Source organism: Camellia sinensis, chromosome 1, assembly GCF_055761805.1.
Source record: "Camellia sinensis isolate YWXY chromosome 1, ASM5576180v1, whole genome shotgun sequence".
Classification (NCBI taxonomy): domain Eukaryota; kingdom Viridiplantae; phylum Streptophyta; class Magnoliopsida; order Ericales; family Theaceae; genus Camellia; species Camellia sinensis.
This window is the reverse complement of record NC_138961.1, coordinates 226100157-226172245: the sequence shown is the minus strand read 5'-3', so window position 1 is coordinate 226172245 and position 72089 is coordinate 226100157. Positions and strand designations below refer to the sequence as shown.

Below are 72089 nucleotides of genomic sequence, written 5' to 3'. Positions count from 1 at the left end.
GGCCATCATGCATGGAAATGCGTGATTGGTGGTCCGAGAATCGGGGCACATCCTCCTTTGAGTCATTAACATGATAAGGAATGTGATAGATGCATAAATTGCTTGAATTGCATTGCCATGCAAGATTTTGCCCTCTGCTGCTGTGAGTTGCAGGTTCTGCAGGAATTTATTGCCGGCCGGCAGTATTCAGTGCCGACCGGCAGTCAATCGATGGCCGGTGGATCTATTTTGTGCCGGTGACTACATGCTACTGCCGGTGGAAATTCTGCTCAGCCGATGATATCCCCCAGTGTCCTGAGAGGCATCCCTGAGACTTTGGCAGTTTTCAGAGGAGCAGAGCAGGGAAAACAGAGGCAAACTATGCATGGCAGTGCGATTCCGAGCCAGTCCCGAGCATGTGTTGCATCTGGCCCTCGCCCCGAGGCGGTTTACTGTTTTTCTTTAGTTTAGTTAATTTGTTAATTAATTAAGCAATTTGTAATATTTAATTAGCTTGCGTAGTTAATTAATTTGTATTATTATTTTGGTCCCTCCGAGTGAGGGCATATTTGTAATAAGTGTGCGTGCGTGTGATGTATGTCTTCCAACCCCACTTCTTCCTTCCCTTTTATTTACCTGCTTATGATGGTAGATTAGGGCACATTTATTTTAGCATACCTTATGCTATGCATGCGTGCATTCATGCATTTGTTGACATGCATCAGGCTCGGCACATCATGCTAACTGCACTTGTATTTCAATTCCAAGTTGAGTACTTGTTAGTTGCAGCATTTCACATGCCATCTTTAGGATAGCCGAGCCTGTTTAGATTGCACCTTTGCATGTGTTGCATTAGCCATTTTTAACATGAACTAGGATCATGCATATGATTACTGACTAGTTTCTGTTTTGGCTCGGAGTACTAGGTAAGCTTTTATGCTTTAGCATATCGCATGCGTGTGAGTGTTGCCATGACAGTATGATTACCATGAGGCTAGCTGCTTATGTGATATAACTACTTGAATGCCTGTGGATGGAGGTTGAATTACCTAAATTGGAATAATGCATTAAAACTGTGAGTTTTAAGCCCACTAGATAGTGGCAAAATCATCTTCTCTAAAAGCCCACTTGAGGGTGGCAAAATCTGTATTTTAGCCTGCTTGCGAGTAGCAAACCATTTTCAAAACGAACATGAAATGTTTTGTTCCAATTTGGGCGATTTGGTCTATACTTGTTTGCTGCGCGCATAACATAGTAATTCTAGGCTAACAATTGGTTTAAGAACACATAAAGTTTTCAAAAACGGATATCACGGTTAGTAGAGGCCGGTCTTCGGACCGGGCGAAAGGGGGTGCTCATAGCTGACCTTCCCCGATCGTACCCAAGCTCCCAAGCCGAGACAACTCCGGTGATGACGGACATGTGGCCTTCGGCACCGAGTCAGGGTTTCCTAAATTCTCCCATAAAAAATATTTAGGTGGCGACTCTGTATCTGGCAAAGCAGTCCATGTTTGGCACTACTTTTTCAAAAATCTGTTTCTCAAAACGATTTGCCAGATTTGGACTCTTTGGTTCAGATTAAGAACCGTGACACAAGTCGAGTCCGAACTGTAGCATGAGGTCCCCCTCCGCAGGCGCGTCTACAGACACCCCATTTTTGACCGTCCTCAAGACTTGGACGTCACCGTTTGAACACTCGGTGATTATCCATGTTTGTGTTCGTTTGGAGTTCCCGGAGGTCTCGGCTCGCGCGCCTTGCCTCAGGATCCCCGAACTCAACCGTTTAGTGTCTGGTTTTACACCAAACACTTGCATCTTGCCTTTGAGAGGCAATGTGGGGTTTGTAGACCATCCCCACCCACCACCGGCAGTGGCTAGATGCCACCGGCTGGTTTTTGCTGCCACCGGCAATATAGTTTGCCGGCCGGCACTATTTGTTGCCGGTCAGCATTATTTGTTGCCGACCGGCACTCTTTTTGGCCAAGATGGCATTTTTGGCCGGCCGATTGCTATTCATCTGCTTTTGCAGATATTTTTAGACAGCTGTCCTGCTATTGCATCCCTCCATACACGTGTATGGAGGGATCCCCCTCTTGCAAAGCTTGTCTTGTAAGCTTTACAAGACAAGATAGAGAGAAGCTCTCTCTAAGGCAAAAAGGAGAGGCTTGGTTAGAGACTTAGGATTTTTTTGAGAGCAAGAGCAGCCATTGTTAGGGTTTGAGTTCTAGGGTTAGAGTTAGATACACACTCTATCTCTCTTTCCCTCTCTTTTGTTCACTAGGTGCTTTGTGTCTTACTATTGCACACAAACACCTAGTGTTTCACCTTCCTCTTGGATTTGAGGTTCTAAAGAGTTTGTTTTGAAGTTTTGGTGTTGGATTCAAGCTCAAGGAGGCCATTGGAGCACCATTTGTAAAGGGGTCTTCAAGGGTGAGATTCTAGTCCTTTTTTTTCCCCATTTTTGCATTGATTTTATACCTATCTTAGAGCTGTTTTTGTGATTATTGTATAACATAAAAAAGTTCTGTTTTTAGGCCCTCTTTATTGTTTATTAAGAGTGTTTTGTTGTTTGAGGGTTGTTGACCACCCTTAGGCCTCAAAAGGCCTCATTTTGAGCCATTTTGTGTTAGCTCCGGGATTTTGGTGTTGAGGTCTCTTCACCACTGAAATCTTGAGGGATTTCAGTGGTGAAGATGATGCTTTGAAGTCCCAAGAAGGAGAGGGCCACCCCCTCTCCTTGTTGTCCTTGAAAAGGACACATTTTGGCCTCTTAAGGAAGCCTATGCTTGAGTGTGTGTTGAGCATGTTTGGTTTGTTTTTCATGCTTATATATCCATAATATAACATGATTTCAAGTTGGTTTTGGAACTCCATGCATGCTTAGCATAGTTGCCATGTAATGCCTTGTTTATGCCTTAATGTGCCTTAAGTTGTTAGCCTTTGTTGGAGCATGTTTTAGGCCTAGTCTTGTGAAGATTATGTGCTTATTTTGCCATGTTCTAGGTCTGTCCATAAGCATTTGGGTTGATTTTAACATGCATTATATAGCTCCTTTGTATTTTGGCTTGTTGGCCTTGAGTATGTGCATGTGTAACATGGCATCTTTGCATTGTTTTGGTGATTTGGGATCATCCTATATGCCGTTTCAGTCCCATTTCCATGCTTGTTTGATTACCTTGCATGCCTCTTTAATGCCTCATAAGCTTGTGTAGCAATGCTTCATGTTTTGGTGCCTTCGCATGCCTTTGTTTTTGAGCCATCTAGATGCCATCTAAGTGGTCTTTTGGGCCTTATGTTATGTGCTAATACTCTGTTTTGGGTCAATAAGCTCATATCATGTTTAGTCTTGTAAGTGTATTTCAATGCTCCTTGGATTTGCTTTGAACACTTAGACTATTTGTTGCGTGTTTAGCTTGATTTGTTGCTTGGTTTGGCACCATGTATTGGCATGATTTCAAAGCTTATAATGCATGCTAATTGTTCATGTTTGTCCCTTTCAAGTGTGCTTGAATGTTGCTTGATTTGTGCTTAAGTGTTGGTCCTTATGTGCATGTGTGCTTAGCATCCATTTTAGGCATTTATGGCCACTGTTTTAGGCTTTATTAGAGCTGCCTAATTCATGTATAAGTCCATCTTTCCATCTATTTGCATTGCCATATGTATGCTTGTATGCTTGCATAAGTGCCTTGCCATGCCATGTTGCATTCTTAGCTTGTATGCCTAGGTTGCATTGCATCTTACATGCATGCCTTGTTCCTTGAATCGGTGATAGGAATTGGGCCTAGTTTGTTTGATTGGTTTGCATACATTTGAAATCAAAGTTGCATACTTGGTTCTTTGGGCCATCATGCATGGAAATGCGTGATTGGTGGTCCGAGAACCGAGGCACATGTCCCTTTGAGTCATTACAATGATAAGAGACATGGTTGATGCATACATGCTTTGAATTGTGCTGCCATGCTTTGCCTTGCCCTCTGTTGCTGTGAGTTGCAGGTTCTGCAGGAATACTCTGCCGACCGGCAGTGTAATGTGCCGACCGGCAACAATTTCTCTGCCGACAGATTCAATTTTGTGCCGATGGCCATACCACACTGCCGGTGGCAATCTCAATCAGCCGGTGATGATCCTCTCTGTCTAAGGGATCAGTCCTGAGGTTTTGACAACCTCCAGAGGAGGAAAGGAAGGAAAACAGAGGCAGCCCATGCATGGTGGCGCGCTTCCCGGGGCGTTTTCCTGTTTTAATTAATTTATTTAATTTGTTAATTAAATTAGTTAATTTGTAATATTAATTAGCTTACGTAGTTAATTAATTTGTAATATTTATTCGGTCCCTCCGAGCGAGGGCAAATCTGTAATAAGTGTGTGTGGGTGGTGTGTATGTCTTCCAACCTCACTTCTTTCTTCCCTTTTTACTTACCCGCTTTAATGGTTAGTATTAGGGCACGTTTAATTTAGCATACCTCATGCTATGCATGTGTGCATCCATGCATTTGTATTGCATGCATTAGGCTCGGTACATCACGCTAATTGCATCAATACTTCAATTCCCAAACTGAATACGTGATAATTGTGCATTTTCACATGACATGTTTAGGATAGCCGAGCCTATTCTAGCAACACTTTGTATGCGATGCATTAAGCACTTAACATGGACTTGGATCATGCATGTTTGCTAACAAGTTCTTTGTTTTGGCACGGAGTACGATGTAAGTATTTCCGCTTTAGCATCTCGCATGTGTGTGAATGTTAACATGACAGTATGCTTGCCATGCGGCTAGATGCTTATGTGTTAAACTGTTTTGAATGCCTGTGGGTGAAGGTTGGATTGTTTGAGTTGGAAAAAACTCGTTGAAATCCGTATTTTAGCCTACGTGCGAGTAGCAAATTCCAAAGCATTTTCAAACCGAACGGATATGCAATGTTTATTTCCAAATTAGGCAATCTAGTCTACACTTGTTTGCTGTGCGCATAATATAGTAATTCTAGGCTGATAATTGGTTTAAGAACACGTAAAGTTTTCAAAAACGAATATCACGGTTAGTAGAGGCCGGTCTTCGGACCGGGCGAAAGGGGGTGCTCATAGCTGACCTTCCCCGATCGTACCCAAGCTCCCGAGCCGAGACAACTTCGGTGATGACGGACATGTGGCCTTCGGCACCGAGTCAAGGTTTCCTAAACTCCCCCATTTTAAAATATTTAGGTGGCGACTCTGTATCTGGTAAAGCAGTCCATGTTTGGCACTACTTTTTCAAAAATCTGTTTCTCAAAACGATTTGCCAGATTTGGACTCTTTGGTTCAGATTAAGAACCGTGACACAAGTCGAGTCCGAACTGTGGTACCCCCAAATGAACAGAACGGGACTCATCCTCCCGGGGCGTTCGGGGGACGTCCACAGTTTCTGGCGACTCTGCTGGGGATTTAGAGAGCTTGACTCGAACTCGTGATATCCTGTTTTGATTTCACTTATGTGTTTCTTTGCATTGCATGTGCATTGGTACGCCTAGGAACACCGTGTTTGCCATCTGCCATTCCTGAACGGTTTGCCGGAGGCTTGTCTTGTCAAGGCATGTCCGTAAGGCTGACCGGTTATGGGCTCTGACAGCATGGGAACACAAACCCCGGTTTACCGGGGCACCCTTTTTGACCATTCGACCTAGTGCATATTCGGAATCCATAGTGACCATTCCAAGTTAGGGCAGGTTGCTTACCCGATGTTAGGTTGTTTGAGAACCGCTGTGTGCGTAGTGAAACCCTAGTTCCTGACGGAATAGGACAGGGAAACCCTACCCCAACATAGGGGTGTTTTGGCTCTCTCTTATTTGCTATGTGCTTTTAGAGTGTACCTCTACAGGAACGCATATACCAGTTTGCGAGTTTGAGTATCAGGCCCGAGGGCACTAGAATCAGTGTTGTTGAGAATCAGTTATCAGGAATCAGTTATCCGCGGGTATCAGATTCAGTATTTTGGGAACAGAAATCTGGGAACAGTGATCAGCAGTAGGGTACAGTTGTTTGGCTACGCCCGTGTTTGATCAGTTTGGGCTGAAATGCTGTCTGTTTTTCCTTTGAAGGTTCAGAGAGTCGGAGAGGTGATACAGAATAGCCAGTGTTCCCCCTTTGCTGAGGCAGGACTTATGATGGCGCAGAATTCGGAAGAGACTGTGGTTATGACAGCCACATTAGGTCAAGGAATCAGTTTGCAGGGCGAGATCGATGGTGGTGCACCACATTCGCCCAGGTTGCCTGTTGCGCACCCGGTCTGGGCCTCCCAGCTATACCAGGCTCGCGAGCCTACTACATTTGAACTGATGAGGATGATCGAAGATCTTCAGAGAACTGTGGCAGATCTGGCCTTTGGGGTTTTGGCCCCATCATCGACCACATCACGTACCAGGGAGTTCATGTCTAAAGGCTCCCCAACTTTGGGACGGGTTGCATTGGAAGAAGGCCAATCTTTTGACAAAGTGGAAGCGACTGGTAAGAACAAGGTAGGAGCAGGCATTGGTCCCCATGAACACCTTCAGTGGGACATTGAGGCTTTGAAAGCTGAGGGACTGAACAAAGAGCAAGTCCTCGCGGTTGTCACAAAAACTGTGGATGACACTTTCGCCACTCAGAATGAGAGCACTCTGAATCAAGGGGCAAGCCGGGAGAAGGGCCTTTGTACCAGGAATGTTCCCTTCAGCCCTAATCCCGTGCTCGGAAACGATCAGCAAACCCAGTCAACGTCTGCCAATCCCTTTGCTGGTGCATCCAGCAAAACTCCACAAACCTCAAAACACCCACCTCGAGGCCAGAGGGTGTTTGCACCACTATACATGTCTCTATCAGCGGCCTTGAGGGTCCTGATTAAAGAGGGAGATCTGAAACCCCTGGAGCCGCGATCACTGCCAGATAGACTTCCTTCCTCCCATGATCCGGCCAAGTACTGTGCCTTTCATCAGCAAGTTGGCCATGTCACTGATAGGTGTTTCCGTCTTCGCCACGAAATACAAGATCTGATTGACAATGAGGTCATCGTCGCACCAACTCAGTAAAGTCTATCACCACTGGATCAGTGAACTCGGGGGATGGTACGGATATGTGATCAGGGGATGAACCACCTGTGGGCGGCACTCAGTTTACTCCAGATGTGGCGTATGGCACGCACTGTTTTGAGCATTTGCGAATGCTGGTTTTTGTAGCTTCCGACTTGGGTGTTGAGTCAGTTTTGTGATTTTGTTTTGAGTCTGTCTCTTTGTTTTGAGTCAGTCTTTTTGATTAAAGGTCTGTCTTGTTGTATCGAGTCAGTCCTATTGTACAGAAGTCGGGTGATTCCGGGGGTGTTACTTCGGATATCACTATTTTGCTTTGTGTTTGTCATTTTGAGTCTGTTTCTGCCAGGGAGCCAGTTGTGCCAACAGATTTGAATGAACAGCAGTGATTTTCACACTTTTGTGTTTGCTTCTGCCGTGTGCCAGTTGTGCCAGAAGTATTGAATGGAATGACAGTGCTCTTCGCCTGCCTTTTCTGTGCCTTGAAATCATTGTATCGACCTAAGTTTTTTCAAAACTTTTTTTGAACACTGCGGTGAAAACGAAGAGGAAGGAATTCCTCGGGATTTGCAAAATTTTGATCATTTGAGAGAAAGAGAGGCGTGCTAAGCCCTTAATGAATGAGATCATGTTTGTTAATGTGAGTACTGAGAAGGATCCTGGCTTGATCCAGATTGGTCCCACACTGTCTTCAGCGCGAGCGATTTGTCGCTTTCTTAAAAACTTTCGAAAAATGTTTTGCACAGTCCTTTGAAGACTTGTGTGGGATCACTCTTGAGATTGTGCAGCTTAGGATCGCTCTCAGCCTCGAGATTCGACCCCTCACTTTCAAACCTTGAACCTGAGTTCAGAACGTTCAACGGTCAACCACAACGTGAGGCCTATGTGGCCATTTTGAAGCAGCCCTCGAACAAGAGGCACCAAATTCAGATCAAGAAGATCAGATCAAAGAAAGCTTGTAAAGCTAGATCAGAAGCCCCCCCTCAAACTAGGGGCAAAAATGTCAGATATGCTCGAAGAGCCGAAGATGGATCCTTCAGTAAATCAATACAACAGCCACTCTCCTGGATACGGATGGCTTCAAAACCCTAAAACCATTTGGCATGGATTTGTGACACTTTTACCCTTTGAGAGGCTCGCTGGGCCGAAAACCCGGAAGGGCGACCCAGGCAAAAGTTAGAGCAAGAGAAAATACAAAAAAGAAAAAAAAATGCAAAGAAAAGAACAAAAAAGAAAATAAAAAAAAAAAAGGGAAATGAAATGAAATGAAATGAAAAGAAAAGAAATGAAAAGAATTGAAAAGAAAAGAAAAACAAAGCTCGCAAGGTCGAAAACCCGCGACGGGCGCCTTGGCAAAAGTTAGAGCCTAAAAAGGAGAGGTTAAATACCCGAGTGTACCTTAACCCCGAACTACGTAAGGCTTGATTCCCATGTTTGGGATACGTAGGCAACTTCATTCTGAAGTCCAGCCGTAAAATACTTCAAATTCAACTTGTGTCCATGTGATGGTTCTAGTCATCTTTGTCTTCTCTGTATCCGGGAGTTCGGTTGCAATCGTCGCTCTGAGGACTGATTACAATACACTACGGTGCCATTCAGACAAGGGGCAACTTTCCGTTGCCATTCAATGCGCTGCGGTGCCGTGCAAACAAGGGGCAACTTTCCGTTGCCATGTAGCTCTCTTCGAGCAAGGGGGCAATTTTCCTCCAAATCCGAGGTTGTGCGTCTCAAGAGTGGGTTCCGTGCTTGTTAAGCATTGGCCGTTTGCAAAAATAGTTTTCGAGAATTTTTACTGAAGCTGACTACTTTTCTCGAAAATTGTTCCATCTTTTCCAAAAACTGGACCACTTCTTGGACCCAAAAAAGGAAAATTTTCAGTGCTCATAGCCTGACTTGCATGATTTTCAAATCAAAAATCGAACAAGTATGTTAATCTAACTCTCATATTGGTCAAAATTGTTTTAGTAGAAAAACAAAATAAAAAATGGTCAAAATGATGAACTAGGGGCACATTTGAGTCAGGCTTCCTGTCTTTTCCCCATTTTCAACATACTTGCCAAGAAGGGCACTCTACCTGCCAGAAAAGGGCACAACTGAAGTCAACAACAAAGGGCTAAAAGCTCTCTCATCCTCCAAGCAACGAGGAATCAAGTCAAGTACGAAGCACGAACTGGAATGGGGCGAGATGTTCCACTCCCTCGTCTGGACAGATCTAACCACGTCCAAACTCCCTAGCAGGGCATCATCAACCCATGTTAGCTGCAGATTTGCTACACACCCAGTTGTAGCACAACCCCTCTGTGGGAGAAACTTACTGTTGTGAACAAGAGTCTAGCGAAATACCAGGGGCAAGAGCCCACAATTTCCAGCTTATCCATCAACCACCCAGGGGAGGGATGAAAAATGAGAGATTAAAGAATAGAGAGATGTGCGCTGAGAGAAAAAGCGAGAAAAGGGTTTTGAGAGAAAAACCGAGCTTGAGAGCCGAGTGATGTGAGAATCACAAATAAGAAAGGGTGGGAATAATACCCGGTGAAACAGGCTCCCTGTGCACGTCTGTGTGTCGTGTCTTTTGTTTTGTTTGTCTCGATTCTTGCTTTGAGTCATTCCGAACGTGTCTCGACGTGTTTAGGTTGTTTACCTTTTGTTTTCCGTTGTTGAGTCTTTCTCGCTGTGTTCAGTCGTAGGCTCAATACCTGGTCGAAAACTCATCCCTCAATTTCAAAAATAAATCGTTTTGTGCTCAGAGTGCTGTGCCATCCTTCACGTTTGTGCAAAACAAGATTCTTTTTTCCATAAAACTGCAGGGTCCACCCCCGATAAGTGTGAACGGTGAAACCTGGACCTATCTGAAGCTATGATGGTTCCAAACTGCAAAGCAAAGACAAAAGAGCGAAAATCGAAGTATCTGAGTTTGTGTCAACTTCAGAAAATTCTGTGATTGTACTCCGGACGTACCTCTTCAGGGCCTTGTCAATGCTCCGAAATATGAGTGTACTCTACCTCAAGCGCAAGATCAATCCTGCTTCAAGGTTATACACTCTTCCACTTACATTGTTGTGCACCCACTTCACTTGCATTGTAATGCATTATACCTATCAAGTTTCTTCCTCAATCATGCACGATATTGTATGCACGGTTCATTCAAAGAAGTTCCGTTTTAAGGTCATTCACTTTCGTGTATCAATCACACACACTCACTTTAGTGTATCAATCACACTTCATTCACTTAGTGTATCAATCACACTCTAATTTCAATTACACTCTAATCTACTTAGTGTATCAATCACACTTCATTTGCCTTAGTGTATCAATCACACTTCATTTGCCTTAGTGTATCAATCACACTTCACTTGCTTTGTGTATCTATCACACACATTCTCATTTTGTGTATCTATCACGCACATATTCGCTTTTGTGTCTATTGCACTCTCACTTAGTGTATCAATCACACTTCTTTCATTTTGTGTATGTATCACACACATTCTCGTTTTCTGAATCACACTTCATTGATTTAGTATATCAATCATACTTGTTCACTAAGTGCATCTATCACACTTTGTGTTCACCTTTAGTATATCTATCATACTTGCTCACTGAGTGCATCTATCACACTTCGTGTTCACCTTTAGTGTATCAATCACACTTTGTTCACTAAGTGCATCTATCACACTTTGTGTTCACCTTTAGTGTATCAATCACACTCTGTTCACTAAGTGCATCTATCACACTTTGTGTTCATTTTCAGTATATCAATCATACTTTGTTCACACTGTGCATCTATCACACTTTGTGTTCACTTTTAGTGTATCAATCACACTCTGTTCACATAGTGCATCTATCACACTTTGTGTTCATTCTGAGTATATCAATCATACTTTGTTCACACTGTGCATCTATCACACTTTGTGTTCGCTTTTAGTGTATCAATCACACTCTGTTCACACAGTGCATCTATCACACTTTGTGTTCCCTTTTAGTGTATCAATCACACTTCATTGATTTAATATATCAATCATACTTTGTTCACACTGTGCATCTATCACACTTTGTGTTCGCTTTTAGTGTATCAATCACACTCTGTTCACATAGTGCATCTATCACACTTTGTGTTCCCTTTTAGTATATCTATCATACTTGCTCACTGAGTGCATCTATCACACTTCGTGTTCACCTTCAGTATATCAATCATACTTTGTTCACACTGTGCATCTATCACACTTTGTGTTCGCTCTTAGTGTATCTATCACACTTCGTTCACTTTTGTGTATCTAACGCGCATGTTTGTCCACTTAGTGTATCTATCACACTTCGTTCACTTTTGTGTATCTAACGCGCATGTTTGTCCACTTAGTGTATCTATCACACTTTGTTCACTTTTTGTGTATCTATCGCACATGTTCGTGAGAATTGCATAATTCTCTTACATCCTTTCTGCATGAGATGTAGTTTGGTTCATGTCTACTTGCTGGCATAGCATTCGCTTAAAATGTTGCATTTATTTTGCATAATTGCTTCATCACAGCTACATTCGCGCTATTTTGCGCATTGCACTGTTTTGTGCAGTTTACATTCGCACTATTTTGCGCACCTCACTTGTACTTGTTAGTACATTGCATTGTTTTGAGTACAAACCGGCTTCGCGTAGCGTATAAGTCCAATTGTCAAAGTATTTTTTCATATCGTTTGCATCCTGCCCCTGAACTACGCTGGTTTGATTCCTTGCAAAAGGATACGTAGGCAGCCTGTGGGCACAACCATTTATTTATCGGTATTTTGTTTGTTTGTTCAAGTCTTCGGCCTTGTCAAAAATGGGTCGTCTCTGGGCTTTGACATTCACTCCCGTCATTGTTATGACTTTCGAGTTCTGTCAAAGAGGGGCAACTGTAGACACCCCATTTTTGACCGCCCTTAAGACTTGGGCACTACTGATGGTTTGCTCGGTGTTGAGAGATGTACAGGGCAAATGTTCATTTTCTTCGGCAAGGAGAGAGGCAAATCCTTCAAAACACTTTGTTCAGGGGTTTGGAGTTGAAGAAAAGAGGAAAGGAGAGGAGAAAACTAGTTTGGGAGAAGTTCGGCATGAATCCGGGTAGAAGCGAGTCGAGCAGCCCTCGCTGAATCAGGCTTATCTGTCTGTACACTTGGAGTTTAGCTATGGGGCCACCACCATCGGAACGCTTACTTCCGGGGCTTCATTTTGCACTCAAGAATCTCTTAAAGCCAAGTCCGGGTGGGGGAGATATGATTGGTTGAAGTTGGGTATCATCCCGGTTGGATCGAATCTGCGCGGCTTCACCAAAATGGGCATAACTTTTTCCACAGGAGGAATTTTAATGCAAGGTTTGCGCCATTGGAAAGCTAACTTCCGGGGCTTCAATTTGGACACCAACCGGCAGTTTTTTGACCTTACCGGCCATCCACCGGCACTATATTTATCCGGCCGGCAATTTATTGTGCCGACCGGCACTTTATTTTGCTGACCGGCAGTTTTTGCTAGCCGACGACCTTCCGGAGCATTCTGCAGATTGAGTGGATTCCAGCTGTGCCAGTTGGAATGCACAGAATCGATCCCCCACGCACATGTGTGTTTGTTTTGCACCTTGTGAGCCTTTGAACCCCTTAACCTTCTAGAAGCTTGAACCCTTTGACCAAGCTTCTCCAAGAAGCTTGGCCAGCTGTTTTAGCTTCCTCTAGAAGCCTTGCACCCCCTTGAACCCCCTTGACCCTTTCCCTTTACTTAGCTTGTAAGCTAAATGCTTCCCTTGCCTTATATAAGCACCATTCCTCTCCCTTTGTCTAGATTGGGGAGAGATTTGAAGCAAAAAAATCAGAGATATACCACATATATCTGATATACATACATACAACCCTCCATCTCTCTCCATATCTCTCTCTTTCAACCATCAAACACCCTTGTTCTTGGGCCATTTCTTCATCAATTCATAGCACAAGGCATCCAACGCCCATTCCAGCAGCTTGAGGCTGTCCTCCAGAGGTTAAAAGCTCCCAAACCCGGTCCAAAGGTTGCTAAAGATTGGTTCTACAAGGGTGAGTCCCACTTTCCCTCTTTTGTGCATTTTCTTGGCCTATATCTTAGCCCCTTGTGGTTACATCTTTGGGCTCCGACCCAAACTTCAAATCATCATATTTTGAGGTCCTCTTCATGTTTGATTGAGGACCTCTTGATGTTTGAGGACAGTAGCTAGCACTTCCTTCATTAGCCCTCTTTAGGCCATAATTTTGCATAATATTTTTGGCTTTCGTGTGATCTGTTTTGAGGCATGTTATAAACTGTGAAGTTGCTTATTTTGAGCCCTTCTTCAACATTGAAGAAGGGCTCAACACTGTTTGGATACTCTATGTGCTACTTGCTTTGAAATCCATGTGGTAGCCCCGTTTTTGTATGCCATTTTAGCCCCATCTTTGCTTGCTGTTTGGCCATGCCATAAACTGTAAAAATGCTTATCTCAAGGCTGCCTTGCTTCTGTCTTCATGCTCCATGTCCATATTATGCATGCTTTGTATAGCTGTAAGCCATTTCATGTGCCTAATTTTGCATTTCGGGATTCATTCCATGCGTTGAGTGTTGTTTTGTTATGTTTCGGGGCTGTTTTGCATCACCTATCACCTCTGAAATTCGCATGAAAATTGTCCATGTTTGTGCCTTTCAAATGCGTCGAAAAGTCGCTTCATTATGCTTAAGTCTTGGACCATGTATCTATGCATGTTTGCATGTCATTTGCCTCCATGCACTTAGCATTTTGGCCACTGTTTTGGGCCTAACTAGAGCTGCCTAATTCATGTTTAAGACCATCCCTTGCTTATTTGCATGCTCACCTTGCATGTTTGCTTGTATCGGCATGTTGCATCCTTAGCTCGTATGCCTAAGTTGCATTGCATCTTGCATGCATCACCTTGCCTCTTGAGATGAGTATGATAGAGGTTAGGCCTCCTTGTGTGTTTATTTGGCTTGCATGCATTTTGAAATTGAAGTTGCACACTTGATTCTTTGGGCCATCATGCATGGAAATGCGTGATTGGTGGTCCGAGAATCAGGGCACATCCTCCTTTGAGTCATTAACATGATAAGGAATGTGATAGATGCATAAATTGTTTGAATTGCATTGCCATGCAAGATTTTGCCCTCTGCTGCTGTGAGTTGCAGGTTCTGCAGGAATTTATTGCCGGCCGGCAGTATTCAGTGCCGACCGGCAATCAATCGATGGCCGGTGGATCTATTTTGTGCCGGTGACTACATGCTACTGCCGGTGGAAATTCTGCTCAGCCGATGATATCCCCCAGTGTCCTGAGAGGCATCCCTGAGACTTTGGCAGTTTTCAGAGGAGCAGAGCAGGGAAAACAGAGGCAAACTATGCATGGCAGTGCGATTCCGAGCCAGTCCCGAGCATGTGTTGCATCTGGCCCTCGCCCCGAGGCGGTTTACTGTTTTTCTTTAGTTTAGTTAATTTGTTAATTAATTAAGCAATTTGTAATATTTAATTAGCTTGCGTAGTTAATTAATTTGTATTATTATTTTGGTCCCTCCGAGTGAGGGCATATTTGTAATAAGTGTGCGTGCGTGTGATGTATGTCTTCCAACCCCACTTCTTCCTTCCCTTTTATTTACCTGCTTATGATGGTAGATTAGGGCACATTTATTTTAGCATACCTTATGCTATGCATGCGTGCATTCATGCATTTGTTGACATGCATCAGGCTCGGCACATCATGCTAACTGCACTTGTATTTCAATTCCAAGTTGAGTACTTGTTAGTTGCAGCATTTCACATGCCATCTTTAGGATAGCCGAGCCTGTTTAGATTGCACCTTTGCATGTGTTGCATTAGCCATTTTTAACATGAACTAGGATCATGCATATGATTACTGACTAGTTTCTGTTTTGGCTCGGAGTACTAGGTAAGCTTTTATGCTTTAGCATATCGCATGCGTGTGAGTGTTGCCATGACAGTATGATTACCATGAGGCTAGCTGCTTATGTGATATAACTACTTGAATGCCTGTGGATGGAGGTTGAATTACCTAAATTGGAATAATGCATTAAAACTGTGAGTTTTAAGCCCACTAGATAGTGGCAAAATCATCTTCTCTAAAAGCCCACTTGAGGGTGGCAAAATCTGTATTTTAGCCTGCTTGCGAGTAGCAAACCATTTTCAAAACGAACATGAAATGTTTTGTTCCAATTTGGGCGATTTGGTCTATACTTGTTTGCTGCGCGCATAACATAGTAATTCTAGGCTAACAATTGGTTTAAGAACACATAAAGTTTTCAAAAACGGATATCACGGTTAGTAGAGGCCGGTCTTCGGACCGGGCGAAAGGGGGTGCTCATAGCTGACCTTCCCCGATCGTACCCAAGCTCCCGAGCCGAGACAACTCCGGTGATGACGGACATGTGGCCTTCGGCACCGAGTCAGGGTTTCCTAAATTCTCCCATAAAAAATATTTAGGCGGCGACTCTGTATCTGGCAAAACAGTCCATGTTTGGCACTACTTTTTCAAAAATCTGTTTCTCAAAACGATTTGCCAGATTTGGACTCTTTGGTTCAGATTAAGAACCGTGACACAAGTCGAGTCCGAATTGTAGCATGAGGTCCCCCTCCACGGGCGCGTCTACAGCTCATAATTACGAAAGTAACCTTCGAAAGCTAAAAAAGCCAACAACTAGATAATTTTTGCTGTTTGTTTCTAGAGTTGAACGATGAGATTGCCTAGTAATGAGGTAAGATCTACAAAAATCATGTTTGTTTTGGAAATAATAATGTGATTAAGAGTTCCACGAGACTATGAAGATTCGATGGAAAGCGTCGTATTGAAATCTAATCCCATGAAATTAGAGATAGAAATACTATTTTGACTCCCATTTTATAAAAATAATAAATCCACTTTTTATATAACAAGGGGTTTACGTAATTTTCATAAATTTCATTGTAATTAACTAATATCATTATACTGGTACATAAATAAATACAATTTATCTTACATTTCTATCATAATAATACCAACACATTATTAATTCTTTCATTCAATCCCACCGTACTAATAATTACATCCATTCTAATCCGACAAACAAATGGAGTCTCAAATTGAAATTTTTTAATTTTTTTTGTTAGTAATCGGTCTATAAATCTAAATTTAAATTTTGTTTAAATAAAAGTCCAAACTCTAAAATAACTTGTCCATAAAGACAAACTTAGATCAAATGACAAAAATACCCACATATATATATATATATATAGAAATGCTATGTACCCCAAGTATTTTACCAAATATTTTATCAAACCTCTCGTATGGGTTGGGACTCACACAAATCTATATGTGTGTAGGTCTCACACCCATATGAGAGGTTTGGTAGAATATTTGGGGTCTCTAGCATAACTCTTATCTTTTATGTAATGAATCTATGCGCAAATCTAGTTATTATGTCAAAAGTCTTCAAATGTTTATTATTAAATTCTCATAATTTTGGAATAAATAAATAAATATGTAGCACTTTCCTTCACCTCTATTCTCACTATATTCAGATATTTTCATTCTCTTCCCCAATTGTTATATAAAAGATAATAATAAAAAAATCAAATAATATCTTTCCTTAGAGTTTTAGGTATAGATATGTATATAGAAATCCACATGTCTATCACTATATCAGGTAAATTTAAATTTTAAAAAAAAAAAGAACCCACAAATCCCACAACTCTTATTCCTAACTTTTGTATATATAATAAATAAATAAATCAGGTAATATCTTTATGGGTGTCTATCTAAAATCTCAATTCAAAATTTTTGAATCTTTACATTTAAAAAAATTACAAAATGCCATACTCAATTTCTATTGGATTGTACTTCATTTTACCAAAAAAAAATGAAAAAAATGAAAATGGTCAAAAATAATAAATAAAGAACCAGATAAGTGTTAGCATTTATCAGGTAAATGTTTGCTTTTAAAATAAAATAAAATAATTGATTTGTATTTTAAGAAAATGTGATGTTAAAATTTTAAATTTAAATTTTCTATGATACTTTTAGCTCCTTATCTTTATCCAAAAATTAAATTTGAATTTAAACACTAAATCTCCAAAATACATTATCTTTAAATTAGGTTTCCATATAAATTTGAACATCCACAAGCAAAACCCAACATTGGAAACAAACTCCCAACAACATCCCTTTTTTTTTTTCCCCTCTTAACCCAGTGGTGATCATAAAAATTTCTTTAAGGTATTAATATTTTATGTCTCCTAACTCCAATAATTTGTTTATTTTTCCTCTCTATGGAAGATTATAATATACATAGAGCAAGCAATCCCTAGAGGTTAATCATTTTTTAATTGAAATCTATTTGAAGCCATAAAATTCCATGTAATTTTTTTTCATCTTTATTCTACTGTATATTTTAATGATAGATCTTTTCAAGCAACATGTTCAAATTCATATAAATTTACATAATTTTACATAAAATCTACTTAGGTTTATAAACTTTTTCATGCAATTACTCTAGATTTATAGATCTTTACATGTAATTTGTGATAGTACTTGAAAAGAATTTTTATTGAATAATTTATGCATATTACAATTATCAATCACTTCATTTTAACTCACTATAATATATATATATATATATATATATATATGTGTGTGTGTGTGTGTGTGTATTATGCATGTTTCTCAAATATATCATTTGTTCTACAATATTTGGTATAACTACTACTGTACATTTTGTCTCTATTGATCTAATTATTAGTTATATATGATATCTTAAAAATTCATTTCAATGATTGATTGCAATTATTAAATTGATATATGTTTTTTTCTATTCTTTTATTTATTTTATTTTTGTATTGTTTTTATTCTCACTTTTGTCTATTCTATTGTTTATGTGAGAACTTTATTAATAAATTGTGTTGTATAAAAATTATCAATATTTAGTTTGAATAATTATTCATATACATATATATATATATATATATATATATATTGTTGGAACAATCTTCTGTGAAAAATAAATAAATTGAAACAAATCAAACAAATAAAATAATTACGTACCGAATTTATTTTTTTACCGAACCAAATGAATATTTAAAAGATCAAGTTGAGTGTGTGACACTCTGTCCTTAAGACAAATTCACCCCGCTTCGGTGCTTACGGACTAATGGCTTCTATCTCTGAGGATACAATGATCTTCACAAATTTGTAGTAGCACTCCAAACAAATTTGTCCAACGAACTAGAACCTGTGTTCTATCTCTCTATTTTTTTTTTCCCCTAAAATTAATGTGAAGATTATATCATGCAAGAGAGCAAGGCAGAAGGAAAATAAAGATTTTCGGATTCAAAAAAATACTGGAGCAGATCTGGTTTATAGACCCGAACAGGTGTTAAATTCAACTGGAACAGATATGGAACATGTATATTGTTTCAAACAGATACAGTTTGTATTTCAAACAGATAACTACTGGAACTACTGCGATTAAATAAACTATCCAGACTTTGAATCTGTCTGGACAGTTATGAATCTGTTAAGGTTCCAACAAGTTAGAAAACTGTTTGAATCTGTTCGGCAGATTCTGTAGGGAATTGGGACTGAAGGAGGTAAATTTTGGACAGAAAATTAATTTCAATTTTGGCACAAAATTGGAATTTAATTTTATTAAGAATTTCTGGAAAAATTTTAAATAAATTTTGTCTAAAAAATTAATATTAGAACCGACCCGACCCATAACCCACACACGTGCTCGGCATGGCCGGACAGCGGCTGTGTGTGTGGTGGTTTGAGCCAATGTTCCATTTGTCCATAACTCCTCTCTTCTACAAACTTGGGGTGCCCCCTTGGGACCCAATCCAAGTTAGTACACCAAGAGCTTATATACCCACAAAAGCTTTCTTAAAGTTTCAATGTGGGACAACCCATTTCAAGGAAACCCACATTTACTTCTTTAATTGTTCATTCCACACGAACCCAAAAACGACGTCAACTTCTCATTCACTCATAAATGGTTTTGACAAACCGTCTTCACCGTGTGACTTGCCATGCGGCAAGAAACACGTCACCTCTTCGGACCCACTCCAAAAGACGTTTGCCCACTCAATTTTGAACTCAAAGTTGGCCCAAAATAAGCCTTATAAAACCAAACTTTCCAACATATATATATATATATATATATTTGGATCGGCGAAAATCAGTCGATAGATATTAAAAAATTAAAATTTAAAACATCTATTACCTGGGACATAATCCAATTGGGTTAAACATTTTAACTGTAACTTAATCATAACTATTTATTAAACTTTTTATAAAAAAAAAAAAAATTGAACATTACAAATACTTATCTTATACTACTATAAATAAAATAAAATAAAAATGAAAACACCTAATTTTTTTTAGATGGTAAAAACACTTAAGTATTAGATGAATTAATTGGCATATGTGGTCATGATCAATTGGGTCAAGTATTTGACTATATCTCAATAACTATTTGATTATAAAAAATGCATTAAATATAAAAAAAAAAATTAAAAATTCATAATCATTAGACTATTTACCCTGTCGCCCAACGTTCACTTAAAAAAATATATATTTTCTTATTGTATAAAGGTTCAAAATTTAGAACACCCAACAAAATAAGGCCCAATTTTGATGTATATTTTTTTACTAAAAATGACCACATTAAATCTCTATAAGAATCAAAATCTACTAACTATACCTTATTAGATTCACACCACAACTAAAATTACATCTCTTTTTCAAATTTAAATATTTTTAATAAATTATTAAAAAAAAGAGAAATATAAATCAAGATTGCCCAATATATATATATATATACACTTTAAAATTCTTTATTATTTTTAATTTATAAATAAAATTTTGACTTTCTTATGCATAGTACAGAATTTATGCTAGTAAAAATGTAAACAAACGTAACAGTACTTAAAATTCGAGGTGCAACTTGATTGATGGGCTTAACCCAATCAACCAAATTTTAGCTCTGAATAAATTTTATGGGCTTAATTGAAGCCTGAGTTAAAACTTCTTAGCCTAAATCAAATTTAGAGAGGATTTGGATAGAGATTTTTTACAACTCAATATTAATATATATATATATATATATATATAAACTCTATATAAAACATGAAATATTATAAATTACATATATTGTAATTTAATATATTATACTATTTGATACACATAACTCAAACTGATATTTATATTATGGTTTCTGTTTATATTTTTAAAGATATTTTCTCTTTTCTTGTTGTCAAAAAGTGCAATACATTAGTTCCAGAAACTAGAAAATAATGTTTGAAATTAGGTAAACCAATCCTACCCCAAAATCTTTGAATTAAATTCAGGTTAAGGATAGAACAAGAAGTTCAAGAAAATTAATAATCATTCAACACTGTGGATTGAGCTTAAACAGACCAGACCTGCCTAATCTGAGGCCCAACTTAAAACTTTCCAAGCAACGAAACGAACACCATAGTTTACCATAATTTACTAGTAGCATACAAATAAACAAAAAGAAAAAAGAAAAAGAAAAGTACAACTTGTGCACTTTGGGCTAACCCCTAAAGTCATCTTTCTTATGTTACACATGCTATTACTAATTGCCAGGGTGATTGGTGGGCTGGTTTGTGATTTTCAAGCCCATTAACCGATGTGAAATTCTATCATTAAACTAACCAATGAAGTATTAATCTTTGAATAATATTAGGATCATAAAAAAAAATCATAAATGAAAATTTTTTATCTTTTAATTAGTGTTTAAAGACGAAAAATATTTCATGATCTTTTTTATGATATTTTTTTCATGATCCGTAACATTACTCTTTAAGCTTTTTGACTGACGTGAATATTGGGTCCTTTCCCCGCCTGAATTTCTATGCCATTGCCAGCTCCATCACTAGGCGACGTAGTACTCCTCTTGCTAAAGATGGCTTCCATCTCTTCCAAAGTTCTTCCTTTTGTCTCCGGCAAGAAGAAATAGAAGAAGAACCACGCCAACACAGACATACCAGCAAACATAAAGAAGGCACCTCCAGTTGTCATGCCTTTGGAGACCGATAAAAAGCTCATACTAATGGTGGCGTTCATCAACCTATTCACCGCCACCCCAATAGCATGCCCCTGAGCCCTCAATTTCGATGGAAATATCTCCGAGCTATACACCCATGTCACCGGAGCAAGCCCGATATTGAAGAAAGCCACGTAGGTATAAGTGGCGGCCATGCTAAAGGCTAGTGCCCAAACGAGCTTCCCATTGGTGTGGTGGTGGACCATTGTCAAACCAAATCCTAGTCCACTCAAGGCCACAATCATGCCCGCAACGCTTGTAAGCAAGAGGGGTCTCCTTCCGACTTTGTCCATAAACAAGATGGCGATCAGGATACATAGAGTTTTCGTGAGTCCAATTCCGACTGTGGCCAGCAATAGCTTGTCCTTGTTGGTGATACCGGCTTTCTTGAATATTCTCGGGCCGTACAGCATGACCGCATCGATGCCGGTGGCGTGCTCGAAGAAGTGAATTCCAATCGCCGCCAGGAGCATCCACCGGACAGGCGGCGTTGGGCGGAGCAACAACTCTTTCCAGACTCCTTCCCCTCGGTTCATTGCGGGTCGTTTGACGACGTCGTCGGTACAGTTCTCGTCGATCCCGGCAGCGGCTTTTATGTCTCGGAACCGAGCTTCGGCATCTTCTTTGGAGTTGCAGACTTGATCCAAGATCTGCTTTCCGTCTCGGAGACGGCCTTGCATTATCAGCCACCTCGGAGACTCCGGCATCTTCAGAATACCCAAAGCCAAGGCCAGAGATGGAATTGCTGCAATACCAAGCATGACTCTCCAGCCTACTTTCAGTGTCAATCTAGCAAAGACGTAATTAGAGATGTAACCGAGTAAGATGCCGATACTGATGCCCATCTCCGTTAGAGAACCTAGGATGCCTCGAGTCGAATTGGATGAAATCTCAGCCGAGTAAACGGGTGAAATCATGAGTGCGAAACCTACTCCGATTCCGGCGGTGCACCGTCCCAGCATTAGAATTGCGTAATTTGGGCCGTAGCCCATTAGAATTGAGCCCACCATAAAGATGATGGAGGCTAAGACGATTGTGTAACGGCGGCCGATGTAATCCGAGGTTCTTCCGGCGCAGAGGGCACCCACCAGAGCACACATGTTTAGAATTCCGACCAGAATTTCAACTTGGGAATCGCTGATTTTTAGATCTTCTTTTATGAAAATATTGGCTCCGCTCATGACACCAGTGTCTGCCAAAATACACAATTCACAAAAAATTAGGTACGGTTTTTAACATCATGTATACGGATTGAGTATTAATGATTATTAGTCAGAGAAAAAAACACAAGTATGTACACACACAAAAAAAAAAAATCATCAAAGCAGGGGAGAGAGAGAGAGAGAGAGAGGACATACCGTAACCAAATATGATGGCAATCATAGAACCAACTACGGCACAAGCAGAAGCATACGTATTGATACCCGTGCTTTCTCCACTAGGCTTCTCCATTGAAACCGTATGCTAAGCACTGTCTCTGTCTATATGTCTCTCTCTTAATGCCACTCTTCTGTAAGTCCTTTCAATTGTAACCCAATATATAGATTACAGAGCTTGGGTTTTATGCTTATCAAAAGAGGATGTGTGTACCATATTAGTTCTTGTGTGGTCCACACGACACCAAATCCAATGAGTGTTGCCGTTTGCTCTGAAATAAAAGCTGGCATAGGACCGAGAGTTGAGATTCAATTCACGTGGGACTCTAATCTCAATCATGACCATTCCTATTAAATAGTGATTCGAGTCTTCAAATTTGATGCTTATCAAATCTTTACTGTGGCTTGTTTTAGTAATTACACCTAGTTTGGAAACAAGTCTTTTTTAATAATTTTTTTATTTTTTGATTAAAATATAATGTAAAAATATTCATATGTTTAGAATAATTTTTTAATTTTTTTTATAAAAAGATATACAAAAAAGTAAAGAGAAAATAAAATCTTTTTAGTCACTTTTTAATATAAATTGTTTGTTTTTAAGTTTTTTAGTGACTTTTTGACTGAAATCATCACTTGCCAATCGTGACATTAGATTAAAAGTTAATTTTTTAATTTTTTTTATTTTCTTAAATCATATTTATCTCTTTATTTTTTTACATATTTAAAAAAAATCAAAAAATTAATTTTTAACTCACTTCTCAAAAAAATCAAAAATGTTGTCTGATCTTTGAGAGTCAAAATTCCAACTCAACCTTTATAATTTTTTGTATTTAAAAATTATAAAATTACACGCAGCTTATTATCATTGATTTTTTCACTTATCCCTTGATTAATATGAAAATATTTTTAAATTTATTAATGTATGAACCATTGAGGAAACTATTATTGTTAATCTTATCTATATTTATATCTATATCTATAATTTTAAATTCAAAAGAAATTATATAAAAAGTCAAAAAAGGAATTCCAGCCATATCTATCTTTTATCAATATTTAAGTCACATTTAATTTGAAATTTAAAAAAAAATTAACTGTAATTTTCATTATGTAATTTGAAAATTTGAATATATTTATTTGATAATCTTAATCAAATTTATATTTTTTTGAAAGATAAAATATACAAGTGTAAAACTATTGGCCTATCTAGCCGTAGTTAAATTTAAATTAAAAAAAAAAAAAATTTGTTGATAGAATGTCAAAACAAGAATTTTAATCATATTTATTCTTTGTTTGGCATATCAGGTTTTTTGACTTTTTTGTTATTTTAATCGACAAAATAGATTTTTTAGTTTAATAAGACAAAATATCACATCTAAATCATAATGATTTCATTTTTTCTTTCACAAAAGTCAAAAAAATGAAAAAGCTTATCCCAAACGAGGTTTTTTAGCCCCAGGCTAAAAAAGTCAAAAAGTCAACCCACATTCCAAACGAACCCTCGGGTCTCGTTTGGCAACATCACTTTTTAGCCTAAAAGTCACTAAAAACGCTAAAAAGCCAACAACTTATACTAAAAAGTTAAAGATTTACTTTTCTATCTATTTTTGCACATCTTTTCATAAAAAATCAAAAAGTCATCCCAAACATACTGATTTTTTTACATCATATTTTAGCCAAAAAATTAAAAAAATTACTAAAAAAGTTTGTTCCCAAATGAGCCCTTAAGTTACATTTAATTTAAAATTTAAAAGAAAAGTTGAAATGAAATTTTAATCTATCTATACTATGGGACTATTTGTTACAGCTTTTGGGGGTGATTATAACTTATTTTGATTTTGGAGTATGTGCCAAACTGTTTGGTGCAGCTTCTGTTTATAATTTGTTAGGTACAAATAGCTTAAATAAGCTGAAGAAAAAAAAACCGATTATTTGGAAGTTGCGGTTGGGGTGTTTTGAGTTTCTGCTTTCTCATTATCAACTTTTAACTTAAAAAAAACTCCATCAAATAGGACCTATATTATATATCTATCTATGTATACTATAACTCCGTTTGGAAAGTTGGAGGGTTAGGCTTTTTTTGGTTAAAATAGTCACAAAAAAAATAAAATAGACTTTTTAACCTAATAAGACAAAACATTACATTCAACTCATAATCATTATATTATTTCTCTCACAAAAAATCAAAAAATCCAAAAAAATTCTTCCCAAACGAGACTTTTTAGTCTCAGATTAAAATAATCAAAAAATTAAAAAAAAACTAAAAAACCAATCCACTTTTCAAACGAACCCTATATATATATAATTGCAAAATATTGTTGGATCTTTATGCTCTAAAACCCCACTCTGTTTTTTTTAGATTTTTTTAATTTATAAAATATAGAACACATGTCATTTAACTATTGATTCTTTTACTATAAATATAATTATTAATTGTTTAATTAATATGTTAAAATCTTTCAACTTTTGACACAAAAGGAAATTACGCACACATATAAAAGGAAGTTACATCACATTTGTAAATTTATTTATAATATGTTTAATTGCAAAATATCAGATTTTTTTAATTTAAAAAATATAAAAACACATGTCATGATGTAACTATTGATTCTTTTACTACAAATATAATTATTAATACAAATATAATTATTAATTGTTTAATTAATACGTTAAAATCTTTCTACTTTTGACACCTATAGGGAAACTACCCACACACATATAAGGAAATTATATCACATTTGTAAAAAAAATTTATACTATGTATAATTGCAAAATAAAGTAAGGCCTTTATGGCTTAAACTTCCCATTCATTTCTTTAGATTTTTAAATTTTTTATATTATTAATAATGATGTGTCATAATATTATTGGTCTAAATATAAATTGTCATGTAAAAAAAAAATACTGATTTCCATAACTAAATCTTTCCTAATCTTTCTCTTTTAAGATCTCTCCTTTAAATTTTAACCAAAATTATGAAATCTATATCTATCTATATATCTATCTATCTATCTATCTATATACTATTATAATTGCAAAACTATGTGAACTTATTACCATTGAAGTGGAGGTCGACAAGGAAGCGACATCGGAACGGTGGTGTTGGAGGAAAGGACGGTGGTGGTAGTGGTGGGATGGTGTGGTGGTGTCGGAGAAGAGAGAGAGAGAGAGAGAAATGAGGAGAGCAATGGTTTGGGCAATGGGGTTTTCAGATCACGGACAATTACCCATATACATATAGATGGAAAATTTGATCATTTTGGACAAGCATGTTCTTATGGACATAATGTTTTAGCGTCTAAACCTTTGGATAAAGAAAATTCGAAAGTAAATTTTTTGCCTGAGCACCCTATTAATTATTCTACATTGTTTCAATTTAATTTTTCTTTACAACTACCTGATAAATTTGCAATGGTTTAACTTGGACTCGAAATCGATCTCTTATATCATGGGAATGATCCTGTTAAAAATAGATTACTTTTTTTAGAACTTGCTAGACATGATAAACTCCGTTAAAAAGTTTTCTTTTAATTGTCAATTAAAAAAATAAAAAATGAAAACGAAAACGTTTTTTACTTAAATAGTTAAAAGGTGAATTGCTAAAACTAAAACCAAATAGAAAGAAATATTTTTTTTTAATAAAAGTTATAATTGGTGAAACTTACTTTTTTTTATTAAAAAAAAGGTGATGGTTGCACATGATAATTTATATTTGATAGTTTTAAATTTTCACATATACAATTTGGGTTTCAGATTGTTTGGTATCTTTATCGAAGCCCACTTAAATTTAATTTAGGTTTTGAAATTTAAGCCCAAACGCTCACCAAATTAAAAAAATATATGTTGCTCTATCTTTAAAAATATTCGGGTTGGAATTGAATTGCTCGAGTTGAACTCAATCAAGTTTGCAACTCTAGTAAGGGGATTGAATATTACATTATTGAGTTTGTTACAAATCAAAAATTGGCATATATATTGCACGTCATTATGATAAAATTGTGAGACTTAAATTATGAATATTAAGATTTTTAACTTTTAGTAATTTGCATACAAGATCCTAACCATCTATATTATTTTATTTAATAATACTTATTAATCGTTGCACACCTCGTGCATAGCATGGATTCACTGCTAGTATATGTAATTTGAAAACATTTAAACAAAAAAAATCAAAATGAATTTTTTCTACATATCGTAATTTATAAAAACTTATAAAATTCAAGCACACATGTCTATGAAATGGAAACTTGAAATTTTAAATATAAAATTTAAATTAATAATTAATAAATATTTTTAGAAATTGACACATTACTTCTCTTAATGAAATTGTAGGCTAAAAGCATAGCACATAGCTACCCCATCTAAATGAAAACAACTTATTCACATAATTTTAATTATTTTTTTCTTTTAAAATTTAAAATTATTACTTTAATTTTTAAGATAAAATTTTAATAATTTGATTCAGGCCATGTATAGCACAAGTTTTATGCTAATAATATATTTATTTATTTATTTATTATTTTATATTAGTTATATAAAAAAATTATTTAGTAGAGAATAGGTTTGAATTTCATAAAATTGTATTTCCTATTTTTTGTTTTTCTTATTCTATAAGTTTATTAGTTTTTTTTTATAAAATTTTCTTACTTAGCAATTTTTTTTTTTTTCTATTTTGTGATTATTTTTGTTGTAAGCTTTAGGAGAAGTTTGGGAAATGATTTTTTAGCTTAAATGTGAGATTAAAAAAAAATAAGTATTTAGTAATAGCTTTTAACAAAAAAACAAATGTAAAAAGTACAAAAAATAAAAAATAATAAAAAAAAATTTGAATAACTTTTTTTTGTTGACCGCATCCCAAATGCACCCTTAATTCCATGCACATCTCCTTTTATCAAATTTATATTACTTATCTTCATCTAATATAAATTTATAATATACACTCTATTTTTTAAATTTTAAAATACATTTTTTCAAGATAGATATTTATTTCCATATGCTCTATTCATGCCGACGAGTAATTAAATAAATAAAGTAAACACATCGGTGCGTTCCATGGCTCGTGGTACCCAGTATTGCTAAGTGGACGACACACCTTCTTTGACTTCTCTTCGTATGTGTGCAATGCTGGATTTCAAAAAAAAAAAAAAAATATTTTTTTTTAAGTCCAAGCAACCTGATTCGTATCATCCATTAAAAATTGATTAGTAGTACTCAATTTCATTTAATTTACTATATGGCACCTTGGTGTTGATGCATACTATCAGAACTTACAATATAATAGATCATACATATACCACCAACTATACATATGTTAAAAAAATAAATTAATTAGATGCTTTTTGACCGTTGATGTTTCAAAAAGTTTTTGAAGCCACCGACTGAATGAATATCCTCCTAACATGGGTAACAATTTTCTCATCAATTTGATTAAATAAATTAAATTATGCGTACTTGAATGTGATCATCTCATTGATAGAATTTTTTTATTCTTTTTTTTAACAAGGGTATTAGTCTTCAAGGAATATACAGCATGCTTGTCTCATATATACCAATTAAAACTGGATACAGTCATATGCATTTTTTAAATAGTTTGTCATAATTGTCAGATAAATTTTCAGAAGATAAAATCTTAGAGTTTGGATCATGTATCATGTGTATTAGCAAGAAAACAAAACAAAAGCGTACCTGATTCCATCATAATGGTTAAACGGAAGCGTGATTGTCAATACCACCTTTTGTATTGCCTTTGTTAATGCCTTCCAATCCTTTCCTTATTAGTGCCTTTAGTTTCTCCTTGAGAGGATATCGAAGAAGTTGGCAGTTCTTTTCTTATCAGGCAGGATTAGGGACCATAACATCTTAAAATTAAAATAGGTTTTCAAAAACAAAACCGTGTGGCAGTTTCTATGAAAACCAACTTAACCAATTTTGTTTTAATTTCTATTTCTGCCCCTCATTGAAATAGAAATTACTCAACTAGTATCTACACATTAGGTCCATGACACATATACCCTTAAGCCTATTAACTAAATTGAATCACTTAAATTGTAGGCTTCTTATAAATGATAACACCACATTTAAATATGTGGTCCCATTGAGACATTATCTAACAATCTCCCACTGGACCACATATGTAACCTGACAAATGTGCTTAACTTTAGTGAGCTCAGAAATTTGTTATCATGACCTGAGGGTATCCAAACAATCTTGTCCATTAACTATATTGATATAGGATCAAAGTGGTCTTCGTTACATTAATCGTAACTCGACCCACCAATGGTCACGTATACCAATACAGCTAAACGACATAGATCAATCATGGATGCGTAGCATGGAAATTACATGTAATGTGATCCATACATGCCTATTTCCAACTGGTCCTACTTAACTTTATTGAGATCAATACTTCACAATACGAAACAGAGTGTAATAAACTGAATACTTCATTTCTGCAAAAATTAATCTAATTACATAGATAAACTCAAGGCTGACATAAAACAGTAATGTAAATACAAACTCCCACTAAACCAAAATGTTCTCAAATAGAACAACACCCATATGAGTAGTGTGCTCATGAAAGACCTTGGGTGGTAGTCCCTTCGTAAGTGGATCCGCTATCATGGAGTTTGTCCCAATGTGCTCTATGGAAATCTGTCCACTCTGCACTCTTTCTTTTACAACTAGGAACTTGATATCAATATGCTTTGATTTTGTCGAGCTCCTGTTGTTATTGGAATATAAAACTGCAGACTTATTGTCACAGTATAACTTAAGTGGTCTTTCAATGCCTTCCAAAATACGCAACCCAGTGACAAAATTTCGCAGCCATATCCCTTGGTTTGATGCCTCATAACATGCTACAAACTCTGCGGCCATGGTGGATGAAGCTATGAGCGTCTGCTTTGCAAACCTCCAAGAAATTACTCCGCCAGCCAACAGATAAATATAGCCTGATGTGGATTTCCTACTGTCTTGGCATCCAGCAAAATCAGAGTCGGAATACCCAATGATCTCTAACTTATCCGACCTCCTATATGTGAGCATATATTCCTTTGTTCTCTGTAAATACCGCATAACTCGCTTGGCTGCTTTCCAATGATCCATGCCAGGATTATTTAAATATCTGCCTAACATGCCAACTATGAACGCAATATCCGGGCGTGTACATACTTGGGCATACATTAGACTCCCTACAGCCGAGGCATAAGGAATCTTCTGCATTTCTTGAATTTCAAGACTGTTTTTCGGGCATTGGCTGAGACTAAACTTGTTTCCCTTAGCAACCGGGGTTTCACCTCATTTACAATTTTGCATGCCAAATCTATTGAGTACTTTTTCGATATAGCTCTGTCACGACCCAAACCCGGCCCTATGGGTTTAGCACCGTAACCGGCCAGTAATCCGAGATTACCACAAGCCTGCAGAACAGTAGTACAGTAAAACAGAGTACAGGGCCTGGCGGAAACCAAAACAATAAATAAACAATGCCCAATGAGCTGCGATAGTCTATATGAAAAGATTTTTCATACATTTATACGCAAACAGTACAGAACGGTATGCACAATATTTACAATCATTCAGACTAGGGACTTAACCCTAGATAACAGTACGGTAAGCATTCAGTTTATACAGAACAGTGAAACAGTACAAAAAGGGGGAATTGCAAAACACCCCTAAGCCCTCACACGTTAGGCTCGGAACCTCGTAGTGAGGCACAAAGGCTGGCTTGACAAAACTGGAGTCTAACCCACGCTCCTAACTCCGGTCTGGTGGCTGAGCACCTACATATATATATAAACAGTGAGCTAAGCCCAGTGAATAGCATAATGCGTAAAGGGGTTATGAATGAAATGTCCTTACAGTAATGAAATCAGTTCATTAAACAATATTTCAGTCTTTCAGTCAGAACAGTTATTCAGTCATATGTGGTACATCCATTAGCATAGCAGTAAACAGTAGGTCTTAAAGACCGAACAGTAATGATGGCCATCAATCAGTAAACAGTAGTGGTTCCACGAGGGAACCGACAGAGATCTCTGTAACAGTAACAGTAAACAGTAGGTGCTAAGGATGCCACAATACAGTTCAGAAAATAGGACACACATTCATTCAGTAAACAATATCAGTTCAGTAAACAGTTCAGTTCGGTATTCAGAAGATAATCATTTGAACATATCTTTACACAATTGTTACTCACAGAGTTCGGGCTACAGTAAGCTAGAGCGTGTCTCCCCAGTCGCCAACCCTACACAGTTAACAGATTGAACACACTAAGCTACGCAGTTGGGAAATATAACAACTTAATCCCTAATGCCTCGGTGTGTTCTACATCTATATCCTCAACAAGATGTCTACAACTAGGCCTAAGAATGCCTAGAATGAGATGAGGATGCAAAGATGCACATTTAAAAGCATTTTCAGAAAAACAGAGTTCCGCTCGAGCGCAGGTTTCCCCGCTCGAGCGGTAATGCAACAAAGGTACACGCTCGAGCGTAAACTTTCCCGCTCGAGCGTACTGTAAAAGTACTGGATGGGTGAAATCTCCGCTCGACGCCCGCTCGAGCTTGAGACATGACTCCGCTCGAGCGCCCTATCCTCCGCTCGAGCGGACTGTAAAACAGTGCAGAGAGATGCTGGTTGCTCGGATTCCACGCTCGAGCGTAACTTTCCCCGCTCGAGCGGAAGTGCGAAATCTGGGAAACCCAGATTGCACCTCCAAGCTCAAAACCAAGTTCAAAAGCATCAAAACTCGACCTCTTGGGCTAAATTTCCAGAAAACACATGTAAACTCATAGTTAAACATGATTCAAAACTCAATTTGAGAAATCAAGGCCCAAGGGTGGTTAATTCAAACTCAATTTCAAACCATTTTCCAAGAACAATCCTCAAATATAACATGCATGATCTTAAATCATTTTCAAAGCTTTAATGCTGTTTCAAAAGAGCTCAAACCTTCAAAAACAAGATGAACTCATGGAGTATGACCAAAAGATGGACATGCATGTGAGGAAACATGGATTACAACCTCAAAACTTCAATATATGTACATGCATGCAACATCCCAGCTGCAATTCAACATCTAAACCATGTTTTGGCTCTAAACTCCATCAATATGACATGAACCATGCAAGAATCAACTCAAAACATGAACAAGAAGACAATGGAGCTACCTTAAGTCTTGTAGTTCAAGAAGGGAGCTCAAATATGCAATCTACCCTTCAACAATTCTTCAATTTCCAAGCAATATTGAGATGAACTCAACTCCTCAAGTCTCTCTCTCTCTCTCTATGGTCGGCTAAGGGTCTCACAAATAGGCCAAAGAAATGTTTGATTCAATGTATAAGGCTCAAGTGTGTGTGTGAAATAGTGGTCCACTAGGGGTAGTTCGGTAAATAAGGCCAACTCTGCAATTGATCAATATTTAATCTAATTTAATCGTACCTAATCAGTTTTCAGATAATTATACCATAATATCATATTAAATATGACGATCATAATACACTAACCCATTTCCGGTTCGGCCGCCGATAAGGCCTTCAATTAATAGTTTAAACATAAAACACGAACAGATCAAACAAACAGTCAACAGATAAAATGCAATTCAAACAGATGTATTCACTCAATTCAGTTTCAATTTCGGTCAGTCAGTTCAGTATTTTAATCAGTTCAATTCTCAGTCAGTTATCAGTAAACAGTATGAGGGTTGTTACAGTCTCCCCTCCTTATAAAGAGTTTAGTCCTCTAAACTCGAGTTACCTTCATTCTGGAAGAAAACAGGGTTAAGTGGAAACAGTTCAGGATATCTTTTAGCCATGTCATCTTCCCTTTCCCAAGTGGCATACATGCCACCATGATTCTGCCAGTCGACTTTCACTAGCGGGATCTCTTTGTTCCTTAGTTTCTTGATCCGTCTGTTTACAATCTGTATAGGCCGTTCCTCGTAAGTGTAGTCATCACTCAACACTACGTGGATAATCTCTTAACATCGAAATGTGGAAAACATTATGCATGTGCTCTATTTCAGGAGGGAGTGCGACTTGATACGCCACCGGATTGATTTTCTCAATAATCTCATACGATCCAACGTATCTTGGCGCTAACTTGCCTTTGACTCCAAAACGAGTCTGGCCCTTCATTGGTGTCACTTTTACAAATACGTGATCACCCACTTCATACTCTCTGTCTCGTCTTCTGACGTCAGCATAACTCTTCTGTCTGCTCTGTGCAGTTTTCAATCTCTGTTGTATCAGTTTCACTTTTTCAGTGGTTTCATAAACAATCTCGGGCCCAAGCAAAGGCCCATCTCCAACTTCTGCCCAGCAAATCGGAGATCTACATTTTCTACCATACAATGCCTCGAAAGGCGCCATACCAATACTCGAATGGTAACTGTTGTTGTAGGCGAATTCAACTAATGGCAGATGGCTTTCCCAATCTCCCTGAAAATCAAGGACGCACATTCTCAGTAAATCCTCCAGAGTTTGGATGGTCCTTTGTGACTGTCCGTCTGTCTGAGGATGATAGGCACTACTCAGTCTCAGTTCAGTACCCAGTGCAGTCTGTAGGCTTTGCCAAAACCTCGATGTAAACTTCGAATCCCTGTCAGAAACAATAGACACAGGCACTCCATGCAGTCTCACAATTTCATCAATATAGATAACGGCCAATTTGTCCGCATTATAGATTGTCTTGACAGGTAAGAAGTGAGCAGATTTGGTTAGTCTATCAACAATAACCCAAATTGAATCCATACCTTTTCTGGAGCGAGGTAACCCCACAATGAAATCCATCGTGATATGCTCCCATTTCCACTCTGGTATGGGTAGGGGTTGCAATAATCCGGCAGGTCGTTGATGTTCAACTTTGACCTGTTGGCAATGAAAACATTTGGACACATAGTCGGCAATTTCTTTCTTCATTCCCGGCCACCAGAAATTCTGTTTCAGATCTTGGTACATTTTTGTATTCCCCAGGTGGATAGATAATTTCGAATTGTGGCCTTCTTGCAGAACTCTTCTTTTCAGTTCAATATCATTCGGTACACACAGTCTTTCGTGAAATTTCAGTACATTGTTCTCAAATTTGAATCCCGGTCTCGGTTTAGATTCTCTTTCTTCGATGATCTTCTTCAAGAATTCATCCAGTTGTTGTTTCTCTTTAATTTCTTCTATCAAGGCTGGTTGAGCAGAAATAGCAGCTAAGGTTCCACCTTGTTCTCGTAAAACAATTTCAATTTCAGATCTTTCAAGGTCACAAAGTAACTCTTTCTGTCCTGTAAGCAAACATGCTAAGTTTCCAATCGATTTCCAGCTCAATGCATCGGCAACGGTATTGGCTTTTCCTGGATGATACAAAATCTGTAGGTCATAGTCTTTAATCAGTTCTAGCCATCTCCGCTGTCTCATGTTCAGTTCTTTTTGTGTGAAAAAATATTTCAAACTCTTGTGGTCGGTATATACTTCACATGTCACCCCATACAGATAGTGACGCCAAATTTTCAGTGCAAACACCACTGCAGCAAGTTCCAAGTCATGGGTCGGGTAGTTCATTTCATGTGGTCTCAGTTGTCGGGAAGCATAAGCAATAACTCTCCCATTCTGCATTAAAACACATCCCAGACCCTTATGAGAAGCATCACTAAACACAGTATAACCATCCGTACCTGAGGGTAAAGTCAAAACTGGTGCAGTCACAAGTCGAGTTTTCAACTCCTGGAAAGCAGATTCTCTTTGGTCGGTCCAGTCAAATGATATCCCTTTCTGAGTTAACTGAGTCAATGGTAAGGCAATTTTGGAGAAGTCTTTGACAAATCTTCTGTAATACCCAGCCAAACCCAAAAAGCTTCGGACTTCAGTCACATTTGTCGGTCTAGGCCAGTTCACTACAGCTTCAATTTTCTGCGGATCAATAGAAATTCCATTTTTGCTAACAACATGCCCCAAAAACATAATATGGTCAAGCCAAAATTCACACTTAGACAGTTTAGCATACAGTTTCTGTTCTCTTAGAGTCTGTAGGGCAAGTCTCAGATGATGTTCATGTTGTTCTATACTTTTAGAGTAAATCAATATGTCATCAATAAACACTACAATAAAGTCATCAAGGTATGGTTTGAAAATTCTGTTCATGAGGTCCATAAATGCAGCTGGTGCATTCGTGACTCCAAAAGGCATAACTAAAAATTCGTAATGTCCATACCTCGTTCTAAAAGCAGTTTTATCAATGTCATCTGATTTAACTTTCAACTGATGGTATCCGGATCTGAGATCTATCTTCGAAAATACTTGTGCACCCTGTAACTGGTCAAATAGGTCATCAATACGCGGTAATGGGTATTTATTCTTTACAGTTACCTTATTCAGTTCACGGTAGTCAATGCACAGTCTTAGTGAGCCGTCTTTCTTCTTGACAAACAAAACAGGCGCGCCCCATGGCGAAGTGCTAGGCCTGATAAACTTTTTATCCAGCAGTTCCTGTAGTTGCACTTTCAACTCCTTCAGTTCAGTTGGGGCCATTCTGTAAGGAGCTTTTGATATCGACTGTGTACCCGGAATCACATCAACGGTAAATTCAATCTCCCTGTCAATCAAATCCCCTGGCAGATCATCTGGAAATACATCTGGGAATTCCCTGACTATAGGAATACAATTCACATCAGTTTTAACACTATCATCAGTAGACACAGTCAGCACAGAACACAGATATCCTTTACATCCCTTTCTAATTAATTTAACGGCTTTCACTGACGAAATCAAATACGGAGGAGGTACTACTCCACTCCCATTAAACACAAATTCAGGCAAACCAGGTGGACGGAAAACAACTTGCTTGGTCACACAGTCAATAGTGGCATGATATTTTTGTAACCAATCCATCCCCAATATTATATCAAAATGATCAATGTTCAATGGCAGTAAATCAATAAACAGATGCATATCCCCAACAATAATTTCACATGCGGGGTACATATAAGCACATGTCATGGATCCTCCTACGGGGGATGATACGGCTAGCAGATAGTTCATGGGTTCTAAGGGTCTATTCAATTTCCGTGAGAAAGCATGTGACACATACGAATGTGTAGACCCCGAATCAATCAATACATATGCATTTTGCGTACAGATAGAGAGGATACCTAACACAACGGTCTCTGTATTTTGCACGTCTCCCGGTACTAGGGCGAACACTCGGCCCTGCCTCATGGGCTCTTTCCCGGTAGCTCTGGGGTTAGGCTTTGGTGCTACAGTTGATGCTGCTGCGCTTGGTGCAGCTTTACTACTGGCTTGTGGAGCAGAGGGCCAGTCTTTAACCATGTGGCCCACTTTGCCACACCTGTAGCAGGCTCCAGATATTTTGTAGCAGACCCCTTTGTGCTTCTTGCCACACTCGGAACAGGGTGGTATGAACCCACTCCCTTGACTGGGGCTGGTTGTCGTCCCCATATTCTGTTTCTTGTTGGCCGGGTTATGCTTGCATTTCTTGAATTTGAAACCCTGCCTTTTACCATGCCATTCAGTTGTTGGTGTTTCAGATTGTTTCAATGCTGCAATGTTCGATTCGGCCATCAATGCCCGGTCGAGAACACCCACAAAAGTCGGTAGTTTCAAAACATTTATTCGGTCAAGTATTGCAACATTAAGGTCACCCTCAAATTTTCTAGCCTTCTTATACTCAGTATCCACCATATGCGGTGCATATCTAGCAAGCTCGGTGAATTTCGTCTCATATTCGGCAACCGACGTGGTGCCCTGTTTCAGTTGTTCGAACTCAGTTACTTTCCTATCCCTGACACACTGTGGGAAGTACTTTTCAAAGAAGGACTCCTTGAACTGAGCCCAAGTCATAACAGTATTTGTATCGCGGATCAACATCCACCAACTTCTAGCTTCTTCTTGTAGGGTGAAGGTAGCTAACAATACTTTATTCGCTTCCGAGCACAGAAACACTTCAAATAGTTTCTCTGTTTCCAAAACCCAAGCTTCAGCTTTTAGCGGTTCGAGGCCTCCCTGAAAGGATGGCGGTTTCATTTTGCTGAACTTCTGGGTTAGAGCAATAATATCCCCATCATTTACATTTGCATTAGGTTCCGGCTATACCGGAGGAGGAGGAGGTGGGGGCTGTTGGTTCTATTGTTGTTCAAGTCTAACAGTTATCAGTTCCATCATTCTTTCCATTCTTTCCATTCTTGCCTCAGTAGATAAGGATTCAGGTTCATTTGCATTGTCCATTTCACTATAAGCAATTATAACAGTTTTAAACATAAGCAGTCATTTGTTTAACAGTTTAACACGTTAGCATATATTCAGTCAGTCATAACCACACACTTATCATGCTCATGTGATGCCCTAATTACTTTCTAGGACACCCTATAGCTCATTTGGACACGTGTGTGCGGTATAACTCGTGGTTAAGTATCGCTCTGATACCACTCTGTCACGACCCAAACCCGGCCCTATGGGTTTAGCACCGTAACCGGCCAGTAATCCGAGATTACCACAGGCCTGCAGAACAGTAGTACAGTAAAACAGAGTACAGGGCCTGGCGGAAGCCAAAACAGTAAATAAACAATGCCCAATGAGCTGCGACAGTCTATATGAAAAGATTTTTCATACATTTATACGCAAACAGTACAGAACGGTATGCACAATATTTACAATCATTCAGACTAGGGACTTAACCCTAGATAACAGTACGGTAAGCATTTAGTCTATACAGAACAGTGAAACAGTACAAAAAAGGGGAATTGCAAAACACCCCTAAGCCCTCACACGTTAGGCTCGGAACCTCGCAGTGAGGCACAAAGGCTGGCTTGACAAAACTGGAGTCTAACCCACGCTCCTAACTCCGGTCTGGTGGCTGAGCACCTACATATATATATAAACAGTGAGCTAAAGCCCAGTGAATAGCATAATGCGTAAAGGGGTTATGAATGAAATGTCCTTACAGTAATGAAATCAGTTCATTAAACAATACTTCAGTCTTTCAGTCAGAACAGTTATTCAGTCATATGTGGTACATCCATTAGCATAGCAGTAAATAGTAGGTCTTAAAGACCGAACAGTAATGATGGCCATCAATCAGTAAACAGTAGTGGTTCCACGAGGGAACCGACAGAGATCTCTGTAACAGTAACAGTAAACAGTAGGTGCTAAGGATGCCACAATACAGTTCAGAAAATATGACACACATTCATTCAGTAAACAATATCAGTTCAGTAAACAGTTCAATTCGGTATTCAGAAGATAATCATTTGAACATATCTTTACACAATTGTTACTCACAGAGTTCGGGCTACAGTAAGCTAGAGCGTGTCTCCCCAGTCGCCAACCCTACACAGTTAACAGATTGAACACACTAAGCTACGCAGTTGGGAAATATAACAACTTAATCCCTAATGCCTCGGTGTGTTCTACATCTATATCCTCAACAAGATGTCTACAACTAGGCCTAAGAATGCCTAGAATGAGATGAGGATGCAAAGATGCACATTTAAAAGCATTTTCAGAAAAACAGAGTTCCGCTCGAGCGCAGGTTTCCCCGCTCGAGCGGTAATGCAACAAAGGTACACGCTCGAGCGTAAACTTTCCCGCTCGAGCGTACTGTAAAAGTACTGGATGGGTGAAATCTCCGCTCGACGCCCGCTCGAGCTTGAGACATGACTCCGCTCGAGCGCCCTATCCTCCGCTCGAGCGGACTGTAAAACAGTGCAGAGAGATGCTGGTTGCTCGGATTCCACGCTCGAGCGTAACTTTCCCCGCTCGAGCGGAAGTGCGAAATCTGGGAAACCCAGATTGCACCTCCAAGCTCAAAACCAAGTTCAAAAGCATCAAAACTCGACCTCTTGGGCTAAATTTCCAGAAAACACATGTAAACTCATAGTTAAACATGATTCAAAACTCAATTTGAGAAATCAAGGCCCAAGGGTGGTTAATTCAAACTCAATTTCAAACCATTTTCCAAGAACAATCCTCAAATATAACATGCATGATCTTAAATCATTTTCAAAGCTTTAATGCTGTTTCAAAAGAGCTCAAACCTTCAAAAACAAGATGAACTCATGGAGTATGACCAAAAGATGGACATGCATGTGAGGAAACATGGATTACAACCTCAAAACTTCAATATATGTACATGCATGCAACATCCCAGCTGCAATTCAACATCTAAACCATGTTTTGGCTCTAAACTCCATCAATATGACATGAACCATGCAAGAATCAACTCAAAACATGAACAAGAAGACAATGGAGCTACCTTAAGTCTTGTAGTTCAAGAAGGGAGCTCAAATATGCAATCTACCCTTCAACAATTCTTCAATTTCCAAGCAATATTGAGATGAACTCAACTCCTCAAGTCTCTCTCTCTCTCTCTATGGTCGGCTAAGGGTCTCACAAATAGGCCAAAGAAATGTTTGATTCAATGTATAAGGCTCAAGTGTGTGTGTGAGATAGTGGTCCACTAGGGGTAGTTCGGTAAATAAGGCCAACTCTGCAATTGATCAATATTTAATCTAATTTAATCGTACCTAATCAGTTTTCAGATAATTATACCATAATATCATATTAAATATGACGATCATAATACACTAACCCATTTCCGGTTCGGCCGCCGATAAGGCCTTCAATTAATAGTTTAAACATAAAACACGAACAGATCAAACAAACAGTCAACAGATAAAATGCAATTCAAACAGATGTATTCACTCAATTCAGTTTCAATTTCGGTCAGTCAGTTCAGTATTTTAATCAGTTCAATTCTCAGTCAGTTATCAGTCATTATCAGTAAACAGTATGAGGGTTGTTACAAGCTCCTTTGTGATAATCCCAAGATACCCCAAGAACAATCGCGGTGTATTTCGATTTCTAATACAAAGGAAGCATCACCAAGATCTTTCATTTCAAAATTCTTAGATAGAAATCTCTTGGTGTCATGCAATAAGTTTATATCATTTGTGGCAAGCAATATATCGTCAACATATAAAACCAAAAATATGTGTTTACTCCCACTGAACTTGTGATACGCACATTCATCAACAACATTAGTTTCAAAATCATACGAAGTGAGAACTTGATGAAATTTGAAGTACCACTGACGAGAAGCTTGTTTGAGTCCATAGATGGATTTAGTCAATTTGCAAACCATATTCTTTGGGTCTCCCGACACAAAGTTTTCTGGCTGCACCATATAAATTGTTTTTTTAATGTCACCATTAAGAAATGTTGTTTTAACATCCATCTAATGCAACTCAAGATCAAAATATGCAACAAGCACCATAATTGTCCTAAAAGAATCTTTTGTAGAAACCAGAGAAAAAGTTTCTTTAAAGTCAATTCCTTCCTTTTGAGTAAAGCCTTTGGCTACAAGACGTGCTTTATACCTCTCCACATTACCATTTGAATCCCTTTTGGTTTTAAATATCCATTTACAACCTACGGGCTTCGCACCAACTGGTAATGGGACAAGTTCCCAAACTTTATTGTCTTGCATAGACTTATATTCTTCATTCATGGCTTCTATCCATTTATGAGAGTTGGAACTTTCTATGGCTTGATGATAGTTGATTGGGTCATCTTTCGACATTCCATTTTCTACCTCATGTTCTTGGAGATATACAAGATAATCATCCGAAATCGCAAATCTCCTTTCTCTTGTGGATCGCCTTAGTGGCACAGGTTCTTGAGGTTGAGGTTGTAGAGTTTGTTCCTCAGGAACAATTACCTCATCTTGAATGAGGGGTTGAACTATATTGTCTTGAACAACATTGTCTGGTTGAGGATCCGAAGTTACTTCTCGAGCAATGACAGGTATAGGAACCTGTAATTGGTCAAAAGTAGTAATAGGAAGTGGGATTACTCCTGCTTCCTCCTCAAAGACAATGTCTCTAACTGGATTTCTCCCCCCAAACTCAACATCCTCAAAAAATGTTGCAATTCCCATCTCAAATATTGACCTATTTGTGGGATCATAAAACTTGTAACCCCGTGATCGTTCGGCATAGCCAATAAAGTAGCTGCTAACAGTTTTAGAGTCCAATTTTCTTTCATGAGGTTTATAAGGCCTCGCCTCAGCAGGACACCCCCACACATGCAAGTGTGCAATGCTGGATTTCAAAAAACAATATATATTTTTTTTAAGTCCAAGCAACCTGATTCGTATCACCCATTAAAAATTGATTAGTAGTACTCAATTTCATTTAATTTACTATATGGCACCTTGGTGTTGATGCATACTATCAGAACTTACAATATAATAGATCATACATATACCACCAACTATACATATGTTAAAAAAATAAATTAATTAGATGCTTTTTGACCGTTGATGTTTCAAAAAGTTTTTGAAGCCACCGACTGAATGAATATCCTCCTAACATGGGTAATAATTTTCTCGTCAATTTGATTAAGTAAATTAAATTATGCGTACTTGAATGTGATCATCTCATTGATAGAATTTTTTTATTCTTTTTTTTAACAAGGGTATTAGTCTTCAAGGAATATACAGCATGCTTGTCTCATATATACCAATTAAAATTGGATACAGTCATATGCATTTTTTAAATAGTTTGTCATAATTGTCAGATAAATTTTCAGAACATAAAACCTTAGAGTTTGGATCATGTATCATGTGTATTAGCAAGAAAACAAAACAAAAGCGTACCTGATTCCATCATAATGGTTAAACGGAAGCGTGATTGTCAATACCACCTTTTGTATTGCCTTTGTTAATGCCTTCCAATCCTTTCCTTATTAGTGCCTTTAGTTTCTCCTTGAGAGGATATCGAAGAAGTTGGCAGTTCTTTTCTTATCAGGCAGGATTAGGGACCATAACATCTTAAAGTTAAAATAGGTTTTCAAAAACAAAACCGTGTGGCAGTTTCTATGAAAACCAACTTAACCAATTTTGTTTTAATTTCTATTTATGCCCCTCATAGAAATAGAAATTACTCAACTAGTATCTACACATTAGATCCATGACACATATACCCTTAAACCTATTAACTAAATTGAATCACTTAAATTGTAGGCTTCTTATAAATGATAACACCACATTTAAATATGTGGTCCCATTGAGACATTATCTAACAATAATATTTATCACTATACAGGGCTATTCATAAACAATTGGAACTTGATTATGTGATGTCCCTAGCCTTGAGCTTGTGTAGTATTGTATAGTAGGATAATATGTATTTTTTTCGGCGTTTTGTTTACCGTATCAGGTCGTTGGGATTCCCTTTCTACTCCTACTTAACTTCTTTTAACTTTTTCGAGTTGAAAATTTTGAGTTTTAAGCATTGAAACTTGTTTTGAATTGCAAAATCAAATTCTGGGTTTGTGGGCAAAACCACTTGTGTGGAAGTGGGAGCCGCCCGAGCGAATCATCATAGAGTCTTTTGGGTTTTTTGGGTAAAAAACCATTCGAGCGGATTTTAGTGAATTTTTTGGGCAACTCTCTGTAGCAATTTTCCCATAAGGCAAAAATTTCCGCTCGTGCGGATTTCGGCATGTTTGTCTCGAAATTCATGCTATTTTCCTCAAAATTAATGCCAAATAGTATTTTACACAGATTTTTCTCTTCTCTCTCTATATATTCATCTTTTCTCTCCATTCTCTCTACAAACAAACCCAAATCCAACTTCTTTCTAAGATTTAGCTCAAATTTTCAAGAGTTTAAGGAAGCTTTTTACATCAAATCGAAGAAGGCGACGAGAGCTACATTTGTAACTGATTGGATCGTGTTTTCATTAACTTTAAGTTCTAGGGTTTTCTTCATCTCCATCTCCCAAACTTGAAGTAGGGATAATCTTTGAGTTATATATATATATACACATATATTTTGTTAAATTTTGCGTGTTTGAACCATTTATTACATGTTAAGTTATGATTTTGGGTTGTGTTGGAAAAATCTTTTCAAAAATAGAACAAAAACCTTATTTTGGTGGAAACTCTAGAATTTAGAGATTTTAGAAAAAGGTTGAGGTATTGTGAAAAGTATGCTTGGTAAATTGTTATGTGAAGAAATGATGGAGAAATTCCTATGATTGTATCTCGTGAGGGAATTTCATGAAGGAATGAGAATAGTTGATTTTAAAACTTATCGTTAGTTTGTCTTAGAAAACTGAGTTTAGAAAATAATATTTAACATGTGGAGAATACATGAATGTTGATATGGTTATATTGTCTCTTGGACATATATATATTATGATCTTATATTGATAAGAAAGGTAGAATTTGATCACAATGGAGGATTGTGTGGATCAATTGAGAAATTTCAAGACATTGATATAGCAATACATTGCATTGGCACTTGATTTCATGATCATCACATTTCGAATTGGCATTGTTGAGTGTAACAACCCTCACCTCTGATTAGTGTTAATTTATGATTAAGCATGATACGTAATTGAACAGACTGAAATTCTGAACTGAACGCATGAGTATGTTGCTTGATTGCACTTTCTATCTGTTTATCATAAATTGATCTGTTCATGTTTTTAGCTTTGAATTGCGAATTGAAGGCCTTACCGGCGGCCGATTCAGAAATTGGTTGGTGTTATGTGTTAATTATAATTTATGTGATTTTATGGTAGATTTAATTTAAATTTGATTTGGAACGATTAAATTAGATTAAATAATGCTAAATCACATTAGTTTGAGTATTTACATGTTTGCCATTGAGTGGGCCACTTTGTTATTACATGTTTGGAGCCTTGTTCATATTTGTTACACCATTTCTCCATCTCCTAGAGCAAAACGTGAGAGAGTTAGAGAGTTGGGAGAAAATTGGTTTCATCTTGAGATTTGGCTTGGAGAATTAGAAGAATTGAAGAGTAGATTGCATAATTGAGCTTCTAGACTTGAAATTGAGGACCTAAGGTAGGATATTTACCCTTTAGTTTGTGAATTCAAGTTGGTTCTTGCATGGTTCATGAGTCATTAGTGTTGAGATTCAAGAATTGGTTTAAAGAGTTTATTTGGGTAGCTAAATCATGCATGCATATATACATTGTTGAGTTTTGAGGTTAATTTCATGGAAATCCTCACATGCATGTCTGTATTCTAGCTATGGTCCATGAATTCATCATGTTTTTGAGTGAATTGACTCATTTGATCAAGTATTTGAAGCTTTGATTTCAATTGAACACTTGCATGTTACATATACACTATGTTCATGAAGTTTTATGTGGATCTGTGTTTAATTGAACTACCTTTGGGCTTTGATTTTGCAAATTGATCTTTGAAACATGTCATATTATGGGTTTTAAAGTGTTTTCCAGAAAATTAGCCCAAAAGGATCGGATTTGATATTTGAAATGTTGAATTTGAGCTTGGAGGTTCAATTTGAAAATTCCAGATTTTGTACCCACGCTCGAGCGTAGGACTTAACGCTCGAGCGTACAATCTAAGTACATACATCCTGCTCGAGTGGGGAAAGTAACGCTCGAGCGTGAAATGCGTGTATCCAGTACTTTTCATGTGTTTACAGTCCGCTCGAGCGAGGGAATGCATGCTCGAGCGAGGACTTGTGTCTCACGCTCAAGCGGAGGTCGAGCGCCCATCGAGCGTGAATTGCATGCATCCAGTACTTTTGCCTGAGTTTGCAGTCCGCTCGAGCGAGAAAAGTCACGCTCGAGCAGAGATCTTTTGTCTGCATGTCCGCTCGAGTGTAGAAAGCCACGCTCGAGCGAGACCCCTGTTTTCTGAAAATTTTGAAAAGTGTTTAAAAGTGCATCTTTGCATCATCTTTCCATCCTAGGCATTCCTAAGCCATGTTTAAAGCATTTTAATGAGGATATTGATGTAGAACCACACCGAGTCAAGTTAGGGGTTAAGTTATTAAACCCAAGTGTATAACTTAGTGTGTGTTCATTTTGTAACTGTGTAGGGTTGGCATCCGAGGACGCTCATTAGCCGCTTATAGCCCAGTGCTCTATGAGTAACAATGTCGTAAAGATATGTTCAATCATGAATATTTTGTGAATGATCTACTGTACTGTTTTCTGAAATGATATTTCTTACTAAATGAATGTTTATCCTATTTGTAAACTGTATTCGTGGCATCCTTAGCAACTTACTGTTACTGTACTGTTACTACTACTGTCACAGAGATCTCTGTCGGTTTCCATGTTTGGAACCATTACTGTTTATTGTTATGATGGCCATCAATTGACTATTCGGTCTGTTAAGACCTACTGTACTGTTTGCTATTAGATGTACCACAAATAACTAATATGGTTTCTAAATGACTGATATGACTGTTTAATGACTGAAAAGACATTCATTCTTAACCTCTTTACACAGTTGTTATTCACTGGGCTTTAGCTTACTGTTTATATTTATATGTAGGTGTTCAGGCATCGGATCGATGTTAGGAGCGTCGAGTTAACTCCCTTTTTGTCAAGCCAACCACTATGCCTCACCTCGAGGTTCCAAGACTGACCGAGCTAAGGCTGCTTTAGGGTGTCTCAGTTTCACCCTTCCGTCTCTTTTTTATAATACTGTTTAAGACTTGTACTGTACTCTGAATGTTTGTACATATGGTGTATATATGTTTTGCTTATGAATGCGAATATGTTCGGAAAAGTCTTTTTGCATACAGACTGTCACAGCTCATTGGACATCTTTCATTACTGTTTTGGCTTCCGCCAGTCCCTGTACTCTGTATTACTGTCTTTACTGTCAAGCAGACCTTTGGTAATCACGGATTACTGGCCGGTTACGGTGCTAAACCCATAGGGGCGGGTTTGAATCGTGACATTGAGATTATTAAATGAAACTTTATTATTGCATTAGACATTTTCATCGTTATTCCATTTGTCATTGATGCAATTGATTTTAAATATTGTATTGGAAAAGTATTGCTTTGAGAAAAAAAAGTGTTTTGTGAAACAATATCATATTGATTTGTTTTGGGGTTAAATACGTTAGAAAGTCCGAATAGGGGGTGTAGTTGGTATTGGTTAAGTTGGCCTAAGTGTCTACGGTAAAAGACCGAAAACACGCACGAATGAGGTACCACGTGCCTTCCGGTTAGCAACCAGTAAAGTGGGGATTGACAGTGTTTGTTATACCTAGTTGCAGATACCAACCTAGGAATTACCTGAGTTGTATTTACCGTCCTTTTAAACTACATTGAAATTATTGAATTATTAAATTCTCAAGATTACATTGTGTACAAAAGTTTCAAAAGATAGAGATATATATTTTTGAACATGGCATGACTTGTGCATTTCATCCCAAGAGATTGTATAAAATGTATATACTTTGTTAAGATTTTTCTACTAGGCTTTGTACTCACCCTATGAGATTTTGTGCAGGAAATAATGTAGTAATCCCACTGAGTTAGAGGGATGGAATATGTTTTAAGAGTACAAGGCTATTTTCTTTTATTGTAATTATTTTTGACAAGCCAAGGGTTTCACATGTATGGGTTCAAAAAATCATTTTTGTGTAACAGAGTTTAAACCTTGGAATTTGCAGGCCTGGAGCGCATCAATATATACTTAATTTATTGTGTCATATGTTATAGATTCATATTCTAGGAATGTTGAATATATATTTGCATGTGAAATATCATTTGTAAATCTCTTGATGACTAATGAATACAAATGTGGAGATTGGATGATGATGCCAATATTGAGGCCTTATTTCCGTTTACATTAAACAATGGAACTTTTGAGTTGGAAATTCAATATAATGTAATTTGAAGTTTTTTTTGATCAGTAAAGAAAATTTTATTAAAAAATATGAAATTAAAGATACAAAAAGATGACTATCGTGGAGAGAGATTCGAGAAAGTATAGACTAACCCTACTATTGCTACTCACAACCATCTAACTAACCCCTCAGCTTCACAATTTTTTAAAATAAGAAAACAAAAAAATCAAAAACAGAAAAAAAATAAAAATAAATAACACACCAAACCCAGAACCCCCTTTCACACCAAACCACACCCCACTGACAAAGATAAAACAACACTTTTTCCCAAACAGGCCAAACACCAACCACTGCATACCAACACGACCCATGAACCCTCTAATAAAATATTCCCCCTTTCAAACCAAACACATCACAACACACACCCAGGACAAAACACCTTCCATCACAACCCGAACTCCTTCCGAAAATTATTTACTTGCGCCCCACTAGCTAAGTCTCTCTCTAACTCCAGCTCTCTCTCTAATGTAATTGGAAGTTAAAGAATTTATTTTGTGTTGATTTTCAGGACGTGACAATTCGCTTTCAAGTTTAATATTTAAATTACTTAGGAATAGAGCTAAATTTGAGTAAATCTAAATTCGGCTCGAATAGGCTAGTGAACATAATCATATAAAAAGTATAATTTATTTTGATAATATATGTGATATATTATTTAATTTAATTTTTCTCTATTTTATATTTGGTATTCTTCAAAATGATTGAGAATTTTATTAACAATAATAGAATTTTTTTAAATATATTTTTCTCATAATTTTTTTTAATATCTTAATATGTATATTAATTTATGTTTGATTTGTTGTTTTAAGCCCCGAGTTCAAACTCAAGCTCAAGTTAAGTTGACTTCTTAAGAATTTGACGAGTTGTGCTTGAACTCAATTCTTCAAAAATAACATAAACTTGATGGATCAAATTCAAGCTTGATTAATATTTAACAAATTAAATTCAAATATTTTAAAATTTAGATGAACATGATTCATTTTCAGACCAAAGTGTACATTTCAGTGGCCACTTGGCTAAGTAGTTTGGAATTAACATTAATGGAGGGCAGCTAACCCAAGCAAATTGTGCTTAGCTGGCGGAGAGATAAAATCTAATACTATATAATAAGAGGCAGAAATTAGGTTAGACCTGAATTCTATCATTATAATAATAATAAAAAAGTAATCAAGAGTAGCACTTCTGTTTCTTTTATTTTATAAAAAAAGAAAAGAAAAAGAAGCTATATACTATGAATTTAATTTTAATGTAAGTATAGAAAAATAATTGTGATCTATATATGCACTTTTCTAAATATTTTTTTAATTTTTTTTTTTTTAAATTCCTAGTATTATTGCTATTTTATTTCTATATTATTGTGTTCATGTTTTAATCATTAAAGATCACTATCTCCATGACATGGCTACTTGACTCTTTAATTTTTTATGTTTTATTTTACTACTATTTATTTTTTGACTCGATGTGGATAAGAACAGCGATTAGTGGGTCACATATGTTGTCTTGATAAGTCCATTTTAGACGGCCACTTGATATATATGGGCTGCCAGAGTGCAACAGCACAGACCAATTTTTTTAACATGTTTACTTGAAGTCAACTCCTCATCAGTTCACAACGTCACAACGTGTATATTTTAGGGAATCCAAAGTATATTCTATCTTCTTTCAGTGTGCCCATTATGATTCCACCATCTAAGTCTTAGACATGACAAGTTGATTATCTTTCAAAGCCTTTTTTTTTCAAAAATGCTAGAGGCTCTAAAAATTCTACCAAATATTTTACCAAATGTCTCACATGGGTGTGGGACCCACATGGGACCCACATTGTGTGGGTCCCACACCCATGTGAGACATTTGGTAAAACTTTTGGTAGAATATTTGGGGTCTCTAGCATTACTCCTTTTTTTTTCTTCTTCTTTTTTAAATTAATGGTAATTTATATATACCTTCTTCGAGATTTAGCTAAATCATAGATATTTTTTAAAAATTTTAAAAATTACAGATATCTCCGAAGTTTATATTTTCTTAACAAATTATCCCATGAAGTTTATATTTTTATTATAATTTGCCTCCTAATTTATTATGTAAATAGTACCTTCAGGAGGTATCTGTAATTTTTTAAAACTCAAGAGATATTTATAATTTTACTAAATCTCGAGGGTGTATATAATTTGCCCTTAAACTAATATTTTCAAAGCTCAGTGTTTTGAAATGTATAAATTTGACAATCTTAACGTGATGTTTGCGTCATTTTTTTTGTCATCTTAACTTTATCACTGCCATTAAATCTTTATAAAATATATCTAATCATTGATAACAATGTCAAAATTTAATAATTTCAGTAGCATCTCCGTTGAAGCATTCAAACCAAATTTTTAGTACCCGTTTGATTCTAATAAAATTTTAACAAGATATAAGAGAGAAACTTTCATTTGAATTGATTTTGTTAGCCTCCTTAGATAAACAGATTTGCAATTCAAAACAAAATCAAGAATAATTTGAGAAAGAATATTAAAATTTTCATTTATCATTTTATTTGTCAATATATTATTGGTATAAATGACTTTCATTACTCATTTATATTTTCAACAGAGGGTGAACATCTGAAATGATAAAATATAATATGACATGTAAATCAGATAAGCATAAGGTTATTGTGAATTTAGACTATAGCTACTGTAGTTAGTCTTTGGAATTGTGTAGTAAGTTTGAATCAAGGTGCTAGTAGTGGAAATTTTCTCCCAAAATGTTTATGATGAGCTCGTTTGAAAAGTTGAGGGTTGGGCTTTTTTTTTAAAATAGTCATAAAAAAAAAATAAAATAGAATTTTCAGATTAATAAGATCAAACATCATATCAAATTTATAATTATTATATTCTTTCTATCACAAAAAGTCAAAAAAATTAAAAAGTCCTTTTCAAAAGAGGTTTTTTAATCCCAAGCTAAAATAATCAAAAAATTAAAAAGTCAAAAAATCAACCAACTTCCCAAACCAACCCGGTGTTGTTTTACAAATGTGGTGGTGCTTTGTGGAGGTGACAGGTGAAAGAAATTGCAAGTATTATATATGGGTTACACTAACACCCTCTGAGATTTATATTTATTACAGTTCCTCCTTTACCTTTTGAAAATTACATGTCCCTCTCTGAAATTTAAAATTTCGTTACAGATCCCTCTCAGCAATTTAATTTTTTTAAATATCAATTTTGCCGTCATTAGGTAAATTACATTGACACTCCTTACAATTTAGAAATTACAACCCCCTCCCTAAGGTTTAAAGTAACATTACCAATTGTCCCATCAGTTAGTATTAGTTGGAAAAAAAAATTAATTGAAAAAAAATTAATTAGAAAAAAATTAATTGAAAAAAAAATTTGCTAGTAAAATTTTTAAATTTCTGTTTAAAAACCAACGTAAACTCATTTTTTGAATTTACGTTTTTTCCTCAAATTTACAAACTGATACAACCATTTATAAACCAAAAAAATTATCAAACAAGTTTTTATGACAGTTTTTAAAATTTTTGTAAATACAAAATTGAAAACTGAAAACGAAATGGTTACCAAACAGGCTTCAATTGGTAAAAATGTCGTAAAATTAACAAATAATTAAATAAGTTACCAACGTAAGAAATGACTTATCAAAAGATTCTTAGGCTATGTATGGTTTGATTTTTAGATTTTTTTTTTAAAATTAAAAATTAATTTGGTTAAGAAATAAGAAATAAAAAATAATTATCATTTTTATATAATTTTTATTTTTCGAGTGGCTAGAAATAATTTTTACAATTTAAATTGAAACAGCCGTACGTATGTATATAACACGCCAAAAGTTAAAATGATAATTATTTTTTATCCTTAAATGATAATTATTATTTTTTATTTCTTAACCAAATTAATTTTTAATTTTTAGATTTTTTTTCTAAAAGTCAAACCATACATAGCCTAAGAATCTTTTAATAAGTCATTTCTTACGTTGATAACTTATTAAATTATTTGTTAATTTTACGACATTTTTATTATCTGAGACCTGTTTGGTAACTATTTCGTTTTCAGTTTTCAATTTATATTTATAAAAATTTTAAAAACTGTCATAAAAACTTGTTTGATAATTTTTTTAGTTTTATAAATTGTTGTCTCAGTTTGTAAATTTGAAAAAAAAAACGTAAATTCAAAAAATGAGTTTACGTTGGTTTTTAAACATAAATTTAAAAATTTTACTAACAATTTTTTTTTTCAATTAATTTTTTTTCCAACTAAGGCCTCATTTGGAAACAGGCTAATTTAATAACTTTTTGGCTATTTGGCTAAAATATGAACTAAAAAAAATTAGTATGTTTGAGATGAATTTTTGACTTTTTACGAAAAGATGTGCAAAAAGTAGAGAGAAAAGAGAATCTTTGACTTTTTTGTATGAGTTGTTGACTTTTTGGCTTTTTTTAATAACTTTTTAACTTTTTGACTAAATGTGAGGGTTCTCAAACGGGGCCTAATACTAACCGAGAGGGCAATTGGTAATGCTACTTAAAACCTTAAGGAGGGGATTGTAATTTCTAAAATGTGAGGGGTGTCAATGTAATTTACCCAGTAAGGGCAAAATTGGTATTTAAAAAAATTAAATTGTTGAGGAGGGGAATCTGTAATGAAACTTTATACCTTAGGGATGGAGATGTAATTTTTAAAAGGTGAGGGGAGAACTGTAATAAACGTAAATCCCAAAAGGTGTCAGTGTAATTTACCCTAAATATATTAGTGGTTGGGTGCGCAAATTTTAAAAAATAAAATAAATAATTGATTCTTTTTATTAAAAAAATGATTATACATTACAAATTTATTAAAGAAACAGATATAGAATAGTTATAATTTTGATATAAATAAAGTAAAATAATAATCCTTGAAAAATTAGTACTTTTTAAAAAAAATTACAAACCCAAGATTCTTAGAATATTTGTAGTAAAAAAGATTTGATATATACAAAGAAAAATAAACAATTACATAGAAAATATTTTAATATAAATAAAGTAAAATAATAGTCAAATTTTTTTGTCCAAGAAACTTGATAATATAATGAAACGTTTTATCTCTTTTAGTGTTTGGAATTGTGTAGTAAGTTTCAATCGTGGTGCTAGTAGTGGAAATTTTCTCCCAAAATGTTTATGGTGTCGTTTACCAAATGTGGTGGTGCTCTGTGGTGGTGACAGGTGAAAGAAATTGCAAGTATTAAATATATAAAATTGTTAGAAATTTTAAAAATTTTATCAAAATTTTTATTAAATATTTCACATGTGAGTTTTAGCTGAGACTCATATAATGTGAATTTCATATTCATGGTGATAAAAATTTTAATATAATTTTTAAAATTTCTAACATTACTCTTAAATATATTGGTTGGAGATGTTAACCATAAAATGCAATAATTGGTCATGCTTTCCTTTTGTGATCCGATCACTTTTGGCCTTCTGATTTACGAGTTATTGGTTAGTTTTCGCGTACCATCATGTAATGTTCTAATAATATAATGATTGGCGAAATAAATTAGTGTGTTTGGTTTTTATTTTTTAGATTAAGTTTTTTGAAAATTAAATTTTTTTATTTTCATATTTTTTTGTTTTTAGTCAATATTTTTTAAATTTTAAACATTTTTTTTTACCTTTTTATATGCACCTTAGTTAGATGTATCTAAAAAGTAAAAAATTTGTGAAAAAATATTTTAAAAAATTAATAAATACATAAAAATATAAAAAATATATTGAATTCTTGTATTTTTTTTGTATTTTTGGTATTTAGTGAATTTTTAAAATATTTTTTTATAATTTTTTTACTTTTTAGGCGTATTTATGTTAGGTGTGTCTAAAAAGTAAAAAAATTATTTAAAATATTAAAAAAATTCAGTAAAAATAAAAAAACACGAAAAATAAGAAAGTAAAATTTTCTGAAAAATGTTTTCTGAAAAATAAAAAAAGCAATAAGACTTATAAAATTTTATTAGATGATCGAAAAATATAAAAAAATATATATATAATGAATTGTGATTGACTTAATATTCTTGAACTAACTAATAAATTTTTTTAGGGTGAATTATACTAATAGTCCCTATAGTTGGGGGCTTATGTCACTTTAGTCCTTGACTTTTGAATCTTGTTCTAAATAAGAACAAATGAATATATCATCAGATTTTTTAAGAGTAAAATCGTCAATTTGATAAAATATAAACTAATTTTTAAAAATTATTTCTACCTACTAAAAATAAAATTATGTAAAATTGATAAATCTATTAGCATTTTTTTTTATCAAATTAATTTTTATTATGTGTTTTTGGATGATTATTATGTAAAATTAATTTTTAAAAATTAATCATGTAATTTTATTAATTTTGATCAATTTTACATAATTTTATCTTTAGTGGATAGAAATAATTTTAAAAAAATTAAAAATATTTTTTTGACATTTATTTTTGTCAAATAATTTATATTTTATTAAATTGACAATTTTACCATTGAATTTAAATAATGGTATTTTCAATTGTCCTTATTTGAAATAATATTCAAAATTTAAGGTCAAATACATCATAATTAAAAAGACAATAACTAAAATAATATAAATTCTAAATTATAAGAACTGTTAATATAATTTGTTAATTTTTTTTCCCTTCTCAATGGGACACGTCATGAGTGAGACTCGCCAAATTCTTATTGGTCCCCGTGCTTCTTGGCTTGGCTCCGATAGTTGTCATTATTGTCGTTTTTTTTTTTTTTTTTGAACCACGAAGATGTAAAGCAATTGAGTGCTCAAAAGGCACATCAAATTAAGGTTGGCAGTTAAAAAGCAAGGCAAGAAGTTTACAAGAAGTTTATTGATATTGATCAAAATAAGGTTGGCAGATATCTATCAATATTTTATTGATAGATAACAAGTAAAAATAATTTACAAAAAGTTTGGTGAAAACTGTATAATAACTTAAAAGGCACATCTTAATTATATTGACACCTTACCAATATAAGAAGGGAAAAAAAATAAGATTGGCAGAATCCAATAAATATTTGAGTGGTCAACCAAATTTGGTAAGAAAATTATATTGACATCTTTGATTGTGTTTTCTTGGTTTTTTTAAAAATTAGTTTGACGAGAATCTAATAAATAATTGAGTGCTCAACCGAATTTGCATTCTTATTGGTCTCCTTGTCTTCTTGGCTCCGATAGTTGTTATTATTGTCGTCGTTTTTTTTGTTTGTTTGTTTGTTTTGAAATAGATTTTTTTTTTGATGATTCAGGTATCCCCACAGCCGAATCATGGGACTAACCCTGAGGGTCCTGAAGTTAACGACCAGGCAAACCTCTAGTGACCCGCATAGTAACCCGTGGGGAGTGAGATTCGAACTTGAAACCTCCAGGAGGAGCAAACTCCCAGACCCCAGGTTTTTTTCCCTCACCCACTGGGCCACCCTTGCGGGTTACAGAATAAATCTCAAGAACTTTGGTAATAATTGTATTATAACTTAAAAGACACATCTCAATTATATTGATACCTTACCAAGACAAGAAGGGAGAAAATAAGGTTGGCGAGAATCCAATAAATAATTGAGTGCTCAACCGAATTTGGTAAGAAAATTAATACAGAATAAATCTTTGGTTGTGTTTTTTTTAATTTTTTAAAATTAGTTTGGTGAAATTTTTAAAAAAATAGAAATTTATTAATTTCATATGGTATTTCCTTTTTTTAAAATGGAAATAATTTTTAAAAAATTAAATTTTTTTTTTGTATTTATTTTTGTTAAACTAATTTATAATTAAAATTCAAAAACATATTCTAATTTTTTTTTTTTTAAAACAACTGGTGTAGGTTGATTTATTCAAAACGTCCGTACATTAGGCCAGAAATGCAAGTTTTGTCACATATAGAACTGTTCAATTTGCATGATTGAACATATATATCTTTTGATTGAACATCTATATCTCTTCATTGAAGTGGGTGCATGGGGACAAAGGGTTAGTGTTGTGTCGAACTTTTAGTTGGTTTTGTCTTGAATTTATTTTAATGATTCAAATTATTTTAAAATTTGTTGAAAAATTATTTATATAAAAAAATATATATGAAAAAATTAGTGTAAGGTTTCTCTTCAATTTTTAATAATGAAAGAGATTCACAATATTATTTTTGATATCTAAAGTTCGTCAACCTACATCCATCTATCACAGAAAAATTTGATATTAAGAAATCTCTCTCTCATCCTCTCTCTCTCTCTTCTCTCTATCTCCACCGAACCAATCTTTCGATTTTTCAGCTGGTATCATCTGCTGTTGCGTTTGGAATTGAAAATTCTGGTCTTCATAACGCTAGCTCTTTCGAGAGAGTTTAAGTTTGATGATCCCTTCACTGGAGCAAAAGGCTAGAGAGAGAGAGAGAATGGGTTGGTCGGTGGTGAGAATCTTGTGTCGTGACTCTGAGGAAAAATGAAAACTAGAAAACAAATAATAATATTAACAATTACACCCAAACAAACCCCATTGATTTTAGTTGCAGAGAAAAACAGAGCTTTTTTAACACCTAGACTTGGTCTTCAATGATATATATATATATGTGTGTGCGTGTGTGTTGAAAAACAAAACTTGTTATTACAATCCATAGAAAATTATAATTATTACAAATTTCATTGCACTTTTATGTTGTACTTATTTGTGTTTTTTATTGAACATGTTATTTTTTGTCTACTTTTCTTAGCAACCAAACAAATTTTATGCTTTATTGTTCACTTGAAATCCAGAGAAAATTCAGAGAAAATCTCTAGACTGGAATCTAAAGAATTTCCTTGACCTTCCCAGAATTTCTCTGAAAAGCCCAGAGAATTTTCTAGATATATATATATTGCTTGGATTGATGTTCATGGTAAGTAAAGAAATTTGTGAGTTTGTTAGTAAAGATTGTATTGTTGGCTTACATATTACGCAAAGTCAGAGAAATTCTTTATGAATAGAGTCAGAGAAATTTGTGAAGTCAGAGAAATTTCCTAAATCAATGTACAATCACCAAGGTCTATTTATAAATATACAACTCTGCTGCAAATAGAGAGAATTTCTTTGGTTTCAATCTAGAGAATTTCTCTGATCTGTCTGGTTTGGACAGAATTTCTCTGGTTTTGAACTAGAGAAATCTGTGGATTTGTTAGTAAAGATTGTATTGTTGTCTTATATATTATACAAAGTCAGAGAAATTCTTTGTGAATAGAGCAAAAGAAATTTGTGAAGTCAGAGAAATTTCCTGAATCAATGTACAATCACCAAAGTCTGTTCATAAAAATACAACTCTACTGCAAATAGAGAGAATTTCTCTGGTTTCAATCCAGAGAATTTCTCTGATCTGTCCGGTTTGGAGAGAATTTCTCTGGTTTTGAACTAGAGAAATTTATGGGTTTGTTAGTAAAGATTGTATTGTTGGCTTGCATATTACACAAAGTTAGAGAAATTCTTTGTGAATAGAGCAAGAGAAATTTGTGAAGTCAGAGAAATTTCCTGGATAGCCACACAAATTTTCTCTCTACAATTTTCTCTGGATTTTTTTGGTACTTAAAGAAATTTCAATTTTTTCTAGTTTGAACTCAGAGAATTTCTCTAAAGAGAATTGTAATTTTCTCTAGAGAGAATTTCTTTGGAACTGAAATTTCTCTGGATCGATGTTGAGGGACCTCAGACATCATGAAAATATTTAATGTCTTTTATGCTATAAAATTTTAATATCAGGGACCTTAAAAAAAATCCCCCTAAAAAAATTGTCAATAGGCACATGAGAATGAATTGCCAATAGGCACATGAGAATGATTGGATAATGCAACTACTAAAATATGATTTATTTAATTTTTTACATAAATAATCTTTCAACGAATCATAAAACAAGATGTAAAATTATTAATCAATCTTGGGACACCACGTAGCCATACTCTACTCCAATCACAGTTTACTATGCCTTTCATGTTTCCTAATTACCTAACACAAATTTGTAAACTCTACTCCATCTACCAATCACAATATCATTGGAGTATTACGTGGCGATAGCCCAAGACCACAAATAACTTATCATAGGAGGTATGGTATCAATATCATGAATCATGATACACAACAAAAATTGATCAATCACGATAACTCGTGTGTGAGTGCCTACATGTATGTGATGTCCATTTTTTAATTGGTCTTTCTTATAAAGGTAGAGATTCAAATATATTTATTAATTTCGATTTCTCAAATTATAAATGAAATAGAATTCTAATACATTACATCATTTAAATATATATATATATATATATGTGTGTGGGGATATATTTTCTAAGTACCAACACGTGGCAAGGTGACGCCGACGTGTCAGCCGAGGTGCCACGTGTCCTAGTCGTGACGCCGAGATGATCTCGGTAAAGCCGAGGTTATCTCCGAAGATATCGGAATCCGAGATAAGTGGATAAGGGACAAGAGTCCTAGAATGAAGAGGGAACTCAACCTAGATATGGACAAGAGTCCTAGATTGGGAGAAGACTTCAGTTTTGATTAAGATAAGACTCTTAGAGAGTTTATCCTAATCCCACTGGGAGTCCAGATTAGCAGTAATCCTAAGTCCATTAGGGCCGGGCTCCTTTTGGGACTAGGATTGTATTGGCTATAAAAGAGATGCACCCCCATGGGTCTAAGGTATACTTTTGATACTCAAGCTTGTGAGTTTAGTACTTGATTTATCTTTGAGAGATATACTGACTTGATCGTCGGAGTGCCCCCAGGTGGTCGAAACCACCGCGGGATTTTTATTTTTCTGTTGCAGGTTAGTCAGGTGCCATCTATTCTGCCAGTGCTCTCCAGCTGGTTACTAAGCGGGTAGTGTGGTCGGAAAATCACCCACACAATTTGGCGCCGTCTGTGGGAAAGAAAGAAGAATAGATGGCCAATGACGGACAGAAGGATCAGATTAGAGACAACGCTCCTGCTGGGAGTCAGAGACCTATCGATCTCGACGTTGAAGGGGACAATAGCAACACAGAAACTCGTGACCAGAGTCACGGAGTGAAAGACGCCGGCCAGGAAGGTGACGCACCAAAGACAACAGATCGAAGCGGATACTACAACGAAGATGACCTCCAGGTATGGAATGATAGATACCTACGGAGGAACGAAGACCCTTCCAGAAGGGATGCAAAGACAGGGGGCATGAGCGTTCCCAAGGAGATAACATTCAAGTATAGAAGAGCTCAACCTAAGTAAGCAAATCCCGGATCCCAGATCCCAGAAGACATGATCTCAGCCTAGATGAGTAGGTCCGAGAAAAGAAGAGCTCAACCTGAGTGAGCAGATCCAAGATTCCAGAAGATAAGATCTCGGCACCTGAGTCCGATAAGAGAAGAGCACAATGAGCAGATCTCAGATCCCAGAAGATAAAAAAAAAACACACAAGATCAGACTAAAGTTGGCCAGAATTGAGAAGTATGCTAAGGCCGAGGAAAACATGCTGGGAACAAAGGCGTCGGAACAAGAAAAGAGAAACGGCTCGCCGATGTGAGGCCGAAAATCAAACTCAGGTTGGAGCCAAGTAAGATCAATAGAGAAACCAAGGCCGGCAACCTCGGCTTGAATTAAACCTCGGCGACAAGGTCGAAGCTACATGTATGATGAGAACCCAAGTGAATTTTAAGTTCACACTGGGGGGCAGAGAAAAGAAGAATGCGTTTACCACTTGTTGAAATTTGTAGCAATTTACAAGTTGGTTAAACCAATATGATGCTTAACAGAAGTTAAGCCGAGATAATGCTTAACCGAAGTTAAGCCGAGATGATGTTTAACCGAAGTTAAGCCCAGATGATGTTTAACCGAAGTTAAACCGAGACGATGCTTAACCGAAGTGAAACCGAGACGATGCTTAACCGAAGTTAAGCCGAGATGGTTCCTTATCTTCACTTGTTGAAATTTGTAGCAATTTACAAGTCGAAGTTAAGCCGAGATTATTCCTTAATTCACTTGTTGAAATTTGTAGCAATTTACAAGTTGGAATTAAGCTAATTCCTTAATTCACTTGTTGAAATTTGTAGCAATTTACAAGTTGGAATTAAGCTGATTCCTTAATTCACTTGTTGAAATCTGTAGCAATTTACAAGTTAGAATTGAACTGATTCCTTAATTCACTTGTTGAAATTTGTAGCAATTTACAAGTTGGAATTAAGCTGATTCCTTATCTTCACTTGTTGAAATTTGTAGCAATTTACAAGTTGGAGTTAAGCTGATTCCTTATCTTCACTTGTTGAAATTTGTAGCAATTTACAAGTTGAAGTTAAGCCGAGATTACTGTTTCTCTTCACTTGATGAAATTTATAGCAATTTACAAGTCGAAATGAAGCCGAGGTTATTGTTTGCACACTTGTAGCAATCTACAGGTTGGTCCAACCAAAGAAGATGCTTAACACTTGTTGAAATTTGTAGCAATTTACAAGATAATGTTAAACCGACATGTAATCATCTGTTGAAATTTGCAGCAATTTACAGGTTGAGGAAAGAGCTAAGTATATCTACACACTTGTTGAGATTCGTAGCAATTTACAAATAGATTATTGTTTAACACTTGTTATGATAATCCTTGTTGATCCCTGTTACAGTAGATTCTTGTTGAAATTTGTAGCAATTTACAAGTAGGCTAGACTGAGATCACCGTTTAAACACTTGTTGAAACTTGAGAAAAAGTTTGCAAAGTTAACATTGAGTAGTATATGTTTCGCACTTGTTAGAATTTATGAAAAGTTTGCAGGTCAGTATCTTGCCGAAGTAAAAGTTTTTATACCCGAGGTATGTAACCTCGAGAAGGTTGCATAAATGAGGCAAAGTATGAAAGACATGCAAAATATTCTAAGTATAGAATCATGCAAGAGCAGTTAGAAGAAGATCAAGACATAATTCATCGTGATTGACACGCCTTCACCTTACAACATCATCTCGGGAAGGCTATGGTTGCATGCAATGGGGGTAGTTCTCTCAACGTTGCATCAACTATTGCGGTTCCCCACAGAACATGGGATTGAAGAAGTCAGAAGAGACCAACTGCAGGCAAAGAATTGCTCCATGGCAGCAATGAAAACTACCTGCAAACATTCAGGAACCAGGGAAGGCAGAGATTGAAGACGATGTCGGCAAGGAGCCAGCCAAAAAAAGTGGGGATATATTTTATAAGTACCAACACGTGGCAAGGTGACGCCGACGTGTCAGCCGAGGTGCCACGTGTCCTGGTCGTGACGCCGAGATGATCTCGGTAAAGCCGAGGTTATCTCCGAAGATATCGGAATCCGAGATAAGTGGATAAGGGACAAGAGTCCTAGAATGAAGAGGGAACTCAACCTAGATATGGACAAGAGTCCTAGATTGGGAGAAGACTTCAGTTTTGATTAAGATAAGACTCTTAGAGAGTTTATCCTAATCCCACTGGGAGTCCAGATTAGCAGTAATCCTAAGTCCATTAGGGCCGGGCTCCTTTTGGGACTAGGATTGTATTGGCTATAAAAGAGAGGCACCCCCATGGGTCTAAGGTATGCTTTTGATACTCAAGCTTGTGAGTTTAGTACTTGATTTATCTTTGAGAGATATACTGACTTGATCGTCGGAGTGCCCCCGGGTGGTCGAAACCACCGCGGGATTTTTATATTTCTGTTGCAGGTTAGTCAGGTGCCATCTATTCTGCCAGTGTTCTCCAACTGGTTACTAAGCGGGCAGTGTGGTCGGAAAATCACCCACACAATATATATACACATTCATAGATACATGAACTTTTTCAACTGTTCTGGGTGTGAAATCACATTTGAAAATCGTTACATATTAATTCCATTATCAATACAATCATATATATCTTTTTTTAATATTAGTAACCAAACAATCATTATTTTTCAATTGATTTTCTATTTAGCTATGCAATCCAAAAAAAATTCACAAAATGAGTTGCAATGAGTGCGTTTTCATTGGAGTAGGGTGAGGTGTTCAACATTAAAAATTGAGCTAATTTAACACAAACACATACAAATAAACATATATATATATTTATATATTTCTAGTTTTATATTTTTTTAAAAAAAAATTAGAGTATTCAATTGAATACCCACCTTAAAGCTAGAGCCGTCCCTGGATATGAGTTGGAATGAATTTGTTGAGTTAGTATGTACCAAACATGTTTCAATCAATTATCTCGAGACTAGACATTTTTTTCTTGAAATTTTGTAAACATATATGCATCACAAGATTGTAAAGAAAGCATATCCTCCTAATTGGCCCAACAATAAATGTGGATGATAAAGATATTTTGTTCTTCTCATACTAAAAAAATGAGAATTTTTTTCTTGTTAAAAATAATACTTTACCCTTCGTGAGTACAAATATCAATATCTTTATATAAAATATAAAGATGATGACAAAAAATAACAACTACCTTAATGTTAACAAATTAAAATAAGCACAAAAAAAAAAAAAAAAAAAAAACTTGTGTCCCTACAATAATTATGGAATAAAATTTTCTATATACTCGCCGAACTTAGTTTATTCAAATCCTCTTTAATTAATTGGCTCAAAATTTAATTACTTTATCTTTCAATTGTCAACAAATATACGCAATATAATATTGTCAATAAAATATATCGTACCAATTGGTCTAACAAGTACACAATGAGGATATGATTGTTATTATATGTGGTGAGTAATAAACAATTTCGTCAAATTAAAACAAATAAGAAAGGACACTACTCACCTTTCATGAGTATAATTATTGTTTGTATGCATCAGTATAATATAGTCCAGTAACGTAAACAAAAGAAAAAAACGTTTGAAATTTTGTGATTCTACAGTGACATCTACATGTAATGTCCATTTTTGCGATAATCTTTTTTATATTAATTGAATTTGCTGAGTCACTCATCTATGCACAATTGGGTTACTCAAATCCTCTTCATCAATCGATTGGACATGACCATTTTTCACTCTAATTGTCAACAAATATATCTAGCAATTGGCCCATGATGAAGATATTTTGTACTCAAGTAACAATATTTTATTTTTCTTGCATTTTTCTAGTGTAACTTTGCCCACTTATGAAAATAATGGATATGTAATAGTGGATGAAAATTTTCATTTTTCATTCAATTGTCAACAAATATATCTAGCAATTGACCCATGATGAAGATATTTAGTAGTCAAGTTACAATATTTTATTTTTCTTGCATTTTTCTACCGTAACTATGCCGCACTTATGAAAATAATGGATATGTAATAGTGGATGAAATTTTGTCATTTTTTATTATTATTTATATTTATATAACAAATATCATATGTATATAGGATCATCTATATCTAGAAAATAGCAGTGAGTCTTGTTATTTAAAATAAATAAATAAATAAAAGTTTTTATATTTAAATATCATCTATTCTAATGACTCTTTTCATAGTAATGATCACATCATTTGATATATCCCACCTTTTAAAAAGAAAACTCTAAACATTATTATTTTGTTTGCCCAATCATATAATGTAAGTCAAGTAATCTAAATGTGTTGATCACACAATATTATAAGTCTAATTTATGTTTTTATGTTTTAAATTTTAAAACTTTGTATTTTTCATTGTACACAATGATTTTTAATAAAAATCTACTTGGCGAAATCTATAAAACAAGAACTCAATCAAATATCAAATTATGTAAAATAAAAAATATAAAAAATAAAAAGTGCAAAATTTTACAGTTTTTGAAGTGTGCAATTTTACATCATCTATTTGATTTTGAAAAAAAATATGAAATTTAATAGTTTCAAGATCAATTTAAAAATGTAAAATAATTTTATACAGTTTGAAAATGTAAAAAATTTCGGTTTCAAAGGGAAAAATTGTGGAATTTTAAAATTATGAAAATGATATATTTCATAAAGAATGTTTAAAAGTGTGAAAATTCAAAGTTTTAGAAATATGAAATATCACAATTTCAAGTTGAAAAGTCGTACCAAATTTGGTGAGACACATCCACTTGGGTACCTATTTCATAATACATAATTGTGACAATATTTCATATACGTAATTATAATTCTATTATCTAGTTTTTTAAGTAAAAAGCTTTCGTTGATTGTTCCCAATATATATATATATATATATATGTTGATACAGTTTATCCCCGGTGAATAGAGCGAACTGGTCCAAGCTCTTCAAACCTAAGCCCAAATGATCGAGCCCACCGGATACCCTGCAAACAAGTTCAACGGGGAACGGGGTAGTCCCCCAGTGAACCCTTCGACGATCAAGTTAGGAAGAGAAGTAGAGTATATGGGAGAAAATTAGAGATAAAAAGTTTAACCTTTTTCTTGTCTACAACGTTCGCTTATATCCTTTGGCAATCATTTCGCTGTCCCTTCCGACCTGCTCTCCTTGCCGAAAGCCTATGCTATAGCTTACCTTGCTCAGGGTAAGGGGGTCCTGTTCCGGCGGAGAGGTGTTGTCGTAATAAATGCTGTGATGGGCTGCATTAATGGTGATGTGCAGTAGCAATAACTTTGCAGATCTTTGTCTGCTGATGTGGTTCGTCCTTCTCTTGCCGTGTGTCTGAATGTCATTGGCTCTTTATGCCATGTTGGACTCCAACTGTCCTGGACCTCGTCAGTTGGGTTATGCACTGGGCTTCAAGTGATGGGCCATAGGTGATTCATGGCCTTTATGGGCTTATACATGTCAGTAGTCCCCCATTCCCGAGTGCAGCTTTAGTCCAACGAAGGGAATATTAGTGACATAGATGAGTGTGTTAGGGATTGGCAGGATGGAGGTCGACCGGAAGGGGTGATCGAGGGGGGGTCGACCGCGGTGGTTGGCCAAGCGGGAGGGCCGACCGCAAGAAGGGCCGACCGCGGTGTTGGCCGAGTAGGAGGGCTAACCACGAGGAGGGCCGACCGCGGTGTTGGCCGAGTGGGAGGGTTGACCACGAGGAGGGCCGACCGCGATGTGGGCCGACTGGGAGAACCGACCGCGAGGAGGGCCGACCGCGATGTGGGCCGACAGGGAAGGCCGACCGCGAGGAGGATCGACCGCGGCGTTTGGCCGAGCGGGAGGGCTGACAGCGGGAAGGGCCGACCGCGGCGCTTGACCGAGCAGGAAGGTCGACTGCGAGGAGGGCCGACCGTGAAGGGTGAGGTGAAGGGGTGTGGGGCTCGAGACGCGGCTGGTCACGTGGTGAGTTGAAGTGGAAAAGACAAGGTAAGGGGAGAGGACAGTGGATCGTGGACGTACACGTGGCAACATCCCGTAAGGGGGAGATTAGGCGTTGGATCAGAAATGAAACGGTAAGTCATTATGGGTGTTGAAGAGACAGTTTTGGCGAATGATTTTGAAAAGTTTTCAAACTAGCGGAAATTAATTGGGATCCTTGGAATACGAGCAAAACGTGGGCTTTTGGCATTATTCGATTTACCTACCTGTTTACGAAAAATCAAAATATTCCAAGTGTGAATTCCTTTGTTGCTCACAATACACCTCTGCAACACTTTTTTAATTTCCTTGTTCCTGCCGCCGAAGCGATTCGCAAACATACCATAGAAATGGCCGAAGAAGGGAGTGCGATTGTCAAGGTGGACCCGCTTGGCGATGACGATGCTGTGGAGCTAGCGGCATAGTATAGGACAGAGAGGGCGGGGGAGTCGGTGGTACGACCCCACGGTTCCACCATGATAGCAGCTCCAAAGCCAATCAGCCAGGCGGAACCAGATCATTGGCATACGAAGGCTGGCAAATCCATGATTACTGGGGCGGAGTTGGAGGCTATCCGCGAAAAATACCAGATCCCTAGGGAAGTAAAGCTATTGCTGCCGACATCAACGGAAAGGCCGTCTGACGCCAGGCCAGGAGAGTTTTCTCTCTATGAGGAAGCTCTAAAGGGTGGACTGAGGTTACCACTGCCGCAAGTGGTGGTGGATGTGCTCAACCATCTGGAGGTAGCACCGGGGCAACTAATGCCCAACACATGGAAGATTCTGCTGGCTTGCGCAAGTGCGTGGCCAAAAGCGAATGGATGGGAGGCCATGACAGTAGACGAATTCTTTGCATGTTATAAGGCCTCGGGGCAGCAGGAGACGTGGGTCACTCTGCAGGCAGCAGTGGGAAGAGGGTTGGTGGCGGGCTACCGTCGTCAATCAAGGGGTGGCGACCACGATGGTTTTACGTGTCTGCTAATGGGGAGCTTAGAGCGCGCACCATTTGGAAAGTACCCATCAGGTCGGTGGAGCCGAAACTGGGGGCAGCTGCGGAGGGGAGGGTGAAGAGGGTGAAGGAGTGGAGGAAGAGAGAAAACGCCAAATGGGACGAGCTCGTTCAGCCGTCATCATTGTTTGAGGCGGGGTTGGGGCTAAAGCCAAGTACTGAGGACCTCGACCGAGCGGAGTTGGAGGCGGGGAGAAGGGCTCAGGAGGCGGAGGATCATGCCATTCTTGCTAAAGCCCAACAATTCAAAGAGTCCCAGGCTGATCGACCACCAAAACCGGTTGCGAGGGTGAGGATTCGACCTCGCCCCAAACCCTTGGGAGAGAAAAACTTGGGCGATTTTGTGCCGCGGCCGCCCCCAGCAGACCCTTTGAAGGAGAGGTCCTTGAAGGAGATGGAGGCGTTGGGCGTGGGGAAGAAAAAGAAGAGGGTGAGTTGGGGTGAGGAAGTACCTGCCCAGAAGAGGAGGAGGGAGGCAAGTGTGAAGGAAACCAATGCGGCTGAGGGGGCTGAAGGGGGAGAAGTGGAGGGGGCCCCGGGAAAGGTAGGTGGCCCAGAAGTGGTGGATGTTGCCTCAGAGGGCATGGAGGTGGTGCCAGTGGTGGCGGCGATCGCCGCCGGGGTCGCAAAGGCTGCCCCCGAAAGGCAAGTGGAGGACGTGGCTGCTGGCCCTGGGCCAAGGAGGGAGGAACAGCCCCTGGGGGGGCTTGCACCTCAAGAAGGAGGAATCAGTGCGACCACGGCGATATACCATGCTCGTGCGGTGGCAGGGCGGCTGGAGGGAGAAGAAGGCCCAGCCAGAGCAGGGGCAGACCGTCTTGTAGGGATTGTAGAAGAGGCAGCCCTGCGCTCAGCCTCCAGATTCAACGAGGCTGAACTGCTAAGGGGGTTATACTCTGTTCAAATGAAGGTAACCACCTTAGCAGGGGCCCTGCTGAGGAAGGCGGGGGCTACCAAACTCAAGGCAGATGAGGCTAAGGCTCAGCTTGCAAAGTTAAAGAAGAAGTGTGCAAGTTGGGAGAGTGCCCATACTGAGCTGCTAGCGGTTAAGGTAGAGCTGGATGACACACGAAGCCAGGTTGTGTCGCTCGAGTTCCAACTTGTTGGTGAGCAGAAGAAGTTGGACGAGGCCCAAAGAGCCTGCGCCGTCGCGGTCGAGCGACATGAAGAGGCTATGAGTAGTAATGAAGAGCTGGTGAGGCAAAAAGATGAGGCTGATGGCAAAGTAGGCGATCTCCAGAGGGAACTGGAGGGCGAGCACGCCAAGGCGGTGGAGGAGAAAGGGAGGCTTCAGAGGGAGTTGGAAGTAGAGAGAGTGCAGGTGACGGCAGAGAAGGAGAGCCTAAAGAAGGAATTGGAGGCGGAAAGGGCAAAGGTTGTGTCAGAAAGGGCGGCCCTGCAGAAAGAGCTAGACGAAGAGAGGGCAAAGGCAGCCTCTGAAAGGGCGGCTTATCCCGATCTATGCGTCGCAGCAGTGGAGCAATTCAAAGGGTCTGCCGAATTTCAGACGGCGGTTGATCCCGCGGTTGCGAGTAGCCTGGCTGGGCAAGAATCTGGGGGGGTGGGCCCATCGAGGACGACCGCTGGAGGCAGAACTGACGCAGAAGTTATTGAGAGCTTCCAGCAGTCAGACTTTTATAAGCACGAAATGGCTGAGTACTGGGACAGTGGCTGGAAGATGTTCAAACGTAGAGCTGAAGAGCTGTTCCCAGACTTAGACCTTAGTAGTGTAACGATTGGCGAAGACGATGTGGCCCAAACCCCCCTGGATGAGGGCATTGAAGAAGAAGACCTCCTCTCCAGTGAGGAGGAGTAACTGAGGAGGAAGGAGAAAGAGATACTTTGTTTTTTTTTTGAATTGCTGTAATGAACTTTTTGTACATGAATTGCTAATGAATAAAATTTCGGTTGTGCTTGTCATTTGTTATTTGATTGTTTCTGCTTGTGGATCTGAGATGAATGAGGCATGGGCGAAGTGTGTGTAGAACTCCTTGTTAATAAGAGTGAAATTTAAGCCTGTAATAAAGACTCAATGCAGAGTAAAGTTAAGAACTCCACAATGCAGAGTGAGATTTAAAATGATAAGTCTGTGAAATTTAAAATGTAATAAAATGATAAGCCTGTGAAATTTAAAATGTAATAAAATGATAGGCCTTAGAAAGTTAGATGTAATAAAATGATAGTGAAATTTAAGAACTCCACAATGTAGAGTGAAATTTAAAATGTAATAAAATGATAGGCCTGAGAAAGTTAAATGTAATAAAATGATAAGAACGTCTTTGGAATTTGACTAAGCAAAGAGTGGTGTGAAGACTTGGACCTGGAATTGTGACTAAGTGTGTTAGTTAATGCCACAAGTATGAAGTTTTGCATGGGTGGTTTTGACCGAGCCCTACATGTTAGGTCTAGACGAGGGGTTCACGCTCAGTCTGGATGGAGCTTTTAGCGCTCGGTCCGGCAGAGGGTGTTAACGGTTGGACTGCCCGAGGCGGCTCATGCTCAGTCTGGATGAGGCTTTAAGTGCTCAGTCTGGCTGAGGCTTTAAGTGCTCTGTCTGGCAGAGGCTTTTAGTGCTCTGTCTGGCAGAGGCTTTTAGTGCTCTGTCTGGCTGAGGCTTTAAGTGCTCTGTCTGGCAGAGGCTTTTAGTGCTCAGTCTGGCTGAGGCTTTTAATGCTGCAAATAAGAATGTTACTGAGACAACATATAGATAACTGAGATATATAATCAAGAAATTACATTGCGTGGGGGAATATCAAGAATGTGTGAATTTCCCGAAAAGAAAATACGATAACTGAGCAGTACAAAAATCGGAGCTTATTGAAAGTAACGTTTAAGGTGTTCGGCGTTCCATGGGTGGGGGAGGTCTCAACCTTCCATGTCTTGAAGTCGGTAAGTGCCTGGTCGGGGTCGGGCTTTCACAATGTAAGGTCCCTCCCACTTGGCTGCCAATTTACCCTCAGTCGGATTTTTGGTAGCAAGAGTTGCTTCTCTCAAGACAAGATCCCCTACAGCGAACTCCCTCGGTCGGACCTTGCGGTTGTAGTGTGTTCTCATTTTCTGTTGGTATGAGGCTAGTCGGACAGCGGTGGTCTCTCTGAGTTCTTCAATTAGGTCGAGGTCAACCCGACGGAGTTCTTCGGTTAGTGCTGGATCCGGATGTGAAACCCTGGGAGTAGGCAAACCGACTTCTACTGGGATAACAGCCTCAGTGCCGTATGTTAAGCGGAAAGGGGTTTCCCCAATGGGAGTCCGAGCTGTAGCTCGATAAGCCCAGAGTATATTCGGTAGCTTCTCAGCCCAAAGTCCCTTAGCAGCTTCTAGCTTAGTTTTGATGATCTTTAAGAGAGAGCGGTTTGTGACCTCAACTTGGCCATTGGCCTGGGGATGGCCAGGGGATGAGAAACAAGGTTGAATCTGGAGGTCGGCACAGAACTTCCTGTACTTGGCGTTGTCAAATTGTTTACCGTTGTCGAAGATGATGGCCTGAGGAATGCCAAACCTGCAAACGATCGACTGCCAGATGAACTTGGTTGTGTTCCGCTCGGTGATAGTGGCAAGGGGTTCTGCCTCTACCCACTTGGTGAAGTAATCAATGGCGTCTGGCCTCGGCCAGTAGGGAGTGGACCGACCAAGTCGATCCCCCATTTGGCGAACGGATAAAGGCTGCAAAGTGTGATCAACTCTGTGGGGGGGTGCATGAGAGATGTTGGCAAAACATTAACACTTATCACATTTGAGCACGAAATCGGTCGCATCACGATTAAGAGTGGGCCAGAAATAACCAGTACGGAGTATCTTGTGGGCCAGGGACTTGCCGCCCGAGTGATTGCGGCAGATCCCCTCATGAATTTCTTGCATCACATAAGTTGCTTGAGTCGGATTGAGGCATCGCAGATAGGGCGTGAGAAACCACGTTTGTACAAGATGCCGTCGACAAGGATGTAATTGGACGATCATGCCCTGACTTTGGCAGCTTACTGGTGGTCATCTGGAAGTTCTCCCGTTGTCAGAAATCGAAAGATGTCTGACGCCCAAGGGATGTGCTCATTTTGGAGGAATTATACTTCATGCTGGTCGGGGGAAATGGCGGGGTGGGATAGGTATTCGAGGCGGACACCACTGCTGAGGACGGACTGGTCTGCGGAAGCCAGCTAGGCCATCTCATCTGCCTTAGAGTTCTCCGCCCGAGGAATGTGCTTGATGTGGAAGGTGTTGAAGAGGCGAACTAGGGGAAGTGCAAGATCCCTGTAAGTCCGCATTGTACCCTCCTTGGCGTCGAATTCGCCCGTGATCTGTCCGACTATGAGCTGAGAGTCGCTGAGCACTCGGATGTGGCTGACACCAATGTCCCTGGCTAGGCGAAGGCCTGCTATCCGTGCCTCATATTCGGCCTCGTTGTTACTGGCCTCAAACAAGAAACGGAGCGCACATTTGAAATAACCACCCTCAGGGCTGGTGAGAATGAGGCCAGCCCCACTACCTTGCCTGTGGGATGATCCGTCGACGTTGAGAGTCCAGGTGTGAGGGTCTTCTGGCTCGATAGGAGCTGGTAGGGGTGGAGAGGCAGTGGTTGGGGTAGGATTAGTGAATTCCAAGATGAAGTCGGCGATAGCCTGTCCCTTAATTGCTGTTCGAGGCCGGTAAGAGATGTCAAACTGGCTGAGTTCCACAGACCACTGCATAAGTCTGCCGGAAAGTTCTAATTGCTGCATGACCTTCTTCAAGGGTTGGTCGGTGAGGACCACTATGGAATGGGCTTGGAAGTAAGAACGAAGTCGTCTGGAGGCGGTGACCAAGGCCAAGGATAATTTTTCTAACAGGGGGTAATTCTGCTCAGCTCCCCTGAGAGCCCGACTGATGTAGTAGACCGGCCGTTGGACAGAGTCGTCTTCCCTGATAAGAGTTGCACTGACGGCGGTACTTGAGACGGCTAAATAGAGGAAGAGGGACTTGCCCGTAATCGCTTGTGAAAGGAGGGGTGGATTGGCCATGCACTGCTTTAACTGCTGAAAAGCCTCTTCAGATTCAGTTGTCCAGTCAAAAGTTTGCCGAAGAACTTTGAAGAACGGTAGGCACTTATCTGTTGCGCGGGAAATGAAACGGTTGAGGGCTGCAACTCGGCCAGTGAGTCTTTGAACCTCTTTGACCGTCCTGGGAGACTGCATCTCAATCAAGGCCTTGATCTTTTCAGGGTTAGCTTCAATGCCCCGCTAACTGACCATAAAACCCAGAAACTTCCCAGATCCTACGCCGAAGGCGCATTTCTCTGGGTTGAGCTTCATTTGGTACTTGCGTAGCTTGGCGAAGGTCTCCCGCAGGTCGATCAGGTGATCAGTGGAGAGTTTGCTCTTGACTAGCATGTCGTTGACGCATACTTCCATATTTTGACCTATTTGGTGATGGAAGACGACATTGACCAACTGTTGGTAGGTGGCCCCAGCGTTCTTCAATCCGAACGGCATTACTTGGTAATGGTAGATACCTCGGTCGGTGATGAAGGATGTATGTTCCCGATCGGACGGGTGCATCAGGATTTGGTTGTAGCCAGAGAAAGCATCCATGAAGCTGAGCATTTGATGACCGGCCGTGGCATCGACCAGCAGATCTATGCAGGGCAGAGGATAGCTGTCTTTGGGGCAAGCTCGGTTCAGGTCAAAGTAATCGACACAGAGTCGCCATTTGCCATTGTTCTTGCGGACGAGGACCACGTTTGACAACCATTTAGGGTAGTCGACATTTTTGATGAATTGGGCCTCAAGGAGTTTGTCGATCTCTACGGCTATAAGAGTATTGCGCTCTGGATGAAAGACGCGCTGCTTCTGGCGGTAAGGTCGGAAATGAGGTTCAATGCTGAGGCGATGAGTTATGGAAGAAGGGTCGATGCCTGGCATATCTGAGTGAGTCCAGCGAATACATCATTGTGCTCGGTCAGAAGGGCAGTAAGGTCGGCCTTAGCTTGAGGGGATAGCTGGCTGCCGATCTTAGCAGTTTTCATTGGGTTGGTGGGATCGATGGGAATCTCAACGAGGTCCTCCACCGGTTCGCCTCTGACCAGCTCGTCCTCATCTCGGGCGTCAAGTCCTTCAATGATCATGGCCTCCTTCAGCTTGACTTTCTTGAGTGAGGCGACATAACACTCCCTGGCTATGGTCTGCTCCCCCCGTACTGTCCCGACCCCCTAGTCGGTGGGAAATTTTACGGCGAGGTGGTAGGTTGAAGTGACAGCTTGAAAGGCGTTGAGGGTGGTGCGACCAAGGATGATGTTGTAGGCAGAAGGACAGTCGACCACAAGGAAAGTGAGCAACTTTGTAGTCTGCCGTGGGTATTCACCGATGGTGATGGGGTGGTCGATGGAGCCGATGATGGTCACCCGGCCTCTAGTGAAACTTTTTAGAGGGGGGACAGGTTTTCCTCCCTAATTTTGAGCTGGCGGAAGCAGCTGAGGAATATGATGTCTGAAGAACTGCCGTTGTCGATGAGGACCCGTCTGACCTTATAGTTGGAGAGAAGGGCAGAGATGACGAGGGGGTCATCATGAGGATAAGGGATGCCAGTACAGTCGGCGTCCGTGAAGGTGATGGGTTCTGTCCACTGCTTGGGCTGTTTGGAAGGTCGGTCTACCGTGTCCACTGCTCTGTCCGAGCCTTGCCTTATCTTCCTGAGCTCTGCCCTCTGAGCGGAGCGGGATGGTCCACCACAAGCAAGGCCACTAGAAATGACTCAGATTTCACCAACTGGCGGAGGGGGATTACCTGGGGGCCGAGACTGTTGTGGGGGGCAGTCACGGCCTTGGTTAGGTTGGGCTAGCTGCCGGGGTAGGGTACGTCGGCGGTTGTTTCTAAGGAGCTCGGTTCTTTGCCTCTGTTGTGGGCGGGTGTCCGTGAACCGGCTGAGACGCCCTTGGCGAATGAGGGTCTCGACCTGATCCTTGAGGTTGATGCAGTCATCAGTGTTGTGGCCGTGGTCCTGGTGGAAGCGACAATATTTGGACTGGTCTTTCCGGTTGGAAGGGGTCCGTGAAAGCAGGGGCCATTTGAGGGGGTAATCCCGTTGGATTTGGTGGAGGACTTGTTCCATGAGAGAATTGAGGGGCGTGTACCGCTCGAACCGACTGGGCGGTCGGGCCGGTGCCGACCGGTCAGTGCGAGGAGGTCGGTCGGGATATTGGGGCGTTTGGCTGTTATACTGGGTGTTTCTAGGTTCCGACTCTTTTCTCTTTTCTCTGGGGGTCGGGTTTTTGGATATTGGATCCTGCCGAGCGGCTAGTGAATCTTCGGCATTCATATACTTCTGGGCCTTGGATAATAGGGCTGCCATGGAGGTCGGGGGGTTTTTGGAGAGGGAGAAAAGGAAATCGGACGATCGTAGCCCGACCATGAAAGCCGTGAGGATGACCTTGTCGTCATTCTCCGCTACTTGTAGGGCTTCGGTGTTGAAGCGGGTAACGAAGCTGCGCAGCGACTCCCCCTCAGTCTGACGGATATTGAGGAGTTGGGTTGCAGGGCGGCGTTGGCGCTGGGCTCCAATGAAATGGCTGAGGAAGGAGTCGCTGAGATGCTGGAAAGTGGAGACAGAGTCCGCTGGTAACTGACTGAACCACAGTCGAGCTGACCCCTTCAGTGTCACAGGGAAAGCCCGACACATGATCTCTTTGAGAAGGCATGGATGATCATGAGGGTA

General features: G+C 38.0%; 1 protein-coding gene across 1 annotated transcript; it reads right to left on the bottom strand.

Annotated features, from left to right (window-relative positions):
* Positions 1 to 20401: 20401 nt before the first annotated feature.
* On the bottom strand, positions 20402 to 22844 carry PMT6 (Major facilitator superfamily protein). Its single transcript, XM_082897017.1, has 2 exons — positions 22462 to 22844; positions 20402 to 22295 (listed from the first exon to the last, which is right to left on the bottom strand). The coding sequence occupies exons 1-2, from the start codon at positions 22553 to 22555 to the stop codon at positions 20860 to 20862; spliced, it is 1530 nt and encodes a 509-aa protein (XP_082753143.1). The 5' UTR covers positions 22556 to 22844; the 3' UTR covers positions 20402 to 20859.
* Between the last annotated feature and the right edge of the window lie 49245 nt (positions 22845 to 72089).

Excerpts from the sequence above, each read along its gene's own strand:
- PMT6 (XM_082897017.1), bottom strand. The coding sequence starts at position 22,555 with ATGGAGAAGCCTAGTGGAGAAAGCACGGGTATCAATACGTATGCTTCT. Across the intron at positions 22,296-22,461 it reads TGCCATCATATTTGGTTACG|ACACTGGTGTCATGAGCGGA; the intron begins GTATGTCCTCTC and ends GTATTTTGGCAG.